The sequence below is a fragment of the Salvia splendens genome, chromosome 2, assembly GCF_004379255.2.
Source record: "Salvia splendens isolate huo1 chromosome 2, SspV2, whole genome shotgun sequence".
Lineage (NCBI taxonomy): Eukaryota > Viridiplantae > Streptophyta > Magnoliopsida > Lamiales > Lamiaceae > Salvia > Salvia splendens.
Genome location: NC_056033.1, coordinates 32515558 through 32581313, shown reverse-complemented (window position 1 = coordinate 32581313; position 65756 = coordinate 32515558). Strand labels below are relative to the sequence as shown.

The window sequence follows — 65756 nt, the reverse complement described above, 5'->3', positions numbered from 1 at the left end:
AAATTTTCTTCCATGATCTCATAAATCAAATAATCGAAATCTTGAGCATTCACATTTATTTTCAATTTTTTTGGAAAACTAGTCGACAAAATCATATGTAAGCATATTACTTATCTGAAACACACCCCTACCAGATTAACTCTATAAAAAAGGTCATGCTCTAACTGATATTTCACCAAAAAACATAAAAATTGAGAACTCACTTAAAATTATGGAACCAAGTAATCTGCTTCGAGCATAAAAACAGAAAACCTTTGTATAAGTTAAAATTCATAATTCTTATCCCACATCGAATCCTAACTCACCTATATAAGTGTGGATAATCCTCCCCTTATAAGGCCTTTTAAGGGGTGAGTGACTCATTTCTAATATGGTATCAGAGCGGGCCCAAGTTAATGATGAATTATATCTCTTCTCTTGGGCGTGTTTTGCCTACCCGCGTGATGGAAGTCCGATGTGTCATTCCTGCCCACACGTGAGGGGGCGTGTTTTGCCTACCCACGTGATGGAAGTTCGATGTGTCATTCCAGCCCACACGTGAGGGGGCGTGTTAAAATTCATAATCCTTATCCCACATCGACTTGGTAACGATCCTAGCTCACCTATATAAGTGTGGACACGGGCGTGTTTTGCCTACCCACATGATGGAAGTCCGATGTGTCATTCCGGCCCACACGTGAGGGGGCGCGTTAAAATTCATAATTCTTGTCCCACATCGACTTGGTAACGATCCTAGCTCACCTATATAAGTGTGGATAACCTGGCCTTTTAAGGGGTGAGTGACCCATTTCTAATAGTATACAACTACAAACAAAAATTAGAATTCGTGATATCAATTTGATCAAACAAAAGAAGAATATATCTTAAAGACAACCACCATTTTCTGTTGGTAGGAATTATGAATTACTTAAGGAAGCAAGTGTTCTTTTCCTGCAACTGAAAGAATGCACGCTTACATAAGTAGTACTAAATTACGAGATAAAGAGCATCGCATAAAAACTAACCCTGCAATTTTAATAAGGGCAATATATAGGATTGGATGTTCACTTTTCAATCATAGGCTTAAGCTGAAAATTGAGGTATTGCAAGAAAAGTAGAATCTGGCAATTATCTCAGACAAGAAAAGCAAGGACTGATTTCTATGACAATCAACAAAAAAATATGGTAAGGGAAAGAGGATTTGTTGAATTTATATACACTACCCAAGAGGTGGCATTCTTGCTTCTCTTGGTGGCAGATCAATCCAGACTCCATGATTCTACTAAACTGCTACAAGTGAAAGGACATTCCACAAGAGTAGAATGAATGAACACTTGTACCGATAGGCTAAGATTGTGTGAGGCAGGCCATGAATGGAGCAAATTAGCACAACTGAAATCCATATCCTTCTTTAGAAGAGTTGCCTGCATAGCAATCCAGGGAGGCACATGACATCAAACAAAAAAGAGGACGCGAAATGGACATTACCTACAAAGATATACAGATTTGAAACATACTAGTTTCACGGAAAATAATACTACTACTGGTACTAAGTTTCAGTTACTACATGTTATGACAGTAATCTTAAAGAGCAATATAAAAAGATTGCAATCAAAGACGGTAAAGAGTTAATAAAATGCAAACTATCCAAGAGATAGTACTACATATTATGAGGTCAAATAATAATAATAATGTGTTCTATGCTTTTCCTGTTCTTCCGCAATTTTGTTATCTGAAAACTAACTATCCCTACATGTGATAGTAGCAAAAACCTTCAAATAAAAGATTAAAGACTGTAATCATACTAGTATGTAGCAAATATTAATTAAAAATTGAAAATGAAAAATATAGGGTAGATTTATGAAATCATCAAATTCATAAGAACACAAGTATAATCAATTCTTAAAGATTTATTTATATAGAAAAACTATATGTTGAAAGATATGAGTATTATTCATTCAACTTGTTCAGAGAATTACAATGAGTACGCCTCCTTTAAATAGGCCAAGGGTTACATAAAATTGGCAAGATTTGCCATAATACTCATTCCCTAATTAATTTTTTTTCCTTACTTTCCTTACTTACATATTTTCCTTTCTAACACTCCCCCTCAAGTTAAGTAATGGGATTACCGATACTTAACTTGCCCAATACCCCATGGAAGCTTCTTGCATCGACAGCTTTCGTGAGTATATCCGCCAACTGATCTTCAGATCTCACAAAAGGAAGTTCTACCGTCTTGGCCTCTATATTGTCCTTGATGAAATGTCGATCCACCTCGACATGTTTTGTCCGATCATGCTGAACTGGATTTTCAGATATACTGATTGTCGCCTTATTATCACAGAACAACTTACATGACTTCTGTGAGTTTAAGTTCAACTCAGTCATCAATCTCCTCAGCCACAGAATCTCAGTCAACCCACTCTTAATCCCTCGAAATTCAGCTTCTGCACTTGACAAGGCTACCACTTTCTGTTTTTTGCTTCTCCACGTGACAAGATTTCCTCCCACAAAGGTAAAATATCCAGCAGTTGATTTTCTGTCATTTGGGTTCCCTGCCCAATCAGCATCCGTGAATCCATGGTTCTCGAATAGAATCCCATGGTTCGCTGTCCCTTTCAGATATCGAACAATCCTCAGTGTTGCTTCCCAGTGAGCTACTTGAGGTGCATGCATAAACTGACTAACTACTCCAACTGCATAAGCTATGTCGGGTCTAGTGTGGGATAGGTATATCAATTTCCCAACTAAACGTTGATATCTCGTGCGGTGAGTGGCTTCAGCTCCTTCAACTATCCGCAGACCATGATTCTGAACCATAGGAGTATCTGCTGGCTTACAGTCCAGTAGTCCTGTCTCGGTTAACAAGTCAAGTACATATTTCCTCTGACTGATGAAGATCCCCTTCTTTGACCTTAGCACTTCTATACCCAGAAAGTACTTTAGTAATCCCAAGTCCTTCATTTCAAACTCTGCAAACAAATTCTTCCTTAGCTTGCTTATTTCCTCTTCATCATCTCCCGTGAGAATCATGTCATCTACATAGATGATGAGGCATGTAATCTTTCCTTCTCTTTTCTTCAAGAATAATGTATGATCAGAGTTGCTTTGTTCATACCCATACTTCTTCATTGCCTCAGAGAATCTCCCAAACCAAGCTCTAGGTGACTGCTTTAGCCCATATAGTGTTCGTTTTAGTTTGTAAATCTTTCCTCCTTCGAAATCTCCAACAAATCCAGGTGGTGGCTCCATGTAAATGGGCTTCTTCAGTTCCCCATGTAAGAATGCGTTTGTCACGTCGAACTGATGTAGTGGCCATTCCCTGACTGCCGCTATTGAGAAGAGCACTCGAATAGTACTCATTTTTGCTACCGGTGAGAATGTTTCAGCACAATCAACTCCATAAGTCTGAGTGTATCCTTTGGCCACAAGTCTCGCCTTATACCTTTCAATCGACCCATCTGGCCTCCGTTTGATAGTGAAGACCCATCTGCATCCCACAGTTCAAACTCCATCAGGTTTAAGACATACTTCCCATGTATTGTTCTTCATCAGAGCCCGCATTTCTACTAGCATTGCTTCTCGCCAGTGAGCAATTTTCATAGCCTCCTCGGTCGTATATGGGATTTCTTCTTCTTCGTAAAGTGCTGCTTCAAACGCCCTAGCCATCTCTGTTAGATTTGCTTTAGCCAGATTCGCCATAGAATATCGGCTTCTACTAATCCTCTCAGGACTGTATCTCTTAGCCAGGACCCCACGAGTAGTTCTGTTGGGGAGTATATAGCGGCCGGTATCACCATCAATTGCTGCATTATCATTCTTGTCTACACCAAAAGTGTCAGGAGTAATAACTGTATTATCTGAGCTAGTTTCAGGAATTACCTCGGATATCACTGGAGGAGGACTCGATTCAGGCGTAGGCGGTTGAGGAGGCTCTACAGCAGATGTGACTGACTCGGCAGTGACACTAGCTTGTTCTGTTGGTTCCACGTTCGAGATACTTGGATGTGGCATCGGAAAACTGAGGGGTCCAATTTTATCACACTCCCCCTGAACAGCACTCTCCCCCTGACCCCGAGGTTGGGTGTGATAGAAGTATTCACTTTCTAGAAAATTACAATTCATGGTTGTTATAACCTTCCTAGACCCCGGGTGATAGCATCGATAGCCCTTCTGATTTACCCCATACCCCAAAAAAACACATTTTATTGCACATGCAGAAAATTTTCCTCTTTCGTGTTTCGGTACATGCACATAAACGGAACAACCAAAGATTTTGAGCGGAAGTATGAGAGGTGGGGGAATATCAGTAAGGGATGCGAGAGTCTGCAAATGAGTTTTCATATCCAAAATTTCTGTAGGCAAACGATTAATCAGGTAGACAGCAGTGGCAACAGCTTCGGGCCATAAAAATTTAGGAACATTTGAGTAAAAAAACAGGGCTCTCGTGACCTCTAGGATTATCCTATTCTTTCGTTCAGCTACACCATTTTGTTCAGGAGTGTAAGGACAAGTAGTTTGATGAACTAACCCCTTTTCTTTAAAAAAATCAGTCATGTCTTTGTTAACAAATTCCCTACCATTATCGGATCTAAGAATTTTGATCGTGGTTTGGAATTGTGTCTGGATCATTGTAAAGAAACGGGTAAATTTTTCAAAAACGTCAGATTTATGCTTCAAAAAATATACCCAAGTCAATCTAGTGCAGTCATCCACAAAAATGAGAAAATATTTAAAACCATGATCACCAACAATAGGAGCTGGACCCCAAACATCGGCATGCACTAGAGAAAAAATAGTCTTAACACGAGTATCACTTGATCTAAAGGATTGTTTGTGGTTTTTTGCCAAAACACAAGATTCGCAAGTAATATCATTAAAATGAGAAAACTTTGGAAAAAGCAATTTTAAATAACCCGAGGATGGATGCCCCAATCTGCGGTGCCACAACCAAGCTTCCCGATTTGCAAATCCGTGAGCAAGCATCGCGGTGCCACCTTGTTGAGTAATCTCATCCACATAATAAAGACCTTGACGCTTAGTGCCACGCCCAATTATCCTCCTCGTCCTGATATCCTGTAATACACAGAAATTTGGATGCATTAGTAAAGTACAGTTTAATTCTTTCGTCACGTGGCTGATAGACATAAGTTTATGAGATAATTTGGGCACATAGAGGCAATTTGTAAGCTTCAGGGTTGGGGATATTTCAATGGTTCCACTCCCACCCACAGCAGTCAACTCTCCATCGGCAGTTTGAATTTGGCTTTTAGTTGCCCCATTAAATTCACAAAAATCTTTCAGATCGTAGGTCATAGTATCAGTTGCCCCACAATCAAAAATCCACTCACTCTCCTTAGGGTCAATTTTACTTTGGGCAATGCATGCAATAGGTATATTTTCCAAGGGTGCAAAACGATTTGGGCTTAAGACGGAACTTTCAGACAGTTTTGGGGTCAAACGTGGAAAATAGTTTTTCTGGGGTCCTAACTGTAATTTTCCCAGGTCATATTGCATATATTCTGAACTATAAGGACCAGAAATTAAATTACTCATGTTTTGGGGTTTATTCTGAAAATCAAATTGGGGATCGGGGTTTCTCAACCCCAATCCGTTACCTCCATATGACCTGCCTCCTTTCTTCTCCGCGAAGGCTGCCTCGCCGGGCCTGCTGCCTCCACCCGGTTGAGGACCGGTATCTCCTGCTCTCCCACGGGTGTTAGTCATCTCCCTATTCCCTGCTCCTTGCAGAAATAATCCGCCTCCATCTTCGACTCCGATGGCTAATCGAGCTTTAGCCTTTTGATTTTCATCCTACCATTCCGGAAATCCAACGAGGAGGAAACATGTATCTCTAGTATGTCTTTGTTTTCCGCAATGAGAGCACCAAAATTTTGATTTGTCGGGTTTGAAACCGCCTTAGCGATTGGGCTGTTGCGCGGCGGTTCGTGGTGGTGGCTGTTTTGGTCGCGGTGGTGGCTGGTTTCTGACGGCGAACCCGTGTCCGACTTGGCCCGATGATGATCCATCATTGATTGCGCCGGTCTGGAGATCGATGTCTGCTGCCGGCATGATTTTCAACCGCGTAGCTTCTCGTTTTACCAGACCGTATGCGGTCTCGGCTGAGGGTAACGGGAATATCCCTTCGGATCCCGTCATATCTTGTATTCAAGCCTGTTAGGAATTTGAACAGCCGTCTTGTTGCTACATACGTTCGAAGTTGGCTAATCCCCTTGTCGCAGCAATCCACAGGTTGATGTTGGCATCGGTCAATTTCGACCCAGATTCCGTGGAGATGTCGCCAATATGTTTCTAGCCCATGTTCCCCTTGCACGATTCGGCCTGCCTTTTCCTCTAGATCGTACAACAGATATGGATCTGCAGTACTTTCGAATGTAGTTTGTAGGCTCTCCCACAGAGCTTGCGCGGTTTGGTGATGTGCAAAGTCGACAACAATTTCTGTTTCGACGTTGTCAATTATCCATGAGAACACTTTCATATCGGCTTCCTCCCATTCTGTGTACCCCTTCATTCCAGGTTCCGGCGGCTGCGGTGTACCGGTGATATACCTGTTTGCTCGTCTTCCCACGATGGCTACTCTCATCAGCCGTTTCCATAGGGGATAATTCATCCCGTTGAGTTTAACGGCTAGAGTAACATTCTTACTCATCTTTAATCGTGTCTCCTCCATATTTGGTTTCTCTTCATCGTCTGACATGTTGCAGGTTGAAAATAACCGCCTTCTTGGTCGGGAAAGGTATTAGGCTATGATGATTTTGTTATGAGCATTTGCTCTGGTACCATGTTGAAAGATATGAGTATTATTCATTCAACTTGTTCAGAGAATTACAATGAGTACGCCTCCTTTAAATAGGCCAAGGGTTACATAAAATTGGCAAGATTTGCCATAATACTCATTCCCTAATTAATTTTTTTTCCTTGCTTACCTATTTTCCTTACTTACATATTTTCCTTTCTAACACTATATTTGTCTTTTTTCTTCTTTTAGGGAACAATTATAAACCGTATCTTGTCTTTTACTACATTAGAGTATATATATATGTTCAAAAAGAAAAATAAGAAAACATGGATGGATGATGGTTCGGTATGAAAAAAATCCTGATTCCCCAGATGAGCAAATTTTCCTTGTCTTGGTTTCATCTTTGCTGAATCAAACTTCATTAAACAGAATGTCAGCTGGTTAAATAAAATAGGAAACATTTTTTTTCTGCAAAATCATACTCTCAAGCTTAGCACCTTTTAGGGAAAACCAGTCTGATATACTCATAATACTCATCTTGTTACCCAAAACGAACTAGGTAATTGTACTTTCATATTTCATCCAATTTTCACTTCTTCCTTTTTTTAGTTTATTTTAGAGGATTCACAACAAGGACCCCAATTTTATCTCATCTCTTAATTATTCATGGATATATACCATTTTAATTTTCTATTTCTTAACTATTTATGGACCCCACTATTTCATTCCTCTTAATTTTATTTTTTTCTACCAATTTAATTTCAATTAAACAATATATTAAACTTATAAAAAATATATATACTTGATTTTGGGGTGAAATGAAGGATAACAAAATTAAATGATATTTGGGAAGTGGGAAAAATTGGATTTTTTGAGATTTTTTTCAAATTTGTTTTTGAAATTTAAAAAAAAACATAAAAAATATACCATGCCCACTCATTAAAGGGCGAGTGGGCGTCACCGTCTACTCCGGGGCCCGCCACGTGGCAGAGGTACGTCGGTTCGCCAGAAGAAGACTTGGTCTCCACGCCAAGACGACGCAATAGACCCGTTGCGGATGCTCTTATTCACTTCTTCCCTTTAGGTGTTAGGTTTTACTTGCTTATGAATTAAGTTTAGACCTATATAATTTTCAATTGGTCTAGTTTTATGGAACCCATAATTAGCTCTTAGCTAACTCATAACCCTAGGAGAGAGAAGGTTAAATTGTCGTACCCTACCATCAAACATCCCGCCTACTCAGCTTAAGGGCATCAGTAACACAACCCTTTTCAAAGGTGTGGCAGCATCCAGGGGCGGATGTAAAAATAAATATCGATAGGGGTTGAGATTTCAAATTTTTATTTCAATGTATTTTTGGACAATTTACATCATTTGTAAGGACTGTTATACAATAATTTACATTAAACATCAATAATTTTTTTAAAAAAAGTAATAGAAAAATGTTTAAAAAATAAATCCATTAAGAGCTTTAGAGCATCCACAACCGTGCTCTTGCCAGCGGCACGGTTGTGGGCCCGGGCGGTACTATTCATGCCTGCTCTCTGGCAAGAGCACAACACCCACAACTGTGCTCTTCCGCAAGGACGAGCACAATTAATATAAAATTCAATTACACAAAAACATTTTCATAATACTAAAATTCATTAAAAAAACCACAATAAAAATAACAAATTACAAATAAAATAAAAAGACATAATTAAAATCCTAAAAATTAAAAATTACATAATTAAAATACTAAAAATTAAAAATTACATAATTAAACTCCTAAAAATTAAAAATTACATAATTATTGGCTAATATAACCCGAGGAAGACTACGCATCCGGCGGCACCAACCCCAATTGTTTTTGGAGACCCAATATCATGGACTCGTGCGTTTGAAGTTGCGTGGGGGTCATAGTTGACCTATCGGCCATATTGAGTTGGGCCAAAAGGGCCCACAACGAGTTGTTCGGGGGTGGAGGTGGAACATAGGGTGCGGGTTCGGGAGCAGGGGCAGATGGAGTCGCGGCGCGACGTCGTTCGGCCGCCGCCTTCTTCCTACCTTGCGGTCGGCGTCGGGAACCGCTTGGTTGGGCATCGGGGCTACCCAAGTTAGCTTCGGCGAGTTGGCTAGCCACTTCTTCGGGTGAATTTTTTGGAGTGAAATTGTGTAGTGAAAGTGTGAATTTTTTGGAGTGAAATTGGGGGTATTTATAGATGAAAGTGTGTATTTTTGGGGTAAAAAAAATAAAAAAAAAATTAAAAAGTGGGGAAAAACGGTTATAAACGGATATAATTTTTTGGGGAAGTGAAATTTTTTTTTTATTTTTTATCGATTTTTTTAATAAAAATCCGATTTTTTAAAAAATAAAAATAAAAAAATGTTTGAAACCAACGGCTATGCCGTTGGCGAATGGGAGACCGCCACGTGTGCGTCCGCTGGCACGGACGTGCTCGATACATCGAGCAGCGCCGTGCCAGCGGCGCGGTTGCAGCGGTGGCGGTCCTTCGCCTTGCCGCTGGCACGGACGGCGGTGGCGCCAACCGCCACCGCTGCGGATGCTCTTAGGCCATCCGCATCCATGTCTCAATATCGTCTCTTAACCATCTCATCCCTTAACTATTCATGGGTCTCACTGCACTTTTTACCCCATCTCTTAACTAAGAGACAACACATGCATCCCTCCATCTCTTAAGGCCATCTGCAACACTGTCTCTTATCCGTCTCTTAACCGTCTCTTCCCTTAACTATTCATGGGCCCCACTGTACTTTTCACTCCATCTCTTAACTAAGAGACAAAACCTGCAACCCTCAATCTCTTATCCGTCTCTTAACCATCTCTTAACTTACTATTCATTCAATTTCATTTTTATTTTTATTTCCAAAAATTCAATTAATAAAAACACATTTCATTAAATAAAATAAAATTACAACATAAATACAACTTAAAATTAAAAAAAAACAAAAAAAACACATATTTAAAATCCTTAAAAAAAATAAAAATTGCATAATTTAAAATACAATTTAATAGAAATTTAAAAAACTACTCCGCCGGCGAATCATCCCTCGGAGGCGGTGGCGGTGCACTCAAGCTACCTAGAGGCGGAATACCAATTTGTCTTGACATATACTCAATTCCGGCAAGATTGGCTTGATATTGTGGATGCGTCATGCGGGAAGTGTCTGCCATCATGGCGGTCAAGTACATGGAAAATAGGGTGTTCGAGCCCGAGCTCGAGCCCGAGCCCGCCTGGCTTGATTCGCCTCGGCCCCTCCTCCCTCTAGCTGCCTTCACCGCCTTGGTCCCTTGCGGCCGACGGCGCCCACGGAGGACCCCCGACATCGTCTGCCGTACCCTCAACCTCCTGCGAGGCAACCTCTTGTGCGGCGCTGCTCGAACCGCCCCCACTAGACGAGTATTGGCCACCTGCCGTGTGCTTCGTGCGCTTCGAGGTCGAGCCCGAGCTGGACCGGACACCGCCGGCCCACCTTTCCTTGTCTTTGACGGCCTCCCAAACATCGACATGTCTGAATTCTTTGCCGGTGTCTTCGAAATAGACTCGCAAAGCCGATCTCAGAATGTCGGCTCCCGTGGCTCCGCTTTGGTAATGAGCCGCTTCGTTCTTGTAGATGTCGTAGAATTTTTGACCTCTCTGTCGACTCGGTCAAAGTGAGCGCGGAGCATCTTCAATGTGCGGCGGCGGGACCCCTTCGGCTTAATCTCGTTGTAGGCTTCGGTGACCTTTTCCCAGAAGCACTTCCGGGTTTATTGATTCCTGACGATGGGATCGTACGAGACGCTGATCCAGGCATTGTACATAACCATCGTGTCCTTGTGGCTTTACGGATGCCGGCCAACATCCTCCTCCTCCTCGGCCGCCTCCGCCTCTTCCTCCACTGCCTCGTCCTCTTTCCGGAGTGGGTTTATCCGGATAACCCTCCCGAATTTAGGATAATCCCTGCGAACTCCTCGGGGCGGAGGGACGAGCGTATGCATCAACATCAAAATGGGGTGGTTGGTACCCCGCCGGCGTCGGCGAGCCCTGGGTGCCCGACGTCGACGAACCGGAGCCGGAACCACCCAAGACATTGTACATGCCCCCCAGTCGCAAAATGCGATGATGTCAAACCCGCCGGAGTCGCCACCGCCATAGTTGTCGTCGCCGGACATTTTGTGATGACAATTGGAAAGGTTAGATGAAAATTGGAGCGGAAATGGAGATGATTTGTGAAGAATAGATGTGTATTTGTGTGTGCAAAAAATAAAAAAATAAAAAGGAAAAATGTCGAAAAACGATAATATTATTGTTTTCGATTTTTTTTTTTATTAAATTCAATATTTTTTTAAAAATGATTTATTGCATCAGCGTGACGAAGCCCACTCGCGGGCCGGCGAGTGGGCGTCACGCATGGCGCCGGATCGCGCCACGTCGCGCTAGCGCGTGGCGAGATAGACCGCGATCCGTCTCGGTGGGACGGGCGTCTGGGCGAGACCGTGACGAGACGGGACGCTGCAACGCGTCTCTCCGCCGTCTCGTCTCGGCGGGACGAGATACGAGCCACCCGCGGGACACGTTGCGGGTGGCCTAACCATCTCATCCCTTAACTATTCCTTCAATTTCATTTTTTATTTTTATTTCCAACAAATTCAATTGATAAAAACACACTTCATTAATTAAAAGAAAATTACAATTTAAAATCCTAAAAAAAATACATAATTAAAATATAAAAAAATTAAAAAAGACATAATATAAAATACTAAAAATTAAAAATTGCACACTTAAAATTTAAAAACTACTTCGCCGGTGAATCATCCCCCGAAGTCGGTGGCGGTGCACCCAAGCTAGATGGAGGCGGAATACCAAGTTGACTTGCCAGATACTCAATGCCGGCGTGATGGGCTTGAAATTGGGCAAGCGTCATGCGGGAAGTGTCAGCCATCCTGGCGGTGAAGTACATAGACATTAGGGTGGACGGCGGCCCTTGGGAGCCTGCCTGGCTTGATTCGCCTCGGCCTCGGCCTCGGCCCCTTCCCCTTCCTCTAGCCACCTTCGCCGCCTTGTTCCCTTGCAGCCGACGTCGTGTACCGGAGAAGCCCCATGCATCGGATGTCGGGAACTCAACCTCTTGTGAGGCGCTGCCTTCCCCGCCCTCACTAGACGAGTATTGGCCACCCGTCGTATGCTTCGTGCGTTTCGAGCTCGAGCTCGTGCTTGAATCGACACCTCCAGCCCACCTATCAAGATGTTTGACCGCCTCCCAAACATCAGAAAATTTGAAATCTTTGCCGGCGTCGGATTTGAAGACTCGCAAAGACGCTCTCAGAATGTCGGAGCCACTGGCTCCGCTTCCCTATTGTAGATCCCACAAAATATTTTGACATCTCTGTCGGCTCGCTCAAAATGAGTGCGAAGCATCTTCAGGTTGCGGCTAAAGGCCCCCTTCAGCTTTTTTGTCTTGTATACTTCAGTGACCTTATCCCAAAAACACTTGTGGGTTTGTTGATTCCCGATGAGGGGATCGTTCGACGTGCTGATCCAAGCTTCGAACAGAGCCATCGTCTCCATTTGTGTGTATGGATGACGGTCGTTGTCCTCACGGTCCTCAACCGCCTATGGAGTATGTTCCTCCTGAACATCCTCCCTAATTTGGGATAATCCTTGCGTTTGCGTGTTCCTCGGACCGGGGGGACGATAGTATGCATCAACTGGAAAAGATGGTGTTTGGTACGCCGGCGTCGACGAGCCTTGGGTGCCCGGCGATGAACTGGAACCGGAAGCACCCAAAACATTGTACATGCCCCCCCAGTCGACAAACGCGTTCAAGTCGTAGCCGCCGCCCTCGCCCCCGGAGTTTCTTTCGCCGGACATTTTTGCAGAAATTGGAGAGGAAAGAGAGATGATATAGTGTTTGTGAGAGTGTAGTGTTTGTGTGTGGAAAAAATGGTGGGGGAACTGTGTGTGTGTAGTGTTATTTATAGATGAACGTGGGAAGGAAAAAAAGAAAAAAAATGCAAAAAACGGTAAAAAAAACGACCTAAAAAACTGTCAATTTTTTAATAATTATTTTTCAGATTAAAAAAAATAATTAAAATACCCTAAAATCGACGCTCACTCGCAGAGCCGGGTAGTGGGCGTCACGCCCCAACTGCTGCTCGCCACGTGGCTGTCGTGCGTGGCGAGACAGCCCGCTAACCGCCCCCCTCCGGGCTACGAGACGCGACGGAGCCTCCACATCGGCGTCTCGATGTGGTCTCGTCTCGCTGGGACGAGACCGAGCCCACATCGAGATGCCGATGTGGATGCTCTTAGCCCCTAGTCACCTCCATTTGGGTCTGCCCATGGCAGCATCGTCAAAACCTCGAGGCTTAAAACCATAACACTCACTATCAACATGCCATACTATTCTTTGTAGGATTCGACTCTGTTTGCCCTATTCAACCTAGTAACTGAGTGAGGGCGATAATTATTTAAACCGGAAGCTGTTTACTTAGGCAAACTCAAGCCCACAACGACATTCTAAACTTAGAACAATCTATTTGCCGCATACTTCTAAACCGAACCACGTCAAATCTCACAAGACACATACCTTAAGATAGCATATATAATTCCTTGTCAAAATGTAGAATACATTTATTAGAATTATCCATGTTTAAATTTTTAAGCATTGTATTGACGTAAGAATCTTGAGATAAGTTTTATATTATTTTCCAGTGATCTCAATTAAACTCGATGTCTATAATGCAATATTATTTTTTTAAATCAAGATACGGTGTAAAAAGTAGGATCGACATTTCACTTTATTTTCTACAATTTTTTTTTGACATTCACTTTATTTTCTAGATTTTTTTGACATTTCTTGAGCACTAAGCTGAGAGAAATTAGTAAAAGGAATACTGTAAATTGAAAATTTAAATGATAATTAATCTAGATTATATTGAAAATATTAAAAGGAATGGAACACGTGATCCGCTTGGAGGTATCACTATCACCACATAGGACTGTGTGCGCTACAAACACAAACGTACAAAAGCTGCAACCTTGAGCACAGATCCACATTCCTCCTACACCACTGCCAATCAATTCCTTAAGAGTATCCACTATAAGGCGGACACGCCCAATAGCCTCGCCCTAATTTTTGTCCATAGCCCCAATTTTATTGTCCATAACCCCAAATTCTATTTCCGCCACCATAGTGGACACCTCCAATAACCCCAAAATTCCAAATACAAAATTCTACATTTTCAATCCCTCCAATAGCCGCGTCCTCGCCGCGAACGCGGCTATCCCGCGTCCGCCCCCCCCCCCCCCCCCAATAGCCCCAAAAGTTGTCCGCCCACCTTCCCCACTATAGCCGCCCGCCCACCGCCGCCCACCGCCCCCAAGACGCGGCTATAGCCGCGTCCTACTATAGTGGACGCTCTTAAACTAGCATCTATAATTAAAAAGTTGTACTAGTCACTCTATTTTATTAGACCTTCCACAGTAGGCGCCCAGCGACCGCCCAGCCGAGCGCCGGCGCTGGGCGGTTCGCTGGGCGGTCTATTGCAGCCGCCCAGCGGCTGAGTGGAGAGAGAAACCGCGCAGCGCTGGGCGGTTATGTGGCGCTGGGCGGTCGGCTGGGCGGTCCGTTCGGCGCTATTGCAGCGCCCGGATCGCCCAACACACCGCCTAGCGCGAAAAAATAAATTTTTGTTCGTCATTTTCATTCGCACGACTTGTTTTAACGAGTACTCTCTCTATCTTAATTTCTGTTCAAGATCAACAACGCAAAATGAGTAATGCTGGTGGTAGTAGTGGTGGTAGCGGAGGGGATGCTGAGGAGTACGAACGTCGAATGGACGAGGCGTTGGACGCCTATACGACCAACGCGATAAAACAATGGATGGAAAGGGCCTTGCAGCCGGCGATACCTCGACCTCCCCCAGTGGTCCATCGCCGCAGTGTGATTGATCGGGATCACGTAGCTGCACATCAGCGCCTATACGAAGACTACTTCGCACAGGAGCCTCGGTTCAACGCCAACCTTTTCAGGCGTCGTTTTAGGATGACCAGGAACCTGTTTATGCGTATTGTCAACGCTTTGGAGTCTCGATATCTGTATTTCCGCTTCAGACACGATGCGTCTGGCAGACCCGGCCACACACCTATTCAAAAGTGCCCTGCGGCAATCCGGCAGTTGGCCTACGGAGGCGCGGCAGACATGTGGGACGAGTATCTCCACATCGGTGAGACGACTGCCTTGCAATGTCTGAAGAATTTCTGTCTGGGAGTGATAGAAGTATTCGGTGATCAGTATCTGCGAAAGCCTACCCCCGAAGACTGCCAAGATCTGTTGCGGATGCACGGGAGTCAGCATGGGTTCCCGGGTATGTTAGGCAGCATAGATTGTATGCATTGGGACTGGAAGAACTGTCCCGCAGCCTGGAAGGGGTTCTACACGTCCAGCTACAAGGGAAAGAATCCCACGATGATCCTGGAGGCCGTAGCTGATTACCGGCTTTGGATTTGGCACACGTATTTTGGGATAGCTTGTTCGAACAACGACCTCAACGTCCTCAACTCGTCGCCACTTTTCAACGAGCAGTGTCAGGGCGTCGGTCCGGCCATCAGTTTTGTCGCCAACGGCAACCAACATGATATGGGCTACTACTTGGCGGATGGGATATACCCTAGGTGGCCCGTCTTTGTGAAGACGATCCGATGCCCAGGAGATGCGAAGAAGGCCTACTTTGCGGCACGGCAGGAGTCGGCGCGCAAGGACGTGGAGCGCGCATTTGGTGTGCTCCAGTCTCGATGGGCGGCAATTAAGGGTCCAACGCGTTTGTGGGATGTCCAATGCATTGCTGATATCATGTACGCATGTATTATCATGCACAACATGATTGTCGAAGATGAAGGTGGCGAACTGACCAATTGGGTCAACGACGATAATGAAGCCGGTCCAAGCCACGGCGTGGCCGCCCCCAACGTACGGAGTGGGGTACCTCACAATGAAGCCGGCCTCTTACATGCACACGCCGACATGCGCCAAACGGCGGCTCATATTCGACTCCAAAAGGATTTAATTGAAGAGTTATGGGCACGGGGGATTGACCGCCATTAGTTTTTTTTAATTATGTAATTTTTTTTAATTAATGTACTTTTTATATTTTATTAATATTAGTGAATTTTCTCGTTTTTGTGTCGTAAATTTAATTCCGTATATTGTGTGATTTTTAATTATTTCATTTTGTATATATTTGTTAATAATGATGTGGATAGTATGTGGCTGGGCTATGGCTAGCCTATTGCTGGGCTATTTGCTTGTTTTGATGATGTGGCAGGAGGATTTTTAGTGCTGATGATGTGGCAGTGGCTGGGCTATGGCTGGGCTATTGCTGGCTATTCCTATTGTGGATGGCCTTAGAAATTAAAGAAGAGAATAAAGTAATAGAGAAAAAAAAGTAGAATGATATGGTTTTCATTTAAAAAACATTTCATATTTAATGAAATAATGAAATGAGCTGAAAAGAAAATACTTTATTTTTAATAAAACAGAGGTAGTACTAGTTATGATATACTCCCTTCGTCCCAAGCTACTCGCACTTATTTCCTTTTTGGGCGTCCCAAGTTACTTGCACTCTTCCCATTTTTAGTAAAAATTTTCACCTACAGCCGTCATTTTTTATTTTCCTATACACTCATTCTTTAATTTTCGTGCCGAAAAGGAAATGGGCGAGTAGCCCGGGACGGAGGGAGTACAAGCTCATAGATTATGGAGTAAGACACTACAGTTTCTTATTTTCGAAAACCAGTTAGTAGTTCAACGCCTTCTCAAACCACTGTGAATGTGAATTTAAATAACCTTAGCTCAACGCCTTCTTAATCAATTATAGCGATGCAACTGCAGAGCTGTGGTCCATTTTATGTACTTCACTTTTCTCACATAAAGTAAAAGTTGAGAGTGAAGAAGAAGAAGCAGCCATTAACTTTTAATTTTTGTTTTTTGACTAGAAGCAGAAGCTACATACTTTTTGCCTTTTTTCCTACGGTAGTGAAACAATTGAGTACTGACTGTTCCATTTTGTATTAAATAAGGCCCAGATTTGATTCGTCGCTACCGCAGGATTGGTCGGTCGATTTGTGAATTTGGATTCCATTATTTTCTTCTTCTTTTTCTGCCTTTACCAACTTAAATTAAAGTTCACGTTACAAAAGTAGAGGTACCAGTCCCACGGGCCGGGCCACCATCATAGGAATTTCTGAACTCATTGATCGTACTACAAACTATCATCATTTTCAAATCTATTTCGAGATATCCATTTTGGACTAATTAAGTATCTAATATATTAAAATAATGTTTTCTTATCCACACCAAATTTCGAGACAGGTGACGTGGTGACCTATGAATTTAAACTTTGATATATTTATTAGAATATTTATATCTTTGTTATATTCTGATCTTCTGCTCCGATTCTCTCTTTACAGCTTTTGCTTTTCTTATTGCATTTTCCCACAATTTTCTCTCTCTATTCCTCTCCGGCAATCGCTTCAGAGTTGAACTAATCAGTTGCGCTTTGCTGGTGAGTATATGTATAAGGAGTGTATGTAGTTGTGTATATACATACGTATTCATGGCAGTATCGGCGGAAATGGAATCCAACTCATGGAGAGATGATCTGGCGAGCTTCGTCGAGGACACCGGGATAATATTCCCCGGGGATTCAACGACGCCCGACCTCTCGCCGAAGCCGGCGCCGGAGGAGGAAAAAGAGGCGGAGATTTTGAAGGATCAAATCAAGGGGTTCGCGGCGGCGTGGGGCGAGCTGGCGGTGGAACTAGGGTGGGGGTTTCGGGATGTCTTGCAGCAGACGATATTGACCGACGACTCTTACATTGTGAAAAAAACCAAGCCTCCCTTGGCTGAGCTATCCCACAAATTTAGCTTTCTCAATGACTTCTTGCCCGAGGATCGCGATCCCCTCCACGTCTGGCTTGTCATTTTGTTCGTTTCTATGCTAGCTCTTGCTGGTAATATTTCTTCTAATTTGCCTTTCCTGCTCATTTATTTTATCTCTGATTTTGTTATTTTTGCCTTAATTTTATTTTTTGAAATTTGTCATTAGTAAGAAATAGGAATTTTAGTTTAGGCAATCCAATCCTGCTTCATTTGACTGTGTAAGAGGACTCTGTATCATCGGTGTGCTTAATGTTGTGCAGTTCTGAGTGTGAGTTCCAAACATGAGAGTGCTGTTTCATCGGTGAAGAAGGTTTGTCTACATCCTCCCGGTGCTGAGCGTATACTGCTTCCAGATAATAGATACCTGGCCTATCATGAATTCGGAGTTACAGTTGATGAAGCCAGGCATTCCCTTATTGTCCCTCATGGTTTCCTCTCTTCACGATTTGTTACAGGTATTCGATTGGTGTGCATTGTTGGAATAACAAAATATTCAATTCATTTGATTTTTGTATGTTGTGTAATATGATCAAACAACCAGGTACATTGGGCATCAAGGTGTCACTGCTGAAGGAGTTTGGTGTTCGTCTCATCGGTTATGATCTTCCGGGTTTTGGAGAGAGCGATCCGCATCCTGATAGGAACCTTAACTCGTCAGCGCTGGATTTGTCACACTTGGCAGAATCTATAGGAGTTAAGGGCAAATTCTGGGTTTTGGGATATTCAACTGGCTCCTTACATGCTTGGGCTGCTCTAAAGTATATTCCAAATAAAGTTGCTGGTAATAATACTATCCTTCCTGAAAGAAAGAATTATTATGGAGTAACTTAATGTGTTGGGAGCTGATATAGTTGCAATGTGAATTCCTGCAATATTGTGACTAGCATAGTGTAATAGTAAGATTTCTTGCATTGGACCCTTCTTTGATGATTTAGGAATGCTCTTACTTGCAGGTGCCGCCATGCTTGCCCCATTGGTCAATCCATACGACTCAAGCATGACTAAAGAAGAGCTATCTAAGACTTGGGAGAATTGGACCAGACGGAGAAAAATGTTGTTCTATTTGGCTCGACGATTTCCAAAGTTCCTTGGTCACTTCTATCAACGAACTTTCCTCTCTGGAAAGCATGGTCAACTCGAAAAATGGTTATCTTTGTCACTGGCAAAGAAGGTAGTCTCATCTCTTCCTAGCAAAATGGCAAACCAGTGACTGATGCGATATATGAAATGTACAAACTATTGAAAACAAAGCCATATTGTAAGCTCGTTTCTTTGCTAGTCTGTCTTAATGACATTTTCCCAACTTTTCTCGTGCAGGACAAGGATCTAGTTCAAACATCAGCTTTTGAAAAAATCTGGCACCGGAATGTTGAGGAGTCAGTTCGCCAGGGCAATCTAAAGCCATTTATCGAAGAAGCTATGCTCCAAGTGTCGGACTGGGGTTTTAGCCTCGTGGATCTGCAAGTACAGAGGAAATGTCCAAGAAAAGGAATCTTCTCATGGCTGCAGTTTATGTATGGTCCACCAGAATGCCAATTGGCTGGATATCTCGGCCCGGTTCACATATGGCAGGTCTGGATTTGCCCTAGGACTTGAATCCACTGACATAATCTAGCTTTATAGTCTTAATGTTTGCGACTGCTGGTGTTATTGAACAGGGAATGGATGATATGGTGGTTCCTCCATCAATGACTGATTTTGTTGCTCGTATTCTACCTAGTGCTGTTGTGCATAGACTCGAGGAAGAGGGGCACTTCTCGTACTTCTCCCTGTGTGATGAATGCCATAGGAACATACTCGCGACCATTTTTGGGAAACCTCAGGGTCCTCTCAGTAGTGTAGATAATACTTAACAGAAGACGATGTACAAGAAGAGGGGCTCAGCTCAGGCGGAACCTGCAACTATGTGTGATTGACATTTCTTGTTTCCAAAAACGACTGTAGATAACAGGGATGCTTCATTTTCTCAATGGAGCAGTGGAAAAGCACTGAAATCAGACACCTTCTTGAATTCCAGAGTCCTGGAGATAACCTTACATAGTGCTGACAATAGATGCATCGAATACATGAAAAATGTGACACCTCACTTGCCTGTGAGTACAACGTTATTTTTGTTAGTTGTCACTTCCCTTTTGCTACTTCTTATTCCCCTATAAAAGTTTCATTCTGCATTCTTCGAGAATAGTTATTTTTAATGCTACTATCATTTTGCTGCATGATTTTTAGGGTATATTTGAATTGGTAGATAGGGACATTTAGAGTGCATTTAATGGCCCAATCTGGTGTTTCATTTGTCTTCTCAATTAACAAGGAACATTGGGAGTATAGTTTATGCAGACACCAGAACTTGAACTATGACTGATTTTCATCAGTTTGATACTTTCAAATACAACATTCATTAGAAAGAAATGTGCAAGTATATTTGGACAAAAAAAGGAAAGAATGGGAAACTATGAGTTTAAACAAGGCTCATTTTTGTTCTAGTTATCTCTACTTAGGTAGGGGAGAGGATCTTATTACATCTTTAAATCCCAGAGTAGAACTTTGGAGCAACCCTCTGTTGGAATCCCCTTCAACTTGGCTTCCTCTTCAAGAACCTCTTTTCTTACAAACCTTATTGAATTCTGCAGTGCAATAGAAATGCATGTTAGTACAAAAGTCTAAATACCGATACCTGAGCTATTTCATTGAGTATAGCATCTACAATTGTAGACATACCTGAGAGGAGTCTTGTACGGATGAAGTGCGTCCCCATCTCTCCGGATCCCATAGAATCGAGCTATTGAAAGCGAAACTTGAGATGTGAAGAGGGAGTGGTGTTGCATCTGTCATGTTTCTCAAATGCCACCCCAAAACTTCTGAGGAATCGCAAACCGGCCCTTCAATCACCACCTTCTGCTTGTTAGCACCAAGCTTAGCAATCGGCCATGTCCCAAATCCCCTAAAAAAGCACATTCAATTTAATCCATCAAATTTAAAACCGGTTTTAAGACACTAACAGATGACAGTCGAGGAATCTTGGTCATCCAAGTTGATGAAATCTCCTACAGTTATAACAACTAGAGTTCAACTAAATTGCCTAACCTCGTCCAACATATATCAGTCTTGATTTTGTTGAATACTGTATATATTTAACTGCAATAGTTAATCTTGAATAAATACTTACTCAACTGCTCTTAGCTCTTCAAAGAAAGCGAGGTCATAGACATTCGAAAGCCCCGCAAAATGGACGATTCCGGTGAGCCTGTGATGCTCAATGTGATTCAGAGCAGCATTTCTTTGAAAATCCATCTCGGAGCTCGTGTCAGTGAAGTTCTCCTTGAACACAACATGCCTGCACATGATCCCACTTCTCCTCAGTATCTCAGAAACCTCTGAGTCCAGCGACTGCTGCTCCACCACAATCCACAGCAATGGCTGTGCCACCAGCTTCAGCATGCTGGCTAGCCTCCTAAGCAGTGGCCCACGAAGCCTGTTTCTCGTGGTCGTTGGTGTGATGACAATCACTAGCTTCCTTATTTCTAACTCCTCTGTCTCTTCCTTATCTTGCGGAGGGACCACCTTGTTATTGTGCTCTTCCTCAGCTGGTTCTGCTTCTACCTTCAAGCTTACATTGAAACCCTGCATTTTCTCTTGGTGGAATGCCTCAATCGGCTGTGGCGACATTGTGACATTACTGGGAAAGATTGAGGTTTTGCTGGTTGGGGCGAAGCCGGTGAAGAAACCCATCATGAAACAGAGCAAGAAATGGATTGTGGCTTTCTTCCACAAGTGCCCCCTTTTCTTCGATCTGTCTAAAGATCCCATATCTTTGAGGTCCCAGAAATAGGGTTAGATTGCACAAGAAACAGCTTCTCAGAGTTATGTAGACGTGCTTCAATTAATAGTTGCTTCCCAGAGGATTATTGGGAAGAAGATGGATTCTGGGATGAGATCTATGGTTGAAAACCAAGAATGGAAACGATATAGGTTCTTAGAAATGGCGGGGATTGAGCTTACCTATAATAATTTATGGTGAAGATGTAGTGAACAGGAAACCACATCATTGGTGAGGCTTTGCTTGACAGAGTCATGCCTTGAAATCTAAGAAATTCAGGAAATAAATATTGCTTTTTTTGCACCAGATAGTTGTTGAGATGTATGTTCTCCACCTAAAGTTTTGACAAGAAAAATTAAGAGGAATCAACGAAATTCTATTAATTAGGCTCATGCATCATGTGAGTTTAATAAACCTTTACATCTACCGGATTAAGGTAACACAAACAAAATTAATTCAATAAAATGACATTGAAAATGCATTTTTCAAAGCAGAGGAAGCTATACAAACTATTTATACGAAAAGAAAAACAACTGACTTACTACTACTATATCTCTAAATTTAGATCACCAAATAACAATACTCATCACCTACGCACAAGTGAATCATTAAAAATTTGTATGGTGAAATGGAACTGTTATTTAAATCAAAACACAAACCTGCCATCACAACTGCGGTGAATGAATTAAAACAAATATTCAATTCCCTGAAAAACCAATGAATAAACAGAAATTACTCACCCTTCACGCTGAAATATAACTTCATAAAGTTGATAGCATCAAAATTGCAGTAAGCAGAGAAATTGCACAAAAATCTGCTCACCTGCAAACAAGGTACACCTAAAATACCAAGATCTTTACAAACGTATTAGGACTAGAATCTTCAAACATTTCAAGCAGATCAGTTTCTCAACTGTTGCCTCACAATATTATTCATAGCTAACCACTACTCAAAATAATATTACTGTATTTGATTTCTAAAGACTCCAAATATTCAAGACAGCACCGGTCACGCCTAGCTCTTCAAAATTTTCAACATGTTTCTTCCTTAAGCAGTATTTTGGCCACCTCTCACAGGCGGTAGCTTAGAAAGTACCCAATCCGGTGATCTGTTCAGCCACAACACTTCACCCGTTTCTTTGTGACGGAAGTCGGGTGCTTTTGAGTTTTTCTTTCCCGCCCTGTTGTCCCACCATTTGCCAGGGTTTTCAACCAAATCCTCCCAAGAATTATTAGGATCAGTATTCTGTTTCCTCTCACTAAACCCTTCACCTCCATAAACCTTCTTCTCCACTTTCATCTCCTTAACATCAAACTCCAGCTTTCCAAGCGTTGGGAGAATCCATTTCGGAGCACTGCTGAGCCAAAGGGACTCCCATGTCCCCTTCTTCTTAAAATCGGGGTATTTCTCTTTAACCAATCCATTAGCTTTGTGGCTGCGATAATCCCACCAGTCCAGGGGCTGCTTCACAAGATCACCCCACAAATCCAAGATTTGATTCGTGTCTTTCTTCTTAGCAGCACCCTCCCAACTGTTGTGACTAACGTCAACATTTCCATTATCCACAGCAACCACTTGTTGCGTCACTGCCTCAGCTTCATACAATGGGATTTCCTTTGCACCACCCGATTCAACTTGAGAAATCTGATTATAATCGACATCATCGACATTCCTACTCCTAACCCTACCAAGCTCTTCAATCTCCACATCCGGATAAGAAATCACTAATCTTGTATCCAAATCACTCTTCTCAATTCCCTCAACAAAGTTGACACTCTCAGCCATAACATGAAACTTTCCCAGAATCTCACTCGACAAACACCTCAGCGGATCCACACTCAATTGCCCCGAAACAAAAACGCAATCATTCTCCTTCACATGATAAGCCGCAACATGAGCCAAATCACCCTCAAACACAACAGGAATCGACAGAGAAGCCCTCCTACCATCACCCGCCAGAGAAACCACGGCAACGGTGAAGTGTTTCCCGTCAGAATCAGTCACAAATTTAACAGGAATCGAAACACTACCGATAAAACTGAAATTATTGGCAATTTTAGGCTGGTAGGATATCGGATGTGGCCTAGGCCAGAGTGCAGTCGGCGGCGCGTGGGCTTGTTTCTCGATTGTCTGCGCGAAACTGAAGGATTTTTCAGTAGGTTTCCGTTGGGTCCTGGGCTGGGTCACCTTTTGAACTGTAGTAGCAGATTTGGTGGAGTAGAAGTTGCAATGCTGAATAGCAGCAATGGGGTGAAGGTGAAACAGGCGTCTAGTTGATGAAGGAGAGCAGAGCATAAGACGGGCTGATTGCTTTGCTCCGGCTACTAAACTCATCGCAAGTTTGGAAAATGCGTCAGAAAAATCGAAGATTTATGCGTGTGATTTAGGGTTTCAAGAGGGTTTATTGGGAGGGAAAGGGATAATAGTTTTCCACGTATTGTTTCAATTATTTGCAGAGATTTAATTTTAAAGGTCAAATAAATCTGTATAATAAATACTGTATTAAAATGTCATATTGATTTAATCATTGCCGTAAAAAACCACCTTAGAAATTCACAAATTTCCGACCAATATCCCCTACACATTTGAGTAACCTAAATGAAATAAAAGTTATGAGAATAGTGCTTACAAATTATAGAGAGAATAATGTTATGAGTACTAGAGTACTATACTTCTTCGTTTGGACCTTTGTACCAATTGTTATGTAGTGTAGAGCTGTAAAGGACATAATTTTACAAATGTAAATAATGGTAAATCATTTGCTTTCATTTCATACATGACAATCCAATATTACATACTACTGATAACGAAAAATCAAAGAACGTTAGGAAGCCAACTATGAAATTAGATAAATAATGAAATTATGTTATGCGATTGGCACGAAAATTACAAACAAAGCAAGGAGATCAGTAGAAATTCTGGACCCATATGATCTTTATCATGTATTGGTATGAATTAATCTTGAGGCTTGTTAGAAATGGCTTCCCTATGAGGCCTGTACTTCCTCCATTTTTTCTTGGCTAAGGCCATGATCCAAGCAGGAACCTCGCACCCTGAAGCTGCCATTACATTCGCTATGTTCCGTAGATAAGGAACATCGGCTTCAGTATACAAAGTTATTGCTTCTCCGCTCCTCCCAGCCCTCCCAGAACGCCCTTTCAAACACAACATATATTAGTACAATGCAGCATTCCATCTGCACACAACAGATCACCATACAGTAAATGGTAACTTACCAATCCTATGAACATATGCAGCCATAGATTCTGGAAAATCATAGTTGATTACACAATTGACGCCTTTGAAGTCCATGCCCCGTGCAATAACATCAGTGGCAACCAATACCCATGTTTTCCCAGATCGAAAATTATCAACAGCATTTTCTCTCTGCATTGGCAGACATGGATCAGTGAAATTCCACAATGTTGTAGTTTGGGAAACACAAACGAAATTAAAAGAAAAAGTTCCCAGCACAACCCTAACTTGAATAAACAATATGTGCTCAGTACTGATTGTGCGAATAGACTGTGTATGTCTCCCCCGGAGAAAAAGGCATTAGGAACTTTTCCATATTGCACTTACAAAAAGTACCAGTATTTGGATAAGCATATATATGAAGCATCTATGGAGATGAAAATAAAAAAAGTAGGCCTATGAGGAACATACAACCGTAATATCACATGTAATTTTGATCATTGTAGAGTTTATGCCATTGAGTACAGAAAAAGTCACCTGCATTTCTGGAAGATCAGCATGTATGACATCAGCTCTGATATCATCATACCGCAGTTCATTATAGAGTTCTTTAGCTCGCTCTTTGTTTTGTACAAAAATTAGCACCGGGGGGTTCAAACTCTGGCACACATCCGAGTCAAGCCAAGTGAAAAAAGGAGTTTGAAAAAATATTGAAGTGATGGAAAATGGTTAATCAGGAGTTTGTCTTTATAGAAAGAGGGAAATAAAGAGTTGCAGGAAAAAACTCACCAGTCCATTTGATCGAAATGAAATAAAAATCATATTTCAATTCAAATTAATGTACAAGAGGCCACCACAATATAATCCCCCCACCCCACCTCCCCCATTTCACACACATATATGAATATAACTTTAACCCAGGGATGTTCACAGTAGGCTGGCCTCACAATCCCATCATGACAATCTCAGATGCAGGTTTAACTTCATTTTCATCCAAGTTTCCGGGAGGTCATAGCAAAGCTAATAACTTAATATTTCCTAAATTTCTCTTCTAATCTAAGAGATTACAAAGAGCCAGACACTTCAATCCCAGAATCCAGAGAAGGAAAAGGTGGTATCTTTTAGGCAGTCAGCTTGGTAACTTTAATGCTTAGCATGTAATGATTTTGGTGGTTCAGTTGTAAATGTATCAGCTTGTTAGTGTGACGCATGATATGAGACAGAACAATGGTCAATGGAGACTAAGGCAGTTTGGGATGGTGAAGTGGCAGGAGAGATAGAAAAAGTTTAGCAAAAGAACTTTGTTAATATCCTTACGTAGTTTTGGGAAATGAGGAAAATGTAGGGGGTTATTTGAAATCAATAAGTAGAACCAAGCAACCTTAGGCCACCCACGTAAGAGAATTAGCAAAACTACATAAAGCAATTTATTCTTACTTCTTAGTTCCACCCTTTTAAGATCAAAGTCCATAACATATAAGAGGATACACCTCTGTCCTCCAATAAAATGAAACTTAACAAGAATAAGTCATACAGCAACTTCAAGCAAGAACCTTACCTCAGCAAAGCTTTGGCGAAGAGCAAGAAGCTTGCCTTCCTCACTTCCTACAAACACGAGCTTTTGCTTAATTGTTTCAGAAGCAGAATTCCTGTGGCATATATGAAGGAGTAGCCATTTAAGTGCAGGAATAAACAACACATTTCTACACTAAGTTAATTCTATGGATAGAAATGGTAGAAGTTACATGCATTATCCAATAAATCAGCTAAGAATGGATCAAAATTGATATAACAAATTAAACTTATACAATAAATCACAATTCAGTTGTGGTTTCTTACTTTCGACCGATAATTATTCGGACTGCATCATGCATAATTGTACGTGCAAGCTCTTCAACGGTATCAGGTAAAGTAGCACTGAATAGAGAGCGCAATATTGAAGGATTTGAGCATGCTTTGACTACTGCATCAACCTGCTTCACCAAACCTAATTCAAAAAGCTTGTCAGCTTCATCCAGGACAAGATATTCGACCCTGCACATAAGAGAAGGTCACATTACCAATGAAGCCAAGGCCAATTCACAAAGTCATCGAGGGAGCAGAATCAAGAGGGTATCAGACAATTATTCAGAAAATAAGTAATTTATCTAGCTCAATCAATGTGAGTGCATTTTCTATTCATCCACTAAATAAGATAAGCTGCTTATTTTCAGCAAAACTGCTTGTGTTTTTGGTTCTTTTCCGGTGGGAGAGGTTGCCCCTGCCCCAATACAAACCATTAAACCTTTAGTTCCAAAAGTTTCGCCTGCTCCTGGCTTAAGGTGAGAGTAATAATAGAGAAAGTAACTTGAATTAGTAACCCAACCCTGGTAGATGGAAATATGAAGAGACCAGAATTTTTCTCCATTAGGCCATTACATAGACTCAACCAATTATGGAAAGCCCAAACATGAATACCAAAATACAAACACAAAGTCAAAAAGGTTTTCAATATTATTACCATTTACAAAGGCCCACAATATGGATTAGGTATCTTACTTGCTCAAATCAAGCTTTCTTTTGCGAACTGCATAGTGCACCCTATAAGGTGTGGATATGAGAATGTCACAAGGCTGCTGTGAAAAATCAGCACTTTTAGTGAGCTGCTTAGTCATTAGCTTGATGTAAAACTTCTTGCCTTTAACCAACTTCTTGCATTCTCGAGTAGTCTGAGCTGCTAATTCATGTGTTGGGCAAAGGATCACTGCCCGAATGCCATCCTTTGAAGCACGCTGAAAGAAAGTAGTGTTAGCAGGACTTCAGGGGAAAATGGGATTAAAAGTGTAGTTTAACAACTGTATACCTCAAGTTTCATGAGGATTGGGCAGACAAATGCAAAAGTTTTTCCTGAACCAGTAGGTGCACAAGCAAAGCACTCCCTTCCCTGGACAATTAATAAAAGTAACAGAATTTACATATTTTGTGGAATAACAATTAGTTATAACATGAGGCAATAGATTAAATGAAGCTAACAAAGTTCAGAGTCGATTATTCAAGTGGGAAGTAACTACTGAATAAACTAACAAAAGAAGAAGTAGCTCAAATGAAAGATCATACAGATAACAAGACTGGAATAGCCTGCCTCTGGATCGGTGTCAGCTCTTTAAAACCCAGTTCCCCCAGATTGCGTAATAAATATGATTTGCAGTTATGCCTGCATAGAGATTTGCATGTGGAATTTTCATAAGTAACTCTTAAAAACTTAAAAACTTAAAAACTTTAACAAATTGAGTACCTATTATCCAGGCACAATAAAAATAAATAAAGAAGTTGAACAAAGCATCGGATGAATGAATAAAGCTAGCATCAATTTAGAGGAGTTTACATCATCATTACCTTAATTTCAACTCTGTGAAGCTCTGAAGGGGTGATGGGATGTTACTCCCAGAAACATGAATGTTATGTTTCTTCCGGAAAAGAGCATCCCTCTAACAATACAAAGAAAGACATTAGGAAACAATATCTTACGCTTTTCTTCCACGTGACTATGCTAAAATGTGATTATAATCATTAAAGGCACAAAATTTATACATCCCTAACCTCTTTTACATTTATAAGTACATATATAAAACAATGGCAGCAAATGATGAATGAGAATATAGATCAATACCTCCAATTGACGGTGATATTCCTTCTTCCCAAGTAGAAGTTTGTCTTCATTGGTTTCTTCCATTTGATCCTTTGCTTTTTTTGATTTTGAACTTTTGAACACACTAAACCCTTCAACTGGGTCTGAAAGCCAAGACAATGAAAAGGCAAAGTTAGCTCAATGCCTCAATGAATAGCTTAAAATACCTTGCACCCCTCTATTACTTTCACTTGAGAACTCAAATTACACACGAATTATTCACTGCGCTACCCATCTCACAACACCATAACTAATTAGGCAATGTGACTATATTTACATCTCGTGCCTGGGTCCTTCTACACCAACCTCTGAACTTCCTAGTTTCAATTACAAAATACTTCCATCACAGCAAATCACTTAAAACATAACACGACTAGTACCCGAAGTTGCTTTTCTCTTCTTATCAGTACGCACCATCGCAACATGCTCGCTTTCAGGATCCGCATTTTCGAACAAAGCCGGTTCATCTGTTGCGCAGTCAGCCTCCTTTTCCTAAATCACAGAAAATTTCCAAGAAAAGGGAAGAAAAAAGTTGTAAGAGCGTTGGAATCAGAATGTTCAAGGAGCTTCGATTACAGGAAAATCCACATTCCGCGGGTAACATTCCGCTCCTAAACAGATTCATGAGAGGGAATACAAAAATATATTCGTGTAGTTTTCTATAATTACCTGAAATCTGGCGAAATCAGGAGCGAACTTTTTGCGATTGAAAGTGATGCCGGAGAAGAGAAAAGAGGTGTCCTTTTCCATCACAAATGAATCGAAGTGAAGTCTTGAAAGAGCGTGAATTTTGATTCTTGAAATCACGGGTCTGAGCGCTCCTAAAACCTTTTTCGGGGTTTAAGCCACCACGAAATCGAATTAGGGTTTTGCACTACAAATAAGAAAACACGATTGTGCAAAAAGTGCCTACCAAAAGCGCTTTATGAGTATTATTTTTGGAGCGAGGCGGGTGGGGCATAGTATGTTTCTCTTAAATTAAAATTTTCAATAATATATTTAATATAATAGAATTAAACTAAAATTAATATAAAATAAAATAAATAACCCTAAAGGTGCTATGAATGAGGATAATCTTTTGTGAGTTAAGTGGAGACAATATAAGATAAGAAAGAAGTGAAAAAATAGACATAGTGATATTTCTATTTTTAAAAATATGTTATTTAGAGTGGGACATTAAAATAGTTCACTCAAAGTAGAATGAATAAAGTATATTTTTAAAAATATTGTTATTTAGAGTAGGACATGTTCACCTAGAGTGGAACGAATAAAGTACTCCCTCCGTCCAATTAAATATGCAACATTTGCTTTTCGGCACGAGATTTTATGTAGTGTTGTTTTGTGAGTTAATGAAGAGAGAGTAAAGTAAGAGAGAAGAAAAAGTAGAGAGAGTATTGTTTCCATTTTTAGAAAGGTTTCATTTTTAATGGGACAGACCAAAAAGGAAAACGTTTCATTTCTAATGGGACAGAGGGAGTATTAGCTTATCTAACAATGAGAATATAGTAATTTTTTTATGACTATAACATTAACTATAAAAATAAAGTGTGGCAGGAGATATAAATTAATGTTGTAGTACTATCATATTCATAATTAACAATAAAAGCTAAAATGAGGACGGCAAATATCACCAAATCACTCACTACTCTACTTCCTATTGTATTTTTTAGGCCCAAACAAATGGGGCAGCTAAACTTATCCCTCTCCAAAAACCAAAATTAAAACATATACATGCTGCTTCTATTTTCTCTCTGTGCCGTGAAACCGGTGCAACTCTGCTCCTTCTCGCCGGCGGCCACGGTGAAGTAAAGGCTGGTCGGGTAGGTTGATTTTCAGCAGTGGTAGATTTTGGCTATGGGTTAAATTTTTCCGTCCCGATCCCGTCCCGCGTCCCGTCACGGCGTGACGAGTGACGAGCCGTCTCGCCACGCGCCGAGGCGACGTGGCGCACCCAGGCGCCATGCGTGACGCCCACTCGCCGGCCCGCGAGTGGGCATCATCACGCTGACGCAATGAATCATTTTTTTTAAAAAAAATCGAATTTAAAAAAAATAAAAAAATAAAAATTGTAAACGGTAATATTATCGTTTAATTAGCTGTTTTTTATTTTTTTTTATTTTTTTTTATTTTTTTACTGTATAAATACTTCTAATTCATCTTCATTTCACACACAACTACACATCTCTCCCCAAATCATCTTCATTTCCTCTCCAATTTTCATCTAACATCTCATCACAAAATGTCCGGCGACGGAAACTCCGGCGGTGGCGCGGCTCCGGCGGGTGGGATCTCAACGCGTTCGGCGACTGGGCGAGCATGTACAACATATTGGGTGGTTCCGATTCGTCGATGCCGGGCACCCAGGGTTCGTCGACGCCGGGGGTACCAACCATCCAATTTTGACGTGGACGCATATGCCCGTCCCTCTGCCCCGCGGTATTCGCAGGGATTATCCCAGATTCGGGAGGATTATTCCATTGAACCCACTCCGGGAGGAGGCCGAGGCGGTGGAAGCTCCAGGGCAGATGCGGTGGCGGGAGAGGAGGAGGAGGAGGAAGAGGAGGAGGATCTAGGCCGGCATCCGTACAGCAGCAAAGAAACGATGGCGGCGTACAACGCCTGGATCCGTGTTTCATACGATCCCATCGTCGGGAATCAACAAAGCCGGAAGTGTTTCTGGGAAAAGGTCTCCGAGACCTACCACCAGATTAAGCCGAAGGGGTCCCGCCGCCACACATATAAGATGCTTCGCGCTCACTTTGACCGAGTAGACAGAGAGGTCAAAAGATTCTGCGGCATCTTGATAAACTCGTGGTTTGGCAAGTATTTTGGATGTTTAACGTGAACATTTCAGTGTTTATGTAGCATACTACTTGAGTTTACATCCATTATCCACCTCATAAATGTTTTGACGAGTTTGTCGAGTGTTTGGAGCTAAAACGGGTGAAAATGACTTGAAAACAAACTTGAAGGAAGAATCGCCTGACCGGGCGCGCTTCAATGCGCGACCTTCGTATAATAGCCATAACTCTCTCATCCGGACTCCGATGGGGGCGTGCAAGATACTCACGCGAAGCCCTTTCGAAGACGAAGACAATGCTTTTGGAGGATTCCAGAGAAAACGCCCGACCGGGCGATTTTTAAGGGGAAAACGCCCGACCGGGCGTTTTGGTCGCGACTCCAGAAAGTTCGCCCGACCGGGTGTTTTGGCGACTTAAAATCGCCCGGCCGGGCGATGTGTTCTGCGAGATTGAATATTTCCGCCCCGGGTATAAAAGGATACCTAGGTTTTCGACCTCGAGAGATCAGACACGCCCCATAGCAGCTTTTGAAGGTTTGGAGAGTGTAATTGAGAGGAAAGGCGTCCCAATCCTCAACAAGATTGAAGACGAAGACGAATTTCCGTTCAATCCACCCTTGAGAGTATTTTCATTGGTTTTCATGTTTTATTCAATGACTATGGTTTATTCTTATGTTTTTGAGTTGAATATGAGTAGCTAAATCATTTGTAGAGTTTTGGTGAAGACTACAATGAATACTTGTGATTGATTCAATAGCTTTTGATTACCTATGCTCTTGTGATTATTTTGTTTCATTCTTGTGCCTTTCAATTCAATTGCCTAGCTACCAATTGGATATATTGACCTAGTTTTGAGTAATCGAGAGATACCTAATTAGGATTGATAAAAGAATGAACAACACCTAGATAATTTGCATTCGAGAGAAGGAATTCTAGAGTGAGGACTTGAATCTTTTGAGTATAGGAGTTAATTGTGAAGTATAGAAGGAGACTTCAATATTAATAGTTAATCAACGGGTTGAGTGCACTCGAGAGGGGGCTTAGCCTAGAATAGCGATTGTCCTTCTAATCCTAGAGACTTCAACGGGTAATCAAAGTTGTTGAGTTGTTTACATTGTGGGTATTGTAGTCAGATCCAAAGCTCTACCTCGTTCTCTTATTTGAAACCTATCCTTTGTTGCGTGCTTTTAACTTGTTTATGTTTAATTGTTTTTCCAAGAATCAACCAAACCTTTGAATCGTCTAGATAGTAGTTAAAATCGGTCCGTGGTACTTGAGTTTATACATTTTGTCTCTGTGGGATACGATACTCTTGCTTGCTTTGTGCTACATTAGCCCCGTACACTTGCGGGAATTTCTTGTGTTAAAATAAGTTGAGTCACATCTACACGAACGAAACGACTCAGTACCAAAGCGGATCCACGGGCGCTGACATTCTAAGGTCGGCTTTGCGCGTCTACCGCGACGACACCGGCAAACAATTCAAATTTATTGATATTTGGCAGGTCGTTAAGAACGAGGAAAGGTGGGCCGGCGGTGTCCGCTCCAGCTCACGCTCAACCTCCAAGCGCACGAAGCACACGGCGAGTGGCGAATACTCGTCTGGTGACGCCGGTGAGGGCAGCGGCGCACAAGAGGGTGCCTCGCAGGAGGTTGAGGGCACGGCCGTCGGCCGCAAGGGACCAAGGCGGCGAAGGCGGCTAGAGCGAGGAAGGGCCGAGGCGAATCAAGCCAGGCTGGCTCGGGGGGAGGCTCGAACTCCCTTATGGCCATGTACATGACCGCTACAATGGCGGACACTTCCCGCTTTATGCCCGCCCAGTTCCAAGCCTGGTGGAACGGAATTGTCTTTATAGCAGCACAACTTTGCCTTCCGCCTCCTACCGGCTTTAGTGCACCTCCAACGCCTTCGGGGGATGATTCGCCGGCGGAGTAGTTTTTTTACTTTCTATAAAATTGTATTTTAAATTATGCCACGTTTATTTTTTTAGGATTTTAATTGTGTGTTTTTTTATTTTTTTAACTTTAAAGTTGTATTTTTATTTTATTGTTAATGAAGTGTGTTTTTTATTAATTGAATTTGTTGGAAAAAAAATAAAAAAAATGAAATTGAATGAATAGTAATTTAAGGAACGGTTAAGAGACGGAGGGTTGCAGGTTCCGTCCCTTAGTTAAGACCACGTTTATCGGTATGGTTGGGTCGACCGCCACGTGTAATTTAATTAAAAAAAAGTATCTACACATGGGTCTCCCTCTCTCTAAGACCTCTGTCTATCTCTCTTCAAACATACCCAAAGGTCTCTCCTCCCCTTTCACCACTCAGCCAATGAGATTGTGCCAAATGGCACAATTTCATTGGCTGATATTACTATTTTTTAATAATTTATATATCTTTAATATATTATATTAAAAAATTATAAAAATTATACCAAAATTCATAATTTTTCTTTCTCTATAAATAGAGACCACATTTGCTACAGTTTTGCACACACAAAAAATATCATCTTTTCTCCTCCTATAATCCTTATTGTTTAATAGAATTTCATCTTTTTTAGTTTCCCTTGTTGCTAGCTATGGAGGATGATGAGAATAATATATTCTTCGATTCTACAAATTTCTACCTTTCCCAAAACATCAACCCTTCCCAAAATGTTAACCCTTCTCAAGATTATTTCCCTAGCTTTGATGATTTTCCGAATTCTGAGCAATTTCAAAGTTCATTTCAAATTCAACATTCAAGCCAAAACATATCACAAACCAATAGTGCTGTAAACACCCCACATGGTTAGAGTGAGCAAGAAGACATGACATTAATGTATGCTTGGTGTTTCGTGAGCACGAGTGCAGTTGTTGGCACCAACCAAACTAGTAACCATCTATGGCAAAATGTTCTTAATCTATATGAGCAGACAAGAAAAGAAAATCCAAGAATTGGTGAACAAAGAAGTTTGGAGTCATTGAAACAGCGCTACAAACGACTCAACGCAAATGTCACAAAATGGGTTGGTGCATACAAAAAAGCGCATGATCGAGCTACGAGTGGTCAGTCTAAAGAGGACATTGAGAAAGCCGCTCAACAACTGTATGGTAAGAGCAAATTTACTCACCATAAGGTGTTTGAGCAGGTGATGAGACTCAATCCCAAGTGGGAATTGAAATTGAATAGCACTGGATCAACGCGTTTCCAGCCAGATGAGGATAGTCTTGAAGAAAGTCGTGGGAGCTCAAAAAGGTCGAGGACTAGTGAGGAAGGAGGACCTCAAATCGACTCCACTCCTGAGAGTCGTTCTTCAACATTGCAACGTCCTATTGGAAGAGATCAAGCTAAGGCTAAGGATAAAAGAAAAGGCAAAGAAGTTGCAACACCATCTTATACAATTCCTAATGATTTCACTGCAGCACTGCGTGAAATGAGAGTCACGCGTGAAAGGGAATGTGATATTCAGGAACGGAAGATCAAAGCAGCTAGTGATATTCAGGAACGGAACATCAAGGCAACTATCCTTACTCCGCTGATGGCTAGGAGGGACTTAACTCCAGAAGAAGAATATCTGAAACGCAATCTCATTGCAGAATTGTTTGGGAAGTGATCGTAGTTTATCAGTTTTCAATGTATGTTTCTTAGTATGTAATTTCAACTTCTGTTGCTTAGTATGTAATCTTCAATTACCGTTGCTTATTATGTAATCATTAATTTCTATTGCTTATTATGTAATCTTTAATTTCTGTTGCTTATGTAACTTATAGTTTATGTGATAAGCCCTTCAATTAAAGCATGAATAGATGAATTGTGCTCACAAGTGGTGGAAGAATCCAATGACAACCAATGTGATCACGAAAATCAAAGTATGACTACATGACAAATCATTTCTATCACAAGTGGTGGTGGTGGAATCCAATGACATCCCATGTGATCACGAAAATCAAAGTATGACTACATGACAAGTCATTTCTATCACAAGTGGTGGTGGTGGAATCCAATGACATCCCATGTGATTGTGGAAATCAAAGAATGACTACATAACAGGTCTTTTTTTCACAAGTGGTGGTGGAATCCAAAGTTATGCCATGTGCTCACAAATGGTAGTAGTGGAATCCTATGCTCAACAAATTGCTTCTATATATTTACCTATATGCGTCAAGAAAATTACACACAAATCTTCTCACAATTATTGATCCAACTCTCCTTAAAAATGTCATCAAGTTTTAATTTTGAAGCTTTCAATCTTCTTGAAGATAATAAATGGGAAGAAAAAATTATTGAACAAAATCAGCAATTCGATCAACTAATCGAGGATATAGCTATTTGGCCAACAAGCTTGCCTTCACCACCTGCAACCCAGACGACAAGAGCTAAAAGGAGATACATTGAAAGGAAACGCGAAGAGGGTCATGATACTATTTTCGAGCAGTACTTTGCTAAAGATCCAATCTATCCTTCAGATTTTTTTCGAACAAGGTATCGCATGTGAAAACCTTTGATCGAAAAAAATAATGAATAAGCTCATCGACACTGCGTGATGCTACTGGTCGACTTGGTATGTCTGCAATTCAGAAATGTACAGCAGCGATGAGGATGTTGGCCTACGGGGCAGCGGCCGACTTGCACGACGAATATTTGAGAATGAGCGCACAACTCATTCGCAAATCTCTCATCAAGTTCGTTGAAGGTGTAATTTCTAACTTCGGCGATGAGTACTTGCGAAAGCCCAACGAAGAAGACTTAGCAATACTTCTGCATATTGGAGAACAACGTGGGTTTCCAGGCATGTTGGGTAGTATTGACTGCATGCATTGGAAATGGAGGAATTGTCCCACTTCATGGGCTGGACAATATGCCGGAAGAAGCGGGAGTCCGACAATCATCTTGGAAGCAGTAGCATCTCAAGATCTGTGGATATGGCATGCTTTTTTTAGAACTCCAGGTTCGAGAAATGATATTAACGTGCTTGATCAATCTTCTGTTTTTGATGATAATTTGGAAGGTCGAGCACCGAAGGTCAATTACATAGTAAATGGCCACGAAAAAAATATGGGATATTATCTCACTGATGACATATATCCTCAATGGGCGGCATTTGTCAAATCTATCCCAGGTCCACAAACGATGAAGCACAAGTTGTTTGCTCAACATCAAGAGTCCGCGCGACAAAATGATGAGCGAGCTTTTGGTGTTTTGCAAGCTCGTTTTGCTTTTATCAAATGTCCATGTCTTATTTGGGATCGTGATATTATGGGGAAAATAATGATTGCTTGCATAATCTTACACAATATGATAGTGGAAGACGAAAGAAGCACGTATTCGAACTATTGTGATCCAGCAGAATTTATTCAAGATCGACTTGGACAAAGTAGTCGTGAGAATGAAGATGGAGATGCGAATAATGATTTCATATATTATATGAATAGGATTGCGAGTCTAGCTTCTTACATGTAAAATAAAGCCCAACTTCAAAACAGAGAAGCTCACAAAGATCTGCTAAACGATTTGGTAGAGCATATATGCGCAAAATTCGGCAATTGCAATTGAATGTCTAGTTTTCATCTTATGTATGAGCACCAATTATGTATTTTCAATTTCGTATTTCAATGATTGTAATTTATGTTTTTTATTTGTTTATTTTTATAATTTTTAGTTGTCATTTATTACGTTTTTCGATAAATTTACAATAATAAGTATTTCATGTAATAATAATAGTATTAAAAAATAATAATAGTGTGGTTGGGTGGTCATTGATAAACCATAAAAATATGTGTGGTTGAGTTGGATGAATATTAATGATGTGGAAGATGAGGTGGAAGAGATAGAAATGAATTAAATATTAAAAAAGTAGATGGTTGGGTTGGATTGAGGGTTGGTGATAAAAATGGTATTAGGGATGAAGTAAAAAAGTACAGTGGATCCGCAAATATTATATTAAGGGACAGTATAGTGACAAAGTTGGGGATAGCCTAATAATATTAAAATACATTTAAACAATAATATAGATATAATAATACTAGTACGGATTACTAAAAGAAGAAAAAAAATCTACATCGTGGATTCATAAAGCACATTCCACAAGTCACGTAAGACAGATCGAATCAAACATTCCCCTCTTCTTCCTGAAGAATTGCCTTGCCAAGATCTGATTTTGATTGAGTTTGGATGACGAATTCTCTGAAAGCCGTAACCCTAACTCACGTCCGGTACCAGAGGGGCGATCAGCTAGGGCATTTCCTGGCATGGATTTCCCTGGTCCCCGTCTTCATCAGCTTCGGCGGCTTCGTCTCCCACTTCATCTTCCGCCGCGAGCTCCAGGGCATGTTCTTCGCCATCGGCCTCCTCATCTCCCAAGTCGTCAACGAATTCATCAAGACCTCCGTCCAGCAGGCCCGCCCCGAGACCTGCGCCCTGCTCGAGATGTGCGATTCTCACGGCTGGCCCTCCAGCCACTCCCAGTACATGTTCTTCTTCGCCGTCTATTTCACCCTCCTCACCCACTACAGAATTGGCTCTCTCTTCCGGAATCAGATGGCCATGGTGCTCCTCGTCATCTGGCCGCTCGCTGTCCTCACCATGTATTCTAGGGTTTATTTGGGCTACCACACCGTGGCGCAGGTCTTCGCCGGCGCAGCCTTGGGGATCGCTCTCGGTGGGGGCTGGTTCTGGGTTGTCAATAATTGGTTCAGGTGTCATTTCCCTGCGATGGAGGAGAGCGCCATCGGCAGGCTGCTTTACGTCAAGGACACTTCGCACATTCCCAATGTGCTCAAGTTTGAATATGAAAACACAAGGGCTGCAAGGAAGGAGGCTTGTAAGCGCTCGGATTGATGATGGGTATGTTAATTTCCTTATGGTTACCATTCATTTTGGATTTCGTTTCACTAACAGAAACTGGGGCACGAGCAAACTCGTTGATTTTTTATACTACTTGTTATCTATGTCAATCTTTTTGAAACTCATATAGGGAGTAATTGATATTGCAACATCATTGTGGATTTGGAGTTTGGTATAGTTACATTGGACAAAATGTAGCTAAGTTTAATCAATTTGATATGGTTTAGATTGGACCTTTGTTTGTGTAGTGACTAGTGCATATGCCTTATTAGCATCTAGGTCTTTATTATCTGTTTATGTCAATATTTGGAGGGACCAAAATCAATGAATTTCAGTATCCTGTGTTTTTCCAAATCTGGTATATACAGTGGGTATTCCTTGAAAGTTTCCTGGAAATTTTCTAAATGGTGCTTGCCCTATTATGACTTCATGTTCCGTTTTTTAGTATAGAAAATGATGAGAAGGCTGAAGAGAGACATTCTAGTTTTACCTAAGTTGATTTACCATATTTCATGTGATAAACTCCTCTTGCTTGATTCTGGAAGGCCTTAATATCGTGGAGTAATTGACATTGTCTATAATAGCTCCGAAGCTTGCCAGATAGGGCTATTTGTGTGACTGTCTCCAGGGACTTCTTAGCTTTGCAAAATACCCTGAACATGTTCATGATCAGTTTGGGAAATTAGAAAGGACGGCCGTTTTTGAGCTGCTCCTTGTTAAGTATGGTCATGTGCAAAAGCGGTTTAGAATTGCTGTTGGATATTTTGTTTGGTTGGGCTGCACTTTAATCCCTTTGGGAGAGGTATGAAATATAAAAAGAAATTTTTTGAAAGTCCAAAGTTTGTACTGTGCAAAATGAATTTGAGGGAAGTGCATTAGCCTATAAGCTCCTTTAAATTTTCACATTAGATTTTCTCTAGTGGACTTCAATGTCTAGAAGTCCAGTTGGGTTTTAGACAACCACAAATTTAAATTGGAATATGCTCCTCTTTTTTAGTGAGAAGTATTTTTTGTATGGGATAGGAAGCTTTTAAATTTGGTACAAATGTACTCTTTGTTTAAGAACTGTGATAGAACAACTACCTTGTCCATGAGGAATGCCTCACTCCTGACATCTATTCTAGAAATGTAATTGTTTAGCTGATCTTCACTCGTGGTGAGAATCATGAGATTCACAATTTCTAAACTCATCCATCCTATCACATTCAACAATTCATTTGGATGCTGAGAGACTTCTCTCCTTCCAAGCTCTGCCGACTCTATTCTATTTTTTTGAAGAGGTGAATGATCCCATCTTCAAATGTGACTGTCGGTACAAACAAAAGAATGACTCCATATCTTGAATTAATTATCCTTCCGTTTCCATCCATGTGGCAAAACTGAAACACATCAAATAAAATAAATCTATCCAAGGACAAAGTACATGTTAGAAACACAATTTACACAATCTAGTGTTTGAGATAAATATTTAAAGTTTTACATGACTTCACTATATAGGATGCTGGTTTAAGTAACTTCATGAATTCACTTTTCTAAATAAAGAAATTTTAACTTGACAATATGCAGAAAGAACCTGGCCTTGATAGTTGGGATGAAGGACCATATGCTAATGTGTGATTTGTTGATCATTTGCTATGGATCTACTATTAAATGGAGGACTTTTCTCTTCAAATGCTCACTTTACTCCCTTGCCTTCACCCTTCCTAAATGTGTATAAGTTCATAATGGTTTTGTCTTTTTGATGAGACAGAGGCCATTTTTTGGATGCATGCAGCCATTTCTTGTAGTTCTTACTCTTATTCATTTGTTGCTAAATGCAAGATGACGTGGTTTTAGCCGAGCTCTATAGCTCCCTCACTTGGTGCATATTGATATAATTTTTTATACTTGAGTGCTTACAAGCACATTGGGTTGGACATAACATAAGTTGGAACACGCCCAAATTACAACAAATTGCATCTTTGCATAAATATTCACCCTACTTCTCTTCATGATGCAGGATTTGTTGGTGCTACGTAAGACGTAAAGTATAGGAAGTTAGGAAGTGCTTAATTTGGTTTGCTCAAAGAAGGCTATGAGCAGCAAAAGAAATAGGAAATGCCATTTATCAGTAGATGGAAGGGGGCTGGTTATTCACGATGTGGGATGAGATTCTGGTGTGTTAACACTAACAGATAAATCACTAGTCTGTTCTGTGGAATACTCTTTGTCACCCTTTCTATAATCTTATTTGGTGCTAACTTTATACATAGATCAAAGTAGCTGCAGTTGCTGCATAGATTGAAAAACATTGCAATAAATGATGGAATTACCGATTATTGTAGTGCACTTTGTTGTGTTTGCAAGGATTTGTCAATTGGGCTACTTTCAACATTTTGCATACTGGTTTCGTTCGTTGTGAGAGTGAAACTAGTCTTAGGTCCTTTTCTGCTCTGTTGAGTTGAATTCAAGTGTTTTCATTTAGGAAGGCCAATTGTTTGGGCTTTTTTCTTGAGATAGACTAAAACAAGAATTAGCCTCTCAAAATGGGATATTTTAAAAAAATTTCCAAAAATTACCCATCTCATACAGTTCTTATGTCGGAATGTTTACCAAAAGCTCGATTCTGTTGTACCATTGGACTGAATGTTCCCTCAGTTTCATCTTAACAAAAAAGTGATTACTACAAGTTACATTCTTGTGAAAATATTTCAACGAAATTATGTAATTCTCTCTTTGATTGCTAATTGTTCTCATACAATGCTTTATGAATATGTAAAGAAAATCCTTGCTGCCTACTTGTGGTTTTGTGATCAGGCTCTCAAAACTCCACCAACTACAGTTTCTATTTATGGGTATTACCATAAATTTGTAAAAAAAAATTTAAGTTTTAACTATGGTTCCCTGACATTTTCAATTTTGTTTCATCGTGATACCTCTATTATATTTGCTCAATATTTGTTTAATTTAAGCACAAACTATTTTAAAATTAATTTTCTCAATTCAAATACTATGTGGGATCTCAAAAGGAATACTATGACTTTAGTAAATCCCCATATCAAAATTTAAGTTATGCCGTTGTATTCTGCTCCTACATATTCATGTTAATTTCCATCCCACGAGAGAAAAACATGAAAGGGAGTATGGTGTTAGAAATGCATAAAAGGGAGTAGGGTGAAAGTGATTATAAATACTATGGTTTTTCACCTAGTTTTAAAGTTAGAAGATGTAAGTTTTTTTCCCACGTTAGAGATGCATGATGAGAGGGAATGTGGTGAAATGATTATATATAAGGTCTTTTTTCACCCAGTTCAATATGCTTATTCTTGCTTTTGAATTAGTGGCGAATTCATAATTTCATATAGGGAACTGAGGTCTGAGGGTCCATGGTCCCCTAACAATTTCAGCATTTACTACTACTCCTAATATACATATTCAAATGCATAATTAAACATTGTGATCCACTAGCGTAGATGGATGCAACTTTAACTTCATCATTTAAAGTCTAGTGTTCGTATCCACCTTGTTTGTTGAAACTTGAATATGTTTGCCTTTAGTGCTTAAATTTATGTAAAAAGGTATAGTAATTTAAGACCATAAAGTAATGATCATTGTATTCTAAGGATAAAAACAATCACTAGCTTTGTAAAATGTATGAATATGTTAATTAATAGTATTAGTAAATTTAATAGTTATAGTAGATAGATTGGAAAAAAAATATTTTTTGGCCTCTATTGACGTAAGTTTAGTTTAGGTTGCATGTTATAGAAAAAGAAGCTTAAACTTTAGATTACGCAAAGGCAGAAAAAGGGTAATGCAAAATTGAGCTGAATATTCCTCCTAGTGGAAGGGAAGGGAAGGGCAAGCGGGGAACACGCGACTTTGCATAATATTTTATATTTAAATTTGAAATGAGTGATGAAGTGCAGTGCAGTGTTCTACTCTGAGATTCACATGCTTCCACCCAACTCTTCAAGCTTTCCAGACTGACTCACTAAATGACCTCTCTCTCTCTCTCTCTAGAATGCAGCTTTCTCCGCTCCCATTTTCCCTATTTCAAAGTTCGCTAGCTGTCTCTGCGCTTTAATTTACTATCAATCACCAAAATGTGGCAATTCATCGTAGCAGCAGCGGCTGCAGCAGGATCTGGGATTTTAGCCAAAAAATTAATTACCCCCCATGATACTGACTGCGACATAAAATACCTAGATTCTGCTGAAACTAAATCTTCACCGCCACAAGATTCTGTCTTTGAATCAAACTATACACTCAAAGAAAACACTATTCAAGAGAACGCAGAAACCCTCGTCGACGAGGCCGCGATCTTCAGGTTTTCGAGTCCGGAGATCGCGTCTAAGGAGCTTAGGACGAATACTCGAAATGGGTTCAGAAATGGGGGTCCGAAGAGGGGAAAAAAGAAAAATGCTGCGTCGGAAGCCTGTCGGAAAGAGGCGGTGGCGGATCAGGTTGGTTTTAAGAGTGGAAAGAGGATTTCTGTTTGCTTGAAGAAGAGGAGAACTGGCAAGCATGCTGCAGGGAAGTGTGAATCTTGTGTTTCAAAAGGTTAGTTGCTTATCAGTTGTCATGCAAAATTGTGTAGTTATTCCGTTCAACTCGAACATGATTGTAGATGCTTTAGGGGTTAAATTTACTCATCATATTTAGTAATCTGAGTAAGTTGAAGTATAGATCTGGAGATTCGAACATGATGGTGGTGTATCAGTCACATCATCTGCAACAAAATCTATGCGAAAACTTTCGCAGCACTGTAAAGGAGAATTGTGTTCCTGAGTCATTTTCGGGATGGATGTTCACCATGATTGAATACAATTAGGTGGTGATCAGTTTGATGGATTTGTTAGAAATGAGTCTTATAAATGTTGTTTGGTTGGGTGTGGATTCAATCTCGGTACAAGTTAATCTTGAGCAACCGAACATTATAATTTGGGCGCTATCGAGTACTTTCATGTTAGTTGATCATAAACAACAAAGTGGTAGGAAGAAAATGAATTATTAATACAGTTTTCTTGAACATTACTTCAAAATTCCTGTGCTTTATGCAGTTGGAGTGGCCCAGTGAGGGCCATATTGACATCCTCTTTGCTGAAGAAGCTTCCTGTTAGATTTTTGCACTGAATGAGATTAAAATATAATGAATCTGTTTTGCTGGATGTGTTAACATTATCCTTAACCATTAGGTTCGATTTTTTTGACACACATCTACTAAATATATCTATTTTTATTTCATGTTTTTAAAAAATTGCTTGTTGGTTTGTGAATACGTAGGTGAGTCTGGTTAGCTAAGAGAACCTCAAGCTAGAAACTTAGCCAACTAGTAACCCCAAATTCCTCTATGATTTTGTTGTGAATACTTCTAACTAATCTTCCCCTTCCCCCTCTTTTAGATCTTTCCTGTTTTCTATTTCTTGCTATAACACCTGAACATTTGAATTCTGTCATTATATTTGTGATTGATATTTGCTCATATAACTTGATGTCCTGTTGTCGGTTCCCTGGTTCATGTCATGATCAATAAACGTACTGATATTTGAAGAGTTCTTCAATGTCTTATGCACTTTCAGATAATTCATTTGGATGGGGAGTTGGTGTTGGGATAATGTATATGGTGTCAGCTGGAACAGCTGAAATCTCTAAGTTGAACTCTGCAATGTGCGAGACGGTAAAAACTGTCGAAGAACTAAAAGCCGAGATCTCAAAAAGGAAAAACTCACAAAACGTGAGTGTCCCAGTTGCTGGGAATGAAGCTGGAACAAATAAGAAGTTTGTTGAAAGCTGTTACAAAGATCCATCATTCACTAGGGCAGCTACCAAGAGCGAAGAAAATATGAATGCATTTAGTCCTGCTTTGACCGATGAAGGTGAATGTGCGAGTAGCATTCTTACGAATAATCAGCATTCCGAGGTGTTAGAAATGCATCAGTTGGAAGCAGAGCTAGAGTCTGAACTTCAGAAACTTCCCTGGTCTGGAATGGAAGCTTCTAGTTCTGATGGAAGAACAGACATTTATGAGGTAAATTATTGATTTATCTAATCCAAATTTGGATCTTAATATCTCACATCTCATGCCGTGGTATATAATGTTCTGATCCATCCTTTTCATCGATTCATATTCGTTTTCAGACATATTAGTATTATAGGGGCAGTGAATGGTTGAATTCATTTTGTCTGAATCTCAATGACACATGTTAACTTGCAGACTGAAGTGTTGGCTAAAGGAGAAGCGTTTGAGAATGCAAGCTCGTATCAATATAATGGTGTGTCGGCAGGTGAACTGGATCAGAAACTGTGTCATTTGCTCGTCGAACAACAGGAAAGCCAAATAATGGAGCTAGAGGCCGAATTGAATGAGGCGCATTCCAAACTCCACCAGAAAGAAACTGAGCTCCAAAAACTCAGAGACTGTGTGAAACGACTAACAGAGTTTTCGCTAGTCAATGCTTCAGGCACCATAACTCTCCTATCTGTTCATTATTACGAGTCAATTCTAGCTTATTCTAGAATGTAAATGGATCTCGGAGTTTGAGTTTTGATTTTGTTTTCCAGATGAAGAAGGTGAGAATGAAGAGGCGGATGTGCAGGCAATAACAGATGGAATTGAAGAGAAGAAGGCTGGATTGGAATCAATGGTTGGAATGAAACGAAGCATTGGCTGTACATCATACATTTGCTCTGGTAAATAACAGTGTGATCCCATGGGCAACACCACACCACAGTCATCTGATGCCTGAATGCTGCAAAGACATCTGACATCATTTATGGCTCTCGACACCCTTTGTTCTTCTCCATGCAACGGTCCCCCCCCCCCCCCCCCAAGAAAAATGTACAACAAAAAAAACTTATTTTTTATATTTGGTAGTGATATATTTAATCGTTCTTAGTTAAGGGGCATTTCTTGAGAGAGAGAGAGAGATGACTATTGTAGGTGATGGTGGGGCGAGGAAGATGTTATTGACTTTAGGAAAAGTACCAAATATTTGGGCACAAAATACAATGGGGAGAGGTTAAGTTGTTTACATGTCTAATCCAATTGCAGTTGTTTGTATATATAGCTTTTACCTTTTTGTAGGAAACCCTCTCTTCATTTGCAATCAAATGCTACTACTAATTTCCTTTCAATTTATTCCCCTTAAAATTTAGACACGCACAACGTAGTAATTGCAGAGTTTTGGACTTGCTTTTGACCGTTGAATACTACCTCCGTCTCGCATTAATTGCTACATTTACTTTTCTGCACTCGTTTTGATACTCCATCCGTCCATGAAAAATATGACACGTTGTGAATGACATGGGTTTTAATGTGAAATTGGTAAAGTAAGTGAGAAGAGAAAAAAGTAAGAGAGAAGTAGTGTTAGTGGAATGTGAGGTCTATATTATTAGTAAGAGAGAAGTAGTGTTAGTGGAATGTGTGGTCTATATTATTAGTAAGAAATGGGGAAAAAGTAAGAGAGAAATTGTTGAAAACTTTCTTTTTTTTAAATGTGCTTTATTTTTCGTGGACAACCAAAAATGGCAAATGTGCTCTATTTTTCATGGACGGAGGGAGTACTATATAGTTAAAGTCGAGAAATAGTAAAATAAGAGAGAGAATAAGGTAAAAAAAAAGTCTTCTTTACATTATTCTCTCACTTACTTTAATATTTTTCCACTTTAACTATTTATTATCATTTTTACAAAACGTGTGCAGAAAAGTAAATATGACAGTTAATGCGGGACGGAGTTAGTATCAATTATCATGACTTGATCAAGGCCATCTATTTTGATTTTATGCAAATATCTAGGAAAGTATTTAATTTTAAAAAGAAAAATAAGTAAATAAATATATGAAATATTAGTCACACTTTTATAGTATTTGTTTTATAATGAAATTTGAGTGTAAAGATTTAGTGGAGAGTAAGATCTATTTAATTAAAAAAAAAGTAAATCATTCTTTAAATTCCGTGCATACAAAGTGGCAAAATAGGTCATTATTTCGCTGATAGTGAGAGTATTTTTTTCAGGAGTATTTATTTTGTATGTACTCCAGAGATATTCAATTGACAAACCATACTGTATCTTTCTTAATCAGTATGACATAAAAGAGTAAATATGATGAAAGAATAAAAAGGCGGTTTTAAATTCCCACTTTAAGAAGAAAATAGATAGGTACTCTAATCCAATAATAAAGGTTGCCTAACTACTGCAACCCTCGCTTAGAGCATCCACAATAGGAATAACCCAGCCATAGCCTAGCCACAAACTCCTCCTGCCACATCGTCAACACTAAAAATCCACCTGCCACATCATAAATAGCCCAACAATAGCCTAGCCACATCATAAATAGCACAGCCACATCAATAGCCACATCACTAATAACAATTATATAAAAATGAAATAATTAACAATCACACAATATACGGAATTTAATTTACGAGACATATACGGGAAACATTAATAATACTATTAAAATTTTAAAAAGTACAATAATTTAAAAAAAGTACAATAATTTAAAAAAATTACAATAATTAACAAAAAAGTACAATAATTCACTCCTCTACTCCCTGAAGTAGGCTCGTTGTTGAGATCCATTTACCGTTGTTGATCTTGTATAGAAATTTAGATAGAGAGAGTACTCGTTAAAACAAGTGGTGCGAATGAAAATGACGTGCAAGACGCGTATATATAGTGTTTCGGAAAAAAAAAATCGCGCTAGGCGGTGCGCTAGGCGATCCGGACGCTGCAATAGCGCCGAGCGGATCGCCCAGCGCACCGCCTAGCGCCACGGAACCGCTGAGCGCTAGGCGGTTTTTTAATCCGAAAACCGCTAGGCGGTTGCAATAGATCGCCTAGCGCACCGCCTAGCGCCGGCGCTCGGCTAAGCGGTGCACTAGGCGCTATTGTGGATGCTCTTATAGAACCTACCCCTTTTCTAATAAATGGTGCATATATTTATACACCCTACTACATGATATATTACAGGCACTTATATGGTGACCTAAAAAATTAGGATTGAATCTTCAATCTTCAGATATGATATGCCTTTATTTTGTTTGTCTGCTTTGCTATATTGATAACGTGGTATTGACATGTCACATGTAGATGAGTATTGAATTAAAAATGAATAAATAGAAACGGAATCCTTCCAACTCGGGCAGAAGTTCATTAGGTAAAATTGGATGGACAAATGTGTTATGTTTGTTAGCAAAATTGTAATTATAGGCTAATTTTGTAACACACAAACACTACTAGTTCTTACCTTCCAAGGAAGTAGTATATAATTGAAAATTATTGCTATAGTTTAGAAAAACAAAAACGTCTTATTAAAATAATTGATCACAAATGATACTACTATTAAAATTTTAAAACATGAAATGAACTTCGGATAACTAAACGGCGATAAAAAAAAACAAAATAAAAATATTAGTAGTACTACAACATATATGAATATGGCTTAGCCACATTATTTAGCAGAGTAGAGTAAGCTTAGCCACAAGCAACGTGTTGGGCCACCCTTGCCTTCATATTCAACACCCATCCGTGCTATAATAAAAAAAAACATATATCCTCTCCCTGTCCCAACTTAATTGTAAACAAAAAACAATCATGTTAGTATTTTGTTTTATGTACTTATATTAGTAAAATTCATTTACTTAAATTCATTTATAGATTCCTAGTTGGATTTTCAATGTGAAAGAATAATAAATAAAATCAAACAAGACATATATAGAGAGAGAAGGCTGGTGCAAGGTACAATTGCATAATTTAGCAACTGAATTTCGTAGGCAGCAAAAATGAGAGGTATAGCGAAGCCATTATCGAGCCCTAGCCGGGCGGAGAAGTTTCCGCCGCCGTTGATGTGGTTTATGCGCAGCAACGTAGGCAGCCGGAGCCGAAGCCGGTCGCGGTCGAGCCCCATGTTTTACCTCCGCGGCAGGAGAAGCGCCGTCGAAACCAGCCAGGAGCCCTCCTCGCCCAAAGTGACCTGCATCGGCCAAGTCCGCGCCCGCCGCTCCAAGGCCGCGAAGAAACGCCGCCGCTGGTGGCTCTGCTTCCGGAAGAATCCGCTGGATAGCATGCTCTGCAAGTGCGGGTCGATATTCGGGTGGAATTACAACAAGAAGGCCGATTCGTTTAGGGCTTTTCCCGATCGCGAAATTGAAAACCTAGGCGATCGACGCGAGCGAAATCACAGAGTGGAAAAGGAAAGGAAACAGGCGCCGAAAAATGCGTTGATGTTGACGAGGTGCAGATCCGCTCCCTATAGATCGTCGTCGTTGGGAGCTCAATTTCAGAAAGACGCCGCTGATGAATTAGCGGCAAGCAGCATTACCGGAGAAGAAAGGGAGAGTTCAGTTGAAGAAATGAAGAAAAGTGTGGTGCACCCGCTGCTGCTAACGAGGTGTAGATCGGAGCCGGCGAGTTTAGGGGAAAGGCTTGTAGCTGTTGTTGGCCAACATACGCCGCACCGCAATTCCTAGCTTTTTTCTTTTCTTTTTTAGGCTGATTCAAATTCAATATTTACAGCTATTTTCCTTCTTTTCTCATTCTTTGATTACTTGATGCTCTTTTAATAGGGTGAAATTTTGTTATTCACATATATTTTCCTTGTATTTAATTTATGTTTTATGAGGGGTTTGCGAGATAATTTTACATTATTCATTCATAGAAAAATGTGTTGCAAATAATGTGAACATTTCAACTCCAATTTTTTCAAAAATATGTACGGTTTGTGTTTGTTGATAAATACTCCCTATATAAATGGTAGGGTATTTTTTTTTATATTTTGAGATTAGCAGTTAGATGAATGAGTATAGTAACAAAAATTGTGTGGTTTAGTGATATTGCATTTGGCGGTGGCACTTAAACATTTTATCCACATATCTTGGATTTCTTTCTTGTTTCTTTGTTATGGGGGACACGGCTTAATTTGGATTTTTATTGGAAATTTCGCTTTCAACATAATATTTCAAAGTTTGTGATAATAACGATGCATATTTATAAGGATGGTCAATTCCATTCCATACATATGAAATCAAACTTTGGGTGTAATTCAAATGCTTGAAATTCGGACAAAATGTTGTGATTTCCCAAAAAATGTGTTACTTGTATGGATGGATAGATTGGAATACCCACTTGGGAAATTTAGGAATGAAAGTAAATCGGTTGATATATCACAAATTTTAGATTGAAAATAATTATTACAGCTCCTATTACACAGTGTAACCGCTAATTTTAGTAAGTACTATAAATATGCTCTTGTGCTAATCCACCCCATAGCTGCCAAATCAATTTTTTACTAAAATTACCTAAATAAATTTCCAATAAATAATCAGCATAAACTAATTAGCACACAGTTTCATGTTACGGCTCCTTCATTATACACCTTTTGTTGGAAAATAAACACAGGCTATCACGAATATGAAAGAGAATGAACACAAGAAGTTGTTTACCCAGTTCGATACAATGTGTATCTACGTCTGGGGGCGATGCCAAGCCAGGGATTTCACTATATAATTTCAGGATAATTTAACAATGAGGGAGCACCTCTATTTATAAGCAACTAGAGAGCCCTAATTCTAGTCAAACTAGGAAACATATTCCATAAGGAAATATCTTTTAAGGAATAAATCTATCACAAGGAAATATACTTCAAGGAAACAAATCCTAAACATGGTAGGAGATATTTTAGGCTCCATAATTAACAATATCCCACTTGGAGACTAACAACTCCTAAACAACCATTTCCTCGTGATCTCATCCCTTCATCCGCTTAGCATCGCCTAACCTTCTCTTCAAGTTCCAAGGCCAATTGAAGCTATGCATAGCTTCAATTTCTCTAAGGTCACCACCTTAGTAAACATGTCTGCAGGATTCTCACTTCCAAGTATCTTCACAAGTTGCATGATTTTCATCTCCACTAGGTGTCGGATGTAATGATATTTCAACTCCACATGCTTTGTCCTAGAATGAAACGCTGGTTTCTTCGCCAAGAAAATAGCACTCTGACTATCACTGTAGAGTATGCTACTCTTGTTCTCCTTCCCAAGTTCATCTAAGAAACTCTGCAACCACACCATCTCCTTGCTTGCCTCTGTCGCAGCTACATATTCAGCCTCCGTAGTAGACAAAGCAACAGTCTTCTGCAACTTAGAAGTCCATGAAATAGCAGTACCACCATAAGTAAATACATACCCGGTTGTGCTTCTTCTCCCATCAAGATCATTGGACGCCAAGTCTGCATCCACATAACCTGCCAGCTCGACATTCTTGCCATTGAAACATAAGACGCTTTCTGTAGTACCACTCAAGTATCGAAGGATCCATTTAACTGCTTCCCAATGTTGCTTGCCCGGATCACCCATGAACCGGCTCACTACTCCCACTGCTTGTGCAATATCAGGCCTCGTACACACCATTGCATACATAATACTGCCAATTGCTGAAGCATAAGGAATTTTCTTCATTTCAGCACGTTCTTCTTTTGTACTCGGCGACTCCTTCTTCGACAGCTTAAAGTGACTGCCCAAAGGCACACTTACTGGCTTCGAATTATCCATGTTGAATCTTTCCAAAACCTTACCAATGTAAGCAGCTTGCGAAAGATACAATTTTCCTGCCGCCTTGTCACGCTCGATTCTCATGCCCAAAATTTGATTAGCCTCTCCAAGATCTTTCATGGAGAATCGTTCAGACAATTGCATTTTCAACTTATCCATCTCCTTTTGATCACCTCCTGCGATCAACATATCATCAACATATAATAACAGAATAAGATAGCTCTTGTCAAACCTCTTGTAGTAACAACAATGGTCAGCGTAGCATCTTTTATAGCCAATCTCCATCATGAATCCATCAAACTTCTTGTACCACTGCTTTGGAGCTTGCTTTAAACCATACAAGCTCTTCTTCAACTTGCATACAAGGTTTTCCATTCCTTTTACTATGAATCCTTCAGGCTGTGTCATGTACAACTCATCATCCAAATCACCATGAAGGAATGTCGTCTTTACATCCATCTGATGTAACAATAGATTTTCTGCAACTACCATACTCAACACTAAACGAATAGTAGTTAGTTTCACAACAGGAGTGAACACATCTGTATAATCAATACCGTATCGTTGCTCAAATCCCTTGACAACCAGCCTAGCCTTGTAGCGCTTGCTACCATCAGCTTCACATTTGATTCGATAGACCCACTTGCAATGCAATGCCTTTTTCCCTTTAGGAAGTTCCACAAGCTCCCATGTGCCATTTAGGAGAAGAGAGGCAAACTCGTCATCCATGGCAATTTTCCACCTTCGTTTATCAAGGCCTTCTCATGCCTCTGCATAACACTCGGGCTCACCACCATCAGTAAGTAACAAATAGAAATTAGAGGGCGAGTACCTATCAGGTGCACGTCGCTCTCTAGTCGATTTAGGCAGCGGAATAGTCGGTGGTGGAGTGCTTGGTTCTTCTTCAAGCACCTCTTCAGCATTCTGACTCTCCTTGCTCCCACTCGAGTTTGAGATGTCTAGCTCGACCACTTGTGGCTCAGAACTGCTGGGACTTGACGCCTCCAATCTATCCTTGTACAATACCTGTTCATTGAAGATGACATCTCTACTGCGAATAACCTTACGGTTTTGCTCATCCCAGAGTCTATAACCGAACTCATCGCCTCCATAACCAATGAACGTACACTTAATAGATTTAGCATCCAACTTACTTCTCTCAACGGAACTAACATGAGCATAAGCAACACAACCAAAGATGCGTAGGAAAGATAGATTTACCTCTTTTCCTGTCCAAACCTCATCGGGTATCCGAAACTCCAAGGGAACTGATGGACCTCTATTAATTAGGAATGCAGCTGTGTTGACTGCATCTGCCCAAAAACTCTTTGGCAATCCACTTTTCAACCTCATGCATCTTGCTCGCTCATTCAACGTTCTGTTCATGCGCTCTGCGATTCCATTCTGCTGTGGAGTTCCTTTCACAGTTTTCTCCATGCGGATTCCATTCTCGGCGCAGAATTCCTTGAACTTTGCAAGTTCATATTCTCCTCCATTATCAGATCTTAGACACTTCACCTTCATCCCGGTTTCAGTTTCAACAAGGGCTTTCCATTTCCTGAAAGCGTCAAACGCATCGGATTTACTCTTCAGAAAATAAACCCATAGCTTTCGAGTAGAGTCGTCGATGAAAGTCATATAATATTCAGAGCCTCCTAGGGACTTCACAGGTGCTGGTCCCCATAGATCAGTGTGGACCATCTCCAACTTCTGTGTCTTTAATTTTCTGTCTCCTCTTGAGAAACTCACCATTTTCTGTTTCCCAAACACGCAATCCTCGCACAGGCCAACTTCAACAGTTTTCAAGCCAGGCAGTAAACCTCTTGAGCACATTATCTTCATCCCTTTCTCGCTCATGTGGCCAAGACGACAGTGCCACAAATCTGCATTATTTGCATCACTTGCAATATCAATGCAATCTTTGGAGTTAGTTGTGGTATACAACGTACCCTCCTTCTTACCTCGAGCTACTATCATAGCTCCCTTGGTAATCTTCCAATTGTTGCAGCCAAACGTCACGGTGTACCCTTCTGCATCAAGCTGCCCAATCGAAATCAAACTTCTCTGCAATCCAGGAATGTGTCTGACTCCATTCAGTTTTATTACGGATCCATTGGACGTCACTACCTTCACGTTTCCCTTTCCCACGATATCTAAGGGCTCGTCATCAGCCAGATGTACCTTCCCAAAATCACCAGAAACGTAGTCTTCCATTATCTCCACATTGCTGCAGGAGTGAAACGACGCCCCAGAATCCAATACCCACGATTCCATCGGACTACTGACGCTCAAGACCAACGCCTCGCCATCGTCATCAGACATGGTAGCGTTTGATGTCTTCTTGTCCTTCTGATCCTTATTCTTATACTTCTTCGGTGCCTCACATTGATTTCTAAAATGCCCAAACTCATCACAATTCCAGCATTTAGCTTTATCCAAATCCTTCTTGGATTGACTCCTTCCTCTGGAATTTGATCTTCCACGATTTTGCTTTCCCTTCGATCTGCCTCTCTGTTCTGTATTCAGTGCTGATCCCGAAGTAGAAGATCCTGATTCTCTCCGGCGAACTTCCTCACCAATCATCAGATCTCTTACGCTGTCAACTGTTAGTTTTGTCTCTGCAGCAGTAACTGCTGTCACTGTGCCAGCCCAACTCTCAGGCAGAGACGATAGCAAAATCAGGGCACGAATTTCATCATCGAATTTTATATTAACCGAGTTCAGTTGCGAAGTAATCATGTTGAACTCGTTGAGATGTCGTTGCACCAGCTTTCCCTCTTGCATTCTAAAATTAAACAATCGTCTAATCAGATGTACCTTGTTTGCCGTTGATGGTTTCTGATACATGTCCTCCAAGATCTTTATCATCTCATTTGTCGACTTTGCTGCAGTCGTGTGATAAGCCACATCCTTGGACAACGATAGCCTAATCGCGCTCATCGCTTTTCTGTCCAGCAGCTCCCACTCCTCATGTTCCATCTTTTCGGGTTTGGTTTTTAAAGGCTTCCAGAGATCTTTACCGTACAGGTAATCCTCAATCTGCATCTTCCAAAATCCGAAATCAGATCCATCGAACTTCTCTACAGTAATTTTCTCGTCGATCCCCATCGTGATTTCTGCCTCTTAAACCCTAGGCTCTTGATACCAGTTGTTGGGAAATAAACACAGGCTATCACGAATATGAAAGAGAATGAACACAAGAAGTTGTTTACCCAGTTCGATACAATGTGTATCTACGTCTGGGGGCGATGCCAAGCCAGAGATTTCACTATATAATTTCAGGATAATTTAACAATGAGGGAGCACCTCTATTTATAAGCAACTAGAGAGCCCTAATTCTAGTCAAACTAGGAAACATATTCCATAAGGAAATATCTTTTAAGGAATAAATCTATCACAAGGAAATATACTTCAAGGAAACAAATCCTAAACCTGGTAGGAGATATTTTAGGCTCCATAATTAACACCTTTTTCAAAATAATAATTTGATTTGAGTGAAAATATGGCTTGAAAACTTGCTCTAATTTTTTTTAGCTTAGTGATAATTTGGGTAAAGAGTTGTGCTTTTATAGAATGTCGATCACGAATGCCAAATCTAAATCACTTTCTTTATAAAAGAGCAAATTGACACAAAACGAAAGCCAAATTCTAAACCACCATAATTTATCTTACATAAACTTTTAAAAATCACAATTAATTATAGATGACCACACGGACAGTATAAATTATAAAATGTTCTTTGGAAAATAATTTGCAGAAATTGTGTCAAGCGGAAAAACAAACTTGTGTTTCTATAAATATTTAATTTTTCTTTCTAAATAAAGAATTATAATGAGCAAAATATAGTAGGAGTATATGTGCAAATCGGAGTTTTCTTGGGTGAGGCCATCCACAATAGGAATAGCCAGCAATAGCCCAGCCATAGCCCAGCCACTGCCACATCATCAGCACTAAAAATCCTCCTGCCACATCATCAAAACAAGCAAATAGCCCAGCAATAGCCCAGCCATAGCCCAGCCACATACTATCCACATCATTATTAACAAATATATACAAAATGAAATAATTAAAAATCACACAATATACGGAATTAAATTTACGACACAAAACGAGAAAATTCACTAATATTAATAAAATATAAAAAGTACATTAATTAAAAAAAATTACATAATTAAAAAAACTAATGGCGGTCAATCCTCTGTGCCCATAACTCTTCAATTAAATCCTTTTGGAGTCGAATATGAGCCGCCGTTTGGCGCATGTCGGCGTGTGCTTGTAAGAGGCCGGCTTCATCGTGAGGTACCCCACTCCGTACGTTGGGGGCGGCCACGGCGTGGCTTGGACCGGCTTCATTATCGTCGTTGACCCAATTGGTCAGTTCGCCACCTTCATCTTCGACAATCATGTTGTGCATGATAATACATGCGTACATGATATCAGCAATGCATTGGACATCCCACAAACGCGTTGGACCCTTAATTGCCGCCCATCGAGATTGGAGCACACCAAATGCGCGCTCCACGTCCTTGCGCGCCGACTCCTGCCGTGCCGCAAAGTAGGCCTTCTTCGCATCTCCTGGGCATCGGATCGTCTTCACAAAGACGGGCCACCTAGGGTATATCCCATCCGCCAAGTAGTAGCCCATATCATGTTGGTTGCCGTTGGCGACAAAACTGATGGCCGGACCGACGCCCTGACACTGCTCGTTGAAAAGTGGCGACGAGTTGAGGACGTTGAGGTCGTTGTTCGAACCAGCTATCCCAAAATACGCATGCCAAATCCAAAGCCGGTAATCAGCTACGGCCTCCAGGATCATCGTGGGATTCTTTCCCTTGTAGCCGGACGTGTAGAACCCCTTCCAGGCTGCGGGACAGTTCTTCCAGTCCCAATGCATACAATCTATGCTGCCTAACATACCCGGGAACCCATGCTGACTCCCGTGCATCCGCAACAGATCTTGGCAGTCTTCGGGGGTAGGCTTTCGCAGATACTGATCACCGAATACTTCTATCACTCCCAGACAGAAATTCTTCAGACATTGCAAGGCAGTCGTCTCACCGATGTGGAGATACTCGTCCCACATGTCTGCCGCGCCTCCGTAGGCCAACTGCCGGATTGCCGCAGTGCACTTTTGAATAGGTGTGTGGCCGGGTCTGCCAGACGCATCGTGTCTGAAGCGGAAATACAGATATCGAGACTCCAAAGCGTTGACAATACGCATAAACAGGTTCCTGGTCATCCTAAAACGACGCCTGAAAAGGTTGGCGTTGAACCGAGGCTCCTGTGCGAAGTAGTCTTCGTATAGGCGATGATGTGCAGCTACGTGATCCCGATCAATCACACTGCGGCGGTGGACCACTGGGGGAGGTCGAGGTATCGCCGGCTGCAAGGCCCTTTCCATCCATTGGTTTATCGCGTTGGTCGTATAGGAGTCCAACGCCTCGGCCATTCGACGTTCGTACTCCTCAGCATCCCCTCCGCTACCACCACTACTACCACCAGCATTACTCATTTTGCGTTGTTGATCTTGAACATAAATTAAGATAGAGAGAGTACTCGTTAAAACAAGTCGTGCGAATGAAAATGACGAACAAAGCGCGTATATATAGTGTTTCGAAAAAAAAATTTATTTTTTCGCGCTAGGCGGTGCGCTGGGCGATCCGGGCGCTGCAATAGCGCCGAACGGACCGCCCAGCCGACCGCCCAGTGCTGCGCGGTTTCTCTCTCCACTCAGCCGCTGGGCGGCTGCAATAGACCGCCCAGCGCCGGCGCTCGGCTGGGCGGTCGCTGGGCGGTCGCTGAGCGCCTATTGTGGATGGTCTGATGGAAAGTTGAAAGAAAATTATATAGAATATAGACCTGATAAAAGGAGTAATTTCTAAGCCCAAAATGAAATTCGGTCTTCAGGCCCATATAGAATTCCACAAGGAAAATACTATGCATAATTATGTCGTATTATGTATTGCTTTTGTATTTTTCTAAAACAATTATTGTTTGAATTTACATGCAAAATATAGTTGTTAACTACAATAAGAACCACACTTTCGTTAAACATGTTTATCGGTTGCTTAAGGCTGACCGCTATATCATTTGCTAATTAAAAATAAATAAATAAATAACATGGTGTCTCTCTCATTGATCTCGGTCGCGGTTGGAAGCCAATCTCCATCCACTTGGCCGCTCAACTCATTTAATAAGTCAGTCTATGAGATTGTGTCAATCAATCTCATTAATTGACATTTAAATTTTTTTTATATATTTTTTAATATATTATAATTAAATTATTATTGTAAAAATTATACTCTTACTAAAATTGGAAAAGAGAGCAGTATCACTAATTTTTTTAGCTTAGTGATAATATGTATACAGATTTGTGCTTTTTACCCTCTTGCTGATATGATATTGAAAAAGAGAGCAGTGTCACCAAAATTTTTTTAACTATGTTTTCAAATTTTCAATAATGATATATCAATACCTAATAAATAGACTTAATTTGTTTTCAAATTTATAACACTCATTTATTAGGTGCCAAAAACCTCGACAATTAAACTATGTGTAGACTATAGTGTTAGGTACATACACTTTATTTAGGATATTACGACCAATCGAAAATAGTTAAGTAGAATGTTGAGATCAAAGAAATCGATTGATAGTACGTTTTCTAGGATATATTTTTTTCATAAGAATAAGATAGATTATTGAATTTTATATTTAATGTAATAATAAATGATACTAGTATTAACTCAAATAACAAGAATTATCAATCATTTTAAATATTCTAACATTCCTATTCTTCAAATTAAACAATGAGTTTAATCCATATTATTTTTATCAATAAAGACTAATGTCCAAACGTAAATATATCCCTATTAGCTACTACTAGGAGTTTTCTATAAAAAAGAAACAGTAAATCATTTTCATTTAAGAGTGATGATTGGGATCAAACAATCTCTCAATATAATCTAAGAGGTTGTAAATTATAATATGTGGTTTTTTTGGGGCAGGTTTTACATAAAGAACAAACTGTAAGTACCCATAATGAAAGGTTAAATCAGCAATGGAATTCCTGCTCGTCTACGTCTTCCACGCGGCTTTAAAATAATATTAAATTAATATAAATACTAAATTAAATCAGAGATTGTTCATAAAATTTAATATAAATACTAAATTAAATCAGAGATTGCTCAAATCAGAGATTGTTCATAAAATTTTAGGAATCCCATTTGCAAATTGCCATACATCTTATCATCATCTGCGAAAATGGCGAATTCATCGGAATCGAATCCTCTTTTACCCAAACAAGAAGAAGTTGAGATGAAAAGTGAGAAGAAATCCGCCGTCCCCGTCGGCAAGAATATCGAAGCTCCGATTTCTGCGGCGATTTCGGTCGGATTGACCGCCGATGGGTTACCGGTAGCTGAATCCATGATGGAGAGGACCCAGTGGGATTCTGGCCTCTTATCGTGTCTTGGGAGGAATGATGAATTCTGCAGTAGTGATCTTGAAGTTTGTGAGTTTTCTGTTTTCTTTTCTTGGTTTCTTGTGTCTTATTGTATGCTGAGAGAATTGAGAAGTTTGGTGATCTGGTGTGTTTTTTAGGTTTGTGGGTTTGATGTTGATTGTAGATTCTAGATCTACTTTCAAGGGGGTAAGAAATTTTAAAAGTTGGATATGTACTTGTGAATAAATTTGTTGAGGTGCATTGGTAATCTTCAGATTAGATGGCTACACAAAAGTCAAAAAAGGACTATGAAATGTGATCATGGGATATCCTATTGTCTTAGGTTTTTGAACAATTTGAGATAACCTTGCTGGATTCATATTCAAATGGAAGGGTTAGGGTTGGAGAAATCCGTGTGATTAAGATATAAATACTTAATCATGCATTTTGGTATTTATCTTGGCATAGTATATTTGTGTCTTTGAGTTGTACACGGCTTTATGATAGTTGGAATGCTGGGCAGGTTTATTGGGTAGTGTGGCTCCTTGTGTGCTTTATGGGAGCAATGTGGAGAGGCTTGGATCTTCTCCTGGTACATTTGCTAATCACTGCTTGCCTTACACTGGTCTGTACCTTATGGGGAATACCTTTTTCGGCTGGAATTGTCTTGCCCCGTGGTTCTCTTATCCCATCCGTACAGCCATTTGCCGCAAGTTTAATTTAGAGGTGAGCAATCTAATTATGTTCTACTTTTCAAACTATGATATGCCTGCTACAAGTTTGTGATGAATGTCACTCAATTTGCGAAGTTTTTTTTTGTGCTATTACATGGAGAGATTCACTCTGCTATTTTTTCGTTGTGTCAATCAGAAAATCTTGTTTGCTTTCTTGTTTGGATAGTTATCTTTTTTTGTCATTATCAGGTGACCTTTTTTGTATGAGAGAGTGAACATCCCTGCTTGTATTGGTTATTCATATATATGTGGAATTTACTTTGAGAAGAGCAGTGGATCTTATAATACTTGCACAACAGGGAAGTAGTGAGGCACTTGCAAGATCATGTGGGTGCTGTGGAAGCTTTGTAGAGGATGAAGTTCAACGCGAGCAATGTGAGACAGCCTGTGACTTTGCTACCCATGTCTTCTGTCATGCATGTGCCCTTTGCCAGGAGGGGCGTGAGATCCGCCGCAGGCTTCCACATCCCGGCTTCAATGCCCAGCCATTCATAGTCATTATTCCACCCGGGGAACAAACTATGGGCCGTCAAGCATAGAAACTTTGAGCATTAAGAGCAACTTTCTACTTTTATACAACTGTGATGAGACCTCCTTTTTAATTGTATGTCTGTGTCAAGTGTGGTTTTCTTTGTCAATTGTTGTGTATAAGCCCTTGATCGGCATTCAGCAGGATGTGCCATTTATTCAAATATACTAAGTACTAATAATATACAGACTTTATGGTTGAATTATTTTCATATTGCTAGGAATTGGTGGTTTGTTTCATCTCTGCATTATAGGAGTGGTTGCTTGAAAAGTAGTAGTAGTAGTAGTAGTACTATACTACTAACATTTGTTTTGTTTGTTTGCCAACTCATTCCAGTTGTTAAAACTCGAGTCTTCCTAATGCCCAAAATGGTGAAATACTACACTTGAAAATCCAGGGAATATGATCAAAATAGAACTAATTTTTAATGTAGAACTGTCAATATTGGATTAAACTTAGCTTATTTTACAAAATTCTGATTTTAAAAATACAAAAGTCAATTTTAGATTGTTTTGAGTCATCCTTTCTAAAATGAATTAAAAACTGATTAAAAATAACTTTTGTAAACAATTTTGACAATGTTCTCCATATTTTTAAAATTATATTTTCCAAATATGAACTAAAAAACTTAATGTTATCTAATATTGACAATTTTGCAGTTTTGAATTGCTAAGAATTAGTTACCCCTCGAATTGCTAAGAATTAGTTACCCCTCCCATGTACAAGATGTCAAATTAGTGGGGATAAAAATGGCAAATTTTGATTTGTCCAAGGTAAAAAAGATACGCAAGTTAAGCTTGTGTAACATGCTCGCTTCCACACAAAATAAACAACAGTCTTAGGTTCTAAATATAAAGGTGAAGTTGTATGATGGAAGAGTGAAAAGAGGCTATCTAGATAAAAGTCATCAACAACAGGCATACATCAGCACCATCACTAAATGTTCTACTCCCCTGGTGCTGATACGCCTTGCTTCAACTTTTCCCTCTTCATCTTCTTCTTCGAGATGGGCTTCTTTCTCTTCGGAGGAAGTGTTTTTTGGGCATACATGTATAGCGCATAATTGCCAACAAGGAATGCCAACACTAGCCCACCAACAACAAGCAACACAATCAATCCTGGGTTGAATCCTTTGGCTTCCGGGACCACATTTTTCTGCCCATCAAACAGATCAGACATTTAAATTAATGTTACACATTAGCCATGTTACATGATGTTCTGTGTCAAAGACAGTAAGGGTACATGCAGGCACAAGTTGCAGCTAACTATTCACGAATTGGATCCAAAGTCCAAACACAAGAGCTTTGGATTAGAATATCAACACTACTTTTACTGCCATTAACCAGTCTTTTACTCATTTCATGTGAACCAAAGGTAACAACTTAATCTCATTCCATCTTCCTGAACATTATATACACCATTTCTGTCAAAAAATTAATCTACATAAAACAAGCTAAAGCACTGATAGACAATAAGAAAAACATTAAAAAATGAAGATCCGACTATATTCAGCCTAATTGACAGCGTATTTGGACCGAGCCTGCCAAAAAAGAGTCAAATACACGAGAAGGTGGGGGCGTTTTTCTGCCTTATATTAGATGGACTGCTACTACTCCATTAATTAAGAAAGAATAGAGAACTGAAAACTAGGATGAGATGCTGAGAGAGAGACTTGAGACTTGGGCTAAAATTGAAGCCAGTGCAGAAGAGATTGGACCTATTTCCAGAGAATCAATGGTGAACACATTCTTACTATCTAATGACAGATTCTGGGTGGCGTAACACATTCTTACTATCTAATGACAGATTCTGGGTGGCGTAGTTCGAATTGTTAGCTTCCCAATGCTACAATGGGCTTATAAAATGTGGTTTTAGAGAGTACAAATCTTTCTAGACTCTAGTGCACACTTTATTTGTTGCGAGGTTAACGCATCTTGGCTCCTTGTGATTGCATCTAAAGAAACAGTGTGGGGAGCTTATCAAGTTCCTATCTTTGATCCACGATCTAGTGATTTTACTAGGTTTTAGATGTACAATTTTGTATGTGTTCATTGTTTTAGGTAATAGTGTTTGTCACAATCATTTGGTGTAATATCTGAATAGGGCATTTCATGAATTATACTCCCTCCCTCGGTCCCTGAAAAGTACGAATTGTTTCATTTTTAGTCCGTCCCTGAAAAGTATGAACTTTTAATTTTGATAACTCCTTTCACTCTAATGAGGTGAGACTTGCTCCACTAAAAATACTTAAAATCTATCTTACTTTACCAATTATGCATTAAAACTCATGTCGAACCAAATGTTCATACGTGTTTTCACGGACATAGGGAGTACCATGTTCCCAAAAATAGCTGAATAGTAGTAATTTTTTTCCAGCTGCATTTGTGGTTCAATTAATAAACACCTCATTCTCTTTCAGACATGAATATTCAATCCAATCTTCAAACAATCACATTATTTCCATGAAACTCAAATGCAAGCAAAACATAAAAGCATGAACACGCCAATTATAATAATTCTTCTCTAAAACCCCAAAAATCTCAACACACCGAACCCTATGATAGTAAATGGAAATTCGCAGATCACTTTGATATAGCTATAACATATTCTCAAAAAATTCAGATCTATCGAAATCAAACAAAATCGAAGAGAGATCGGAGATAAAGAAGTACCGATTGATCTTGATCGAAATCCATCGGTAATTTAGGGTGAAAACTCTAAAGATGGAAACTGAAAAGGAAAAGAAAGACGAGTTCTAAACTCAAGGAGGAGGAAATTTAGAGTGAATGCGCGTGAAATTCTGAAGTGTTATAAATTGGGACAGAAGTTTGTGCAATTCTAGAACAGCTCAATCGGAATTTTACATTTGATACTTTACTTTTAAGATGATGTGTTTTACCCTACAATATTTCTCAAAATTCGAAAATATCCGAGTATCCTATACTCCATGAGAGCATCTCCAGTGGGCGGGTATCCACTAGGACATCCACTAGAACTTCCCAAAAACACCTCCTGCCACGTCACTTGGACTTCCCATCCCACTGCCACGTCACTAGGACATCCCTTCACAATCCGCCCTTCCCACTAGGACTTCCCGCAATAAAAAAAAATCACAAATTCACAAATATACGTAACAGAATTATAATTTTGACACGGAATACGGGAAAATTGCAAATGATTCATTAAAAAAAATTACATAAAAAAAAGAAAAAAATTACATAATAAAAAAGAAAAAATTACATAATAAAATTTTTGACTCGGCTCACTCCTCGTCGTCCGTGCCGCCCTCGCAGTCGCCCGTGCCGCCCCGTCGTCCCCGCCGCTAATCTCGGCGCCATCATCTCCAATGGGTGGCATGCCCAAATCGCGCTCACATCCATCGATGACTTCCTTCAACATCCTTTTGTACACAGGATCTGTCGTGCTATGCCACCTATGCATGGTCCGGACCAAGCTAGTCGTTATCTGTGCGCGGCGAGACGGTCGTACTCTTCTGGGGGAGCAGGGGCCTCCGATTGGACCTCGAACGACCCGCTACTGCTTCCCCTAGCCTTTCGCTGCGCAGCCTTTTGCCCAATCGGACGACGACGTCGGCGGGAGTCTGATTGAGGTAGGGGGGACACTTCCTCGACTCCTGGGAGCTCGTGCGAACCAGCACTGCTGCTGTATTCACCGGAAGCGTTGATCTTCGTCCGCTTCTGCCAGCCCGATTCAACACCCCCATAAAACTTTTGGGAATCCTTCACCACGAGATAGGACTCCCACTGGTCGAAATCTTTGAACTTCAAAGATCTGTCGGGGTACTGCGCCAGGGCACGGTTCTTCACATCCTCCTCGGACATACCGCTGGTTGCCTGGCGGAGATTGTTTTGGTAGAGGCCGACAAATCGACTAAGCTTAGGCCTCAACCGCTCCCACTGTTTCCGGCATTGTTCGGGAACGCGACTCTTCGCCCCAGCCGGTTTGTGTGTGAGGTAGGCTTCAGCGACGCGATGCCACAGTCTGTCAATATGCTGGTTAGCACCCACATAGGGATCCTCGACTATTGAAACCCAAGCCTTCGAAAGCGCGACGTTTTCCCACACGCTCTAGACCGTCCGCTTTCCCGTCTCCTCATCATCCTCCTCCTCAACCACCGTTCGCGAGGAAGAGCCCGTGGCTTTCCCCTTGCCCTTGCCCCTGCCCCTTGCCGCTGTCCCCACATCATCGGGAGTCTCCCTGATTGGAGATAGCCTCAACTCCTCAAAGAGAAAGTTTCCACGCCAGTGAACTGAGTCTCCGGAACAAAACTGGAGGGGGTATTAGTAGACAGCATATCGATAACCGGGCGATAGACATCGTCCGCTAGTGGTTCAGGGCCCCTGCCACCCCCTCCTCCAGGCATGGTCTGCATCATCCCCGGCATCATCCCACCCATCCCCATCATATTTGGGGTCATGCCACCCATCCCCATCCGCATCCCCATCATATTTGGGGTCATGCCCCCCATCACCGCTGCCCTGGGCATCATACCACCCATCCCACCCATCCAATTGTACGTACCGAAGTAAGGGGACATCATACCACCCATCCTACCCATTCCACCCATCCCCGACATTGCCGGAACCATTGGCGCATTTCCGCTAGGGTTTCCCTCCAGTTCGGCGGGAAACGTCGGAGTCAGCGACTCGCTCGTGCCGGGGGAGGTTCTGTCATTCTCCATTAAGTAGAAATGAAATTTGTAGTAAAAGAAGAGAGAAACTTGTTAACACAAGTGGTGTGAATGAAATGACGGGCAACGAGCCGTATATATAGAGTTTTTTTTTAAAAATAATACCGGACGTCCGACTCGGACGTCCGCCCGCCCGTCGCCCACCTGTCCGAGGACATCCGACGTCCTTACGGGACGTCCGTATCCTACAATGGCGGACGTCCCGGTCGCCCGTCGCGGATGTCCGACCGGACGTCCGCCATTGGAGATGCTCTTACTAGGATTTCGGTATAAATTTTAATAAAATAAAAAATATAGTAGTATTACTAATTTTTTAAAAGACTGAGGATTAATATTTTACAAACGTTAGCTATTAGTTGAGTGTTTCACATTGATTATTATTGGTTGAGCGAATTAATTCAATTTTCAATATATTAGAACTGGTTTGACTTTTTATTCCGGCTAAATTTCTTAGAAAGCAATATTAAATGGCATGATAATAACAAAACTATTTAAAATCTTATCGTCAGTCAGTAACCTAAATGAATTATAGAATCTTCAACTTATGCAAAACTGAGATTGTAAAATACTTAATAATATTTCCACTACTTCTAAAGTTTGAGTTAGAAAGCTTAATGATTATTTGAATTCTTCAAAAAAGTTTCATGCTTTTAACGAGTTAGTTTTTGTTATGAATACTAATGCATGTAAACCATTCCCCAAGCAGCCAACAACAATGTGCGTTGGCATTAATTATGAAAATGAAAATCAAAGCAACATATAGTATAATATTTTGATCAATTATCAGAACACATTCATGAGTTTGGAAAAAACCAATATATTGTTAGTATAAGCCCATAACTATAATAATAGTAATAATCACCTAACAAAAATTAACAAGAGAGAAATATATACATTTTCTACATCTCATAAATTCCTAGCATTGTGAAAATGTCTCTTTTTCAAGAGTCACGCCACCGTGAGTGTGATAAAGAAGATGTGATATATTCGTTACTTTATTTTTCCAAAGAGATATGTTTCCCATCCATCTCGGGATGACTCGAACATCCGACTTAGTAGATGGAGGAAAAAAGTCTTACCAAGTGAGTTGCGCTCCATCGTCTTATATATTCATTAATTTTCCCAGCATTTTGTTGTATTGGACTCTTTTTAGTTAGATGGTTCTCTTTTTTTATTATATTAAAACAAAAAAGCTTATATGTGGCATTTATAATTGTTACTCCATATGCAATAAGATTTATTAAGAAAACTAAAACAATGCCTTAAAAATATAAATGTGAGTCCATCACTTTTTGTTGACAAATCGACAATCCTTCCTAATCTCTCCCTGATCCCCTGTGAGAGGATTATTCTCGGACAAAATGAGGAAAGCCTTGGCGAACTGATCATGGAAGTATCCATTATCCGCAGCCATCTTCTCCACAAACGGGCGAGTTTCTGGATCCGAAACCAACTGCTGATCCACCACCAACAACCCCTTGTGCTTCAGTATGTTCTTGTAGTAATTGTTGTCCAGCACCATCGGCGTTTCCAGGTCATTTCTCGAGTAAAACACTCCGTTCGGATCCGGGTGCGGGGACGGGCACCGCTTCTTGAGGTACTCCGCGTAGGCCGGGTCGAGGGTCGGGTCGACGGCCGGGTAGAGTCTGTGGACGAGGTTGACGCAGTGGACCCGCCCGACCGAGTGGGCGCCTAACAGAGCAACTGCGCCTTGGGTGTCAATGCCCATGGCTTGGAAGGTGGAAAGGACCGCTGAAACGGTGTCGTTGTGGTTGGGGATGGAGCTGTCAACTTGTGCTGCGTAGCTTTGCTTGCTGTCTTTTCTACCGGTCTTCATCGCT

At 40.6% G+C, this 65756-nt stretch overlaps 8 protein-coding genes across 12 annotated transcripts in view; 5 read left to right on the top strand and 3 right to left on the bottom strand.

Annotated features, from left to right (window-relative positions):
• Positions 1–16808: 16808 nt before the first annotated feature.
• LOC121792232 lies at positions 16809–19884 on the top strand. Of its 2 annotated transcripts, XM_042190105.1 has the most exons (7): positions 16809–17098; positions 17197–17739; positions 17929–18123; positions 18210–18449; positions 18622–18839; positions 18986–19240; positions 19327–19884. In XM_042190105.1, exons 2-7 carry the CDS (start codon positions 17343–17345, stop codon positions 19519–19521), a joined length of 1500 nt encoding a protein of 499 aa, XP_042046039.1. In that variant the 5' UTR covers positions 16809–17098; positions 17197–17342; the 3' UTR covers positions 19522–19884. The 2 variants fall into 2 exon arrangements, with proteins under 2 accessions (XP_042046039.1, XP_042046038.1); XM_042190104.1 differs by lacking the exon at positions 16809–17098 and having other exon boundaries at positions 17155–17739.
• Positions 19885–20015: 131 nt separating this feature from the next.
• LOC121792239 (beta-1,4-xylosyltransferase IRX9-like) lies at positions 20016–23912 on the bottom strand. Of its 3 annotated transcripts, XM_042190110.1 has the most exons (5): positions 22308–22525; positions 22145–22191; positions 20835–21819; positions 20387–20609; positions 20016–20292 (listed from the first exon to the last, which is right to left on the bottom strand). In XM_042190110.1, the coding sequence occupies exons 3-5, from the start codon at positions 21473–21475 to the stop codon at positions 20185–20187; spliced, it is 972 nt and encodes a 323-aa protein (XP_042046044.1). In that variant the 5' UTR covers positions 21476–21819; positions 22145–22191; positions 22308–22525; the 3' UTR covers positions 20016–20184. The 3 variants fall into 3 exon arrangements, 2 of the variants coding, with proteins under 2 accessions (XP_042046044.1, XP_042046045.1); XM_042190111.1 differs by lacking the exons at positions 22145–22191; positions 22308–22525 and having other exon boundaries at positions 20835–22110; XR_006048855.1 differs by lacking the exons at positions 20016–20292; positions 20387–20609 and having other exon boundaries at positions 21475–21819; positions 22308–23912.
• A 318-nt stretch (positions 23913–24230) lies between these two features.
• LOC121792228 (DEAD-box ATP-dependent RNA helicase 57-like) lies at positions 24231–29226 on the bottom strand. Of its 2 annotated transcripts, none has more exons than XM_042190100.1 (12): positions 29017–29226; positions 28728–28839; positions 28330–28451; positions 28056–28147; positions 27777–27873; positions 27523–27603; positions 27219–27451; positions 26520–26714; positions 26239–26329; positions 25218–25340; positions 24722–24872; positions 24231–24640 (listed from the first exon to the last, which is right to left on the bottom strand). In XM_042190100.1, the coding sequence occupies exons 1-12, from the start codon at positions 29095–29097 to the stop codon at positions 24441–24443; spliced, it is 1578 nt and encodes a 525-aa protein (XP_042046034.1). In that variant the 5' UTR covers positions 29098–29226; the 3' UTR covers positions 24231–24440. The 2 variants fall into 2 exon arrangements, with proteins under 2 accessions (XP_042046034.1, XP_042046035.1); XM_042190101.1 differs by having other exon boundaries at positions 28762–28839; positions 29017–29080.
• Positions 29227–37196: 7970 nt separating this feature from the next.
• On the top strand, positions 37197–40331 carry LOC121792250 (lipid phosphate phosphatase gamma-like). Its single transcript, XM_042190122.1, has 2 exons — positions 37197–37967; positions 39967–40331. The coding sequence occupies exon 1, from the start codon at positions 37296–37298 to the stop codon at positions 37959–37961; it is 666 nt and encodes a 221-aa protein (XP_042046056.1). The 5' UTR covers positions 37197–37295; the 3' UTR covers positions 37962–37967; positions 39967–40331.
• A 1504-nt stretch (positions 40332–41835) lies between these two features.
• LOC121792237 lies at positions 41836–44994 on the top strand. Its single transcript, XM_042190109.1, has 4 exons — positions 41836–42509; positions 43529–43977; positions 44164–44410; positions 44511–44994. The coding sequence occupies exons 1-4, from the start codon at positions 42053–42055 to the stop codon at positions 44645–44647; spliced, it is 1290 nt and encodes a 429-aa protein (XP_042046043.1). The 5' UTR covers positions 41836–42052; the 3' UTR covers positions 44648–44994.
• Positions 44995–47734: 2740 nt separating this feature from the next.
• On the top strand, positions 47735–48421 carry LOC121778494. Its single transcript, XM_042175858.1, has one exon. The coding sequence runs from the start codon at positions 47735–47737 to the stop codon at positions 48419–48421; it is 687 nt and encodes a 228-aa protein (XP_042031792.1).
• Positions 48422–57662: 9241 nt separating this feature from the next.
• LOC121792249 (cell number regulator 8-like) lies at positions 57663–59409 on the top strand. Its single transcript, XM_042190121.1, has 3 exons — positions 57663–58010; positions 58465–58667; positions 58975–59409. The coding sequence occupies exons 1-3, from the start codon at positions 57761–57763 to the stop codon at positions 59212–59214; spliced, it is 693 nt and encodes a 230-aa protein (XP_042046055.1). The 5' UTR covers positions 57663–57760; the 3' UTR covers positions 59215–59409.
• Positions 59410–65112: 5703 nt separating this feature from the next.
• The window catches only part of LOC121792243 (peroxidase 21-like), a 1588-nt gene continuing 944 nt past the window's right edge, over positions 65113–65756 (bottom strand). The window contains exon 3 of the mRNA XM_042190115.1: positions 65113–65756. This exon is cut by the window's right edge and continues 209 nt beyond it. Coding sequence (XP_042046049.1) covers positions 65201–65756 — 556 coding nt within the window. The 3' untranslated portion in view covers positions 65113–65200.

Bases quoted from the DNA above. Each gene is read 5' to 3' on its own strand.
- LOC121792250 (XM_042190122.1), top strand. From the start codon at position 37,296: ATGACGAATTCTCTGAAAGCCGTAACCCTAACTCACGTCCGGTACCAG.
- LOC121792232 (XM_042190105.1), top strand. From the start codon at position 17,343: ATGGCAGTATCGGCGGAAATGGAATCCAACTCATGGAGAGATGATCTG. The intron at 18,450-18,621 runs GTAATAATACTA...TCTTACTTGCAG, and splicing joins TATTCCAAATAAAGTTGCTG to GTGCCGCCATGCTTGCCCCA. The intron at 18,840-18,985 runs GTAGTCTCATCT...TTTCTCGTGCAG, and splicing joins CTTTGTCACTGGCAAAGAAG to GACAAGGATCTAGTTCAAAC.
- LOC121792249 (XM_042190121.1), top strand. From the start codon at position 57,761: ATGGCGAATTCATCGGAATCGAATCCTCTTTTACCCAAACAAGAAGAA. The intron at 58,011-58,464 runs GTGAGTTTTCTG...AATGCTGGGCAG, and splicing joins CAGTAGTGATCTTGAAGTTT to GTTTATTGGGTAGTGTGGCT. The intron at 58,668-58,974 runs GTGAGCAATCTA...CTTGCACAACAG, and splicing joins GCCGCAAGTTTAATTTAGAG to GGAAGTAGTGAGGCACTTGC.
- LOC121792237 (XM_042190109.1), top strand. From the start codon at position 42,053: ATGTGGCAATTCATCGTAGCAGCAGCGGCTGCAGCAGGATCTGGGATT. The intron at 42,510-43,528 runs GTTAGTTGCTTA...ATGCACTTTCAG, and splicing joins TGAATCTTGTGTTTCAAAAG to ATAATTCATTTGGATGGGGA. The intron at 43,978-44,163 runs GTAAATTATTGA...GTTAACTTGCAG, and splicing joins GAAGAACAGACATTTATGAG to ACTGAAGTGTTGGCTAAAGG.
- LOC121778494 (XM_042175858.1), top strand. From the start codon at position 47,735: ATGAGAGGTATAGCGAAGCCATTATCGAGCCCTAGCCGGGCGGAGAAG.
- LOC121792228 (XM_042190100.1), bottom strand. From the start codon at position 29,097: ATGGAAAAGGACACCTCTTTTCTCTTCTCCGGCATCACTTTCAATCGC. The intron at 28,148-28,329 runs GTATTGATCTAT...TTGTATTGTTAG, and splicing joins AATATCACCGTCAATTGGAG to AGGGATGCTCTTTTCCGGAA. The intron at 25,341-26,238 runs GTAAGGTTCTTG...GATGTGTGCCAG, and splicing joins TTCGCCAAAGCTTTGCTGAG to AGTTTGAACCCCCCGGTGCT.
- LOC121792239 (XM_042190110.1), bottom strand. From the start codon at position 21,475: ATGGGATCTTTAGACAGATCGAAGAAAAGGGGGCACTTGTGGAAGAAA. The intron at 20,610-20,834 runs GTAAGTATTTAT...GTGCTTTTTTAG, and splicing joins GAAGAGCTAAGAGCAGTTGA to GGGATTTGGGACATGGCCGA. The intron at 20,293-20,386 runs GTATGTCTACAA...ATTGCACTGCAG, and splicing joins CCGTACAAGACTCCTCTCAG to AATTCAATAAGGTTTGTAAG.